Raw genomic sequence first — 72089 nt, 5'->3', positions numbered from 1 at the left:
CGTTTGCCTTCCGCTAGCAGTTGGTTTGGCAACAGCGCGACAGCACTGGCTGCGTATTGGCTGAACTCATGTTCCTTCTAAAAGCGTACGCCGTATAAATCATTAAGAGTACTTACTCTGAAACTGTTCTCTTCTTTTGGAGTATTTCAACATGTAAATTCATTCTTGGTGAAGTATAACATGTCACCATAGTGAGTGTCCGACCAAGAAACCTATCAGTATGACACAATGGTTTGTCTAATGGAATTTCATTAACAATATTATGATAATATTCAATACAGTGGAAATTATTTGATGTAGTGTTTTAAGGATTTCTTATAGTATTTAACTTTATATTCCATATGTTTAATGCTAACAATACAATTTATATGTGTAATTAGAAGTATGATGCTTGAAATAAATTTTGGAACTTGTAGGCATAATGACCATATTGGGCCATTCATTGTATGTGAGGAAGAATCCTATTATCTAATATCCTTACTTGAGTTTGAACTGTTCTTTTAGGTCTACTTTATGCACAGAAAGGCTAATTTGGTTGAAACTACCGTTTAAAGTGGGATCCGAAACACTATGGGTCTCCACCGGGTATCGAACCCATACCTGAGTTAAAAAATGGGTGTGAAGAGCCCCTTGAGAAAGGTTGAAAGTGAAATGTTATAAAGACTTGCAAAGGATATACACAAAACTACGAACTTCCTCAGAGACAGTATAAGAGCCCAGCTCTTCTCAAAAAGGTAATGACATTTCTTAAAGTGCTTTCATTATCTCCCAACCTGGTCAATAATTGGTAAGATCAAAAGTTTGAGGAAAGTATAATCTACACATTAGGTAGGAATAAGCCAATCACTTAACATTTAGACATGACACATTGGATGGTCTAGCCCTTGCAGCAAATCATCATGAGTGAGACACCTATGTTCGATACGAAGCCAAGTTAAATTTACTTCTTGATGGAAGGGATGGTATGAGAAACATGCACCAATGATCGACCTGATAGTGTGAAGCTTGAAAGAATGATTATTTATTAACTCTTTATGTTCACTTTCTTTTAGACTGACTAGAAACATGTGTGACATTATTTAGAAGTAGCAGGGATTTTATCAATATGGCATCCACTATGAGTGAAATGTTGCTGTTCATTGGTTCATTTCCAAGTGGCATATGTCACATGTCACTTTGGTGTGAAATCTCTCTAAATTGCAAAAAATACTGTTGGTTTCTTTGTCATCAGCTGGAAATTTGCACATTTCTTTTGTTTTTTAATTAGCTTTAAAAAATTCATGTGCAATATTTATTCTGGATACATGGATTGTATCATCTTCAGTACTGTATTAAGTATATGAATATATAAAATACATATCTGTGCAGGATAAGATCTTTCAGTGGTGTACTTTTAATTCCATTGTGTGTGTGTTTAGGAGTGGGGGTCTGGGAGTGTGCTTATCTAGCTTGATCCTACATACTCCATGACTGCTTTGTTTTTTATTATAAGACATTCATATTTCGAGTCCAGATTTTTGTGTAACTATAAAATATGTAATGCCATATGATGAAATTGTAGTCAATATGTAGAGTGGTTCCAGTAAGTAACTTCGAACAAAACTCGCTTGTATGACATACTCCTACTCCCATTCTAGATTAAAATTAGGGATTTTTGACAAATACTAAAATGAATAAGCATGCAGTGATTAGTTAATGATATATCTTACAAACGTTTTTAGAAATGGATTGAAATTACTCTCATGCAAACCAGAAAAGTGAAATTTCATACAACTTCGATTGATTGATTGATTGATTTGGTGTTTTAAGTCAACTTTATTCACAGTAAGGCCAATCGGGACTGGAACTACAGTTTAAAGTGGGATCCGAACCACTATGCATCTCCATATAGGTACAACTTCGAGATGGGGTGGTTGCTATATAGGCATTCTAGGTTAACTTGTGTAAGGTGTGACCTTTTCTTACTCTATTTTAATATAACTATTCATTATCACCATCATAGTAGTTTTTACAGAGAAATAGACTGTTAGAATTATAACAATTACAATTTTATTCCAGAAATTATTCTGTTTGATAACTTCCCCAATGAGCTGTGTCACTCATAACTATTATTTTATTCTATTCTCTCATGGCAGATGGCACTGAACTAGTTTCTATGTCGTATTGTCCAAAATACTATTTCATCTACAGAACACTGAATGTAAGTTGTGATAGAAATTAACTGTAGTGTAAAATATTTACTTTCATCTACAGCATAACATAACCCATGGTTCTACAGAATAGTTTCTCAACCTATAGGGTGCGACCAACTCCTGGGTCCTGAGGGGACATTTGGTGGGTCGGGAAGTTGGGTTCGAAACTTTGTTAACTGGGTCTTAAAAACCTATTACCTTAAATTACTTAGATATATTGTTTTAACAATTTAAATTCAGGCCGTGTTGTTGTAAAAGAGCAAATATATGATTATAGACTAGGTGCACACCCCTACAAAGTAATTCCGCTTGTTCCCATCTTATGGGTCCCATGAAGTGTAATATCCTTCAAGGTAGGTCCCCGACTGAAAAAGGTTGAGATCCACTGCTCTACAGCCCTGGAAGGTCCTTGGCCTATCAACTGACTGCCAGTCTGCCTCCCACAACCCTACCTAGAGGTGTGGAGATCTTCAACCAGTAATGGGGTGACGTAGGGTCAGCACATCGAACCCTCAGCTGTTATAGGAGATTTCCCAGACTGGGTTACGCTACTCACTTGTAGGTCCCCAATTTTCTTAGGATGGTGGTTAAGTTTGGAAAACAAGTACTGACTATATGTATATATCTTTTATTCCAGTATATTTCATACCTACAAGCCGCCAGCCGATTTGTAATGGTTTCGTTAGATGAATAGCGCTAATGTTCCATCAGTAGTTTTTAATATACGTTTTATGATTTATTCTTATTTCCTGAGACAAAACCTTCGAATCCTGTCTTTTGTTTCCCTGGCATTTTCAGCATCAAATTTCCCCCCTCTCAGGGTACTCCACTGATATCAATTGCAGAGAAAGTGGATGCATTTGTCTTTCGTTTTATGAGGCCATAGACAGATGAATGGAATTTTCTACGTTGGTAAATCAGAAGTGTCTACATCTTGTGATTGAATATGGTAGGCCTACACAAGGGAGAAAATTACAGTGACGGCACCAGAAACAGTTGCTGGTATTAAGTATGCTGTATCCTGCAGATTGCCACCCACGTTAAACTGTGCAGCAATGTTATGAAGAGAAAGAGACAATTTGGGAAATGTTGCAACATGGCTCGAGCGCCCTTTAGAACACTTTGGGTAGCGCAATGATCCGCTCACCCCACCCTTCCATTCCTGCTTTTATTTTCTGCTAATAATTCGGGACATATCTCGTAAGGTCGTAGTATTTATTTTATTTAAGTTCATAAAAATGTTCTACAAGGATAAATACCATTGTTCGGTTAATGCAGGGGTCCTGGGTTCGAATCCCTGTTAGAGCTTTCTTTGTGTCATCAATTTTTCATAGCATCGTCGCGATTAGCCTAAAATTGAAAAAATGCGACGCTAAATAAACAACGACGAGGGAGGGGTAAAACGCATTGATCTACGAATAAAGTAATCGCCGTACAGTTTACACAAGATAAAATCGCGATTTGCCCAAAATGTCAGAAAAGCAACGCATAATAGGGAGAATACGACTTATTACCACAGATAATACACGGACCATTTTTCATGCACAACGGAATGATTTACGTGCTGGAATTTCAGGAACTTGAAATTATTTTCGTATGTTGTGCTTCTGGGCTACTTATTCTGTATATTTCGTAACTTAGATGTCCAAATCATTAGATGTAGAAATCATTCAAACGTAACGTGCATTAACTGAACAATGGTATTTATCCTTGTATAACATTTTTATGCGCTTATATAAAATAATTAATTCGACCTTACGAGATATGTCCCGAATTATTAGCAGAAAATAAAAGCAGGAATGGAAGGGGGGAGAGCGGATCATTGCGCTGAGACGCATTCAACTGTCACTGCCAAGAGTAAGATATGATTGGCGGAGAGGTTGCTATGACAACGCTTTACGTTTCGAAACAGCCGTAGGGTGGCTCCACATGTCCGGTTTGGTATACGCACAATTACAAAGGAGAGATAGGAAGTAAGCGATCTTATTAATCTGTGGTCTAACAGTTGAAGTTTTGGTATGATCGGAGATGTCGTGTTGGCCATTTTCTTCAGTAAAAATTTTCTCGCAAGATATTTAAGTTTGTATGGTGGATCTCCCACTTCTACGAAAGTTGCTTGTTTTGAAGTTCCTTTCCAAAGGTCATAAATCCAGCATAAACATATTGGATAGAAGATAGCGTGTTGAAAGCTGTACATAAAGAAACCATACTCTAGTGTTGAGTTTAACATCTGTTTATGGACCTGATGTAATAATTTAGGATCAACACCCCACTTTTTCTAAAATTTTTACAATAATGTCTCAGGTAACAAAGTAAACGGATCATTTTGGGTAGATTAGTTTATCTTTAGTATCTGATAGCATTTCATAATGTTTATATTTCCTTGCAGATATTATTATTGTTATTGCTGATCCTCATTCACCTAAAAAAAACAACAGGTTATGGGACTCTGTAAGTATTAATAAATATATATTAATGTTCTTTATATGTAAAAGTATCATCTAAATTTACATATTTTACTACTATATGAGTGAACAGTTTTCGTCATTGACTTAGATTAAAATTCGCCTCTCCACTCAACATAATTACTTTAGATAATAAAATCATTTTTATCTAAATTCGGATAGGATTTTATGCAATATGAAGATATTGCAGTACTCAGTTATATATTGATAAATTCTCGATTCTAAGGTTTATTTACAATGTAATAGAATATATTCCTTAAAAGAAAATGGCTTAATAAAATATTGAAACATCACACAGCATAGATATATAAAAATTTCCCATCAATAAATACAATATTTACAACCGTTTTCATACGTTTCGCATTTATGCGATTCGAATAATATATTCTAAAATTAAAATTTTATTCCAGAAATAGTTAAAAAGCTAACTTAGTTCATAATTACCACAACGTACCTTACAATGATTTTTTAATCACATTAATGCATTAATTAAAGATAATTGCGACATCAGAAGTTGTGTACAGATATTCAATAATTAAGCAACGTGTTAAATTCAATTGAATACTTTACAATTATAGTAGATCATTTTAGAAGACATATTATTATAAATAATACAAATATAAACAGAATATTAGTTATAAATCTTCTTTTATTCTGTCAGAAATACAGATATTTCATAACACCGCGGACCCCGTGGCGGAGTGGTTAGCACATCGCGCTACGACGCCAGGGGTCCCGGGCTCGAATCCTGGCCTGGGCATGGATGTTTGTGAGTGTCCATTCATAAATTTCATCATATTATCACTCATCCCCATCTTCGCAAATTAGCCAAAAGTGGCACAAAAAGCGAAATAAAATTAAGAAAATCAATCAATCAATCAATGTTTCATAACACTTGACACATTTTTATATTTTAGATAACAAATAGTGCCGATGCAATGTGGAGGACATTTCTGCTACTCTGCACGATAATGAAGATATTATAATGTGAAAATAAATTATATATCTTCGGGAAAGAAACAAATTATTCTATTCCAAAGAAAAATTAAATTTTTTCTTAATTTTGAGTTGTACAACAATGTGATAATAAAGGAATATTTTGAAAAGCAAATATCACTCAATTTTTTAAATAGTAATATGATAAACGTGTAGTCTCGCAACATATGTGTACATGGCGTGAAAGGAAATGTTTGAAGTGTAAATGTACAGTGCGATGCATATGTATTGCTTGGAACATTGTCCATGACTATTTTCATGCTATTTAATGCTCATTATATTTAAATAATAATAATAATAATAATACAAAATACTCTTACAACACTAACATGTAATTCTGTAAGATAGAGGAGGGTGGGGAAAGTGAGACAAGTTGGGCAATTGCGTCCACCCTAGCTAAATTGCAAACCACGACAGGAAATGACCCCGGAAGAAGCTAGTTGGTGTCATAGAAGCTGGAGAGGCTGTGCGTGAAGCAGTTGTACGCTCCATTGAAAATATACGATTTTATAGATATACAACTCCCATCTCTAGAATAAATCGAGGCATTTTTGGAAGGGTACAAAATATGGGAAGCTCTAAACCCACATTCATAGCTGAAATGGAAAAGGAGAAAACTGGTAAAAACAATTTTGTGTGTCATAATTGCCTATAAAATCAGCTTCCTGCAAGGGTTTTTGACAGTTGTATTGCCATTGATCTGAACACACGATTTAAGTGATTTAGAACATTTGTCTGGTGAAAGTTATTTGCTAAGTTTCAGTGCTCAGTTTCTGTATCTCACTGGTCTCATTTGCTCCACCCGGTGGGGCAAGTGCGTCCACATGCAGACATTTTTTCTTTCAATTTTTTTAACAGAGTAGTTAATTATTTTTTGTGTGTTTGAACCAGACTAAAACGTTCACAACTGTCCCACGTGTAGATTGGTAAATGTTTGTTTCTTCTCATATAAATCATTAAGAAGGACCCCAGTCAACACACTAACGTTGCCACAACGTTGTATGAATGTTGTATTTATGATGAATGTTGTATGTAGGGGAACAACGTTGTGATAACGTTGCCACAACGTTGTATTTATGATGAATGTTGTATGTAGGGGAACAACGTTGTGATAACATTGAATCAACGTTGCAAAAAACATTCCACTGAATACGCTTTAGTTTAGATGATCACCACCATGAGCGCCACAAGCGTCAGATCGGAGTGTTTTGTTTAATCTGAATTTGTGTGTGCACTGACCACCAAACCTTATATTCCCTACAGCGTACACTAGATGGCAGTGTGACTCAAATGCAAAACAAACATAACTTTTAGTAACACAAATAAGGATACTTTCGATTGTAATTAGTGAAAAAATGTGTTTTATTATCCTTCGAAAGATGTGTGAATATTGAAGTTGTAAGGAAGATCAGAAAATGAAATGTGTTGAATACAAGTGAAACTCCCATGATAAATATTTTTATTCCAGACTATATAATCAGGAGATAAATACTGAAAAAAAAACTGATTACCAGGTGTAGTTAGAGATTGGTTAATTCATCACAATCTCCAGACTAACAATTGCCGATTTTGGTGGAGCAGGAAAAGTTTTTATAATATGTAGTGATGGGTTCAAGCCGTTCATTTGTGCGAGTCGACTCATGAGCGCTCGCTCTCTGAGAAGAGTCGTTCAAAAGAGTCGCCAAGCTTCTTTTTCTCGAAACACATGCCTGAAGAGGGGGTAGGAGGTGTTGAAGCAGATGATTGTATTTAAGTAAACGAACACAACGTACGTCCTTCAAGATTAATAAATTGTATTGCATTTTTGTAGCCGATTAGATGGCCAAGATTCTGAAGTAATCGACATTTGATCTTGCCACAGAAGTTCCCGGGTTCTAGTCCCGGTCTGGGCAAGGATATTCTCTACGAGTGTCCCTTCATCTATATCATCACGCATCATCCTCATCGTCGCGATTACTTAAAATTTGACGAAAAGCGGCATAAAATAAGAAAAATACAAATACGATTCTGTATGTGTGTGGATATACATATATGTGTAAACAGTAAACACACACACACAAACAAAATTTATTGCACATACTTGTTTTCATTACTCTGTCTCATGAGTGAGATTTTCTATATTTGTATCTTGTTTCAGTTTACATTTCATACTGCGGATAATGCAAATTATGCAGTACGATAGCATACACAGAAATGCTATATAATTATATCAACCTTTTATTAGTAATAACGTGCATTACATATTCTTCCTTTTTTGCATTCGATCACTGGTTTTAACATCGCAACAAAATGCACTCCAGATCTGCGCTGCCACACATGCTTGCATTTCCACGAGCATCGCTCGTTCACGACTCTTGAAACAGCACGAAGAGTCACAGCACAGTCCCACGACTCTTTCCCCATCATTCGTTCACGACTCGCGAGTCGGCACGAAGAGTCATTAAGCACCTTAACGACTCGCTCGCCTTAGCGACTCTTCTCCTCCCTCATCGTTCACGACTCGCGAGTCGGCACGAAGAGTCATTAAGCACCTTAACGACTCGCTCGCCTTAGCGACTCTTCTCCTCCCTCATCGTTCACGACTCGCGAGTCGGCACGAAGAGTCATTAAGCACCTTAACGACTCGCTCGCCTTAGCGACTCTTCTCCTCACTCATCGTTCGCTCGCGAGTCGCGAGCTCTCTTACACAAGGCGCGGGTGCGGCAGTCTCGCCAGCAGACTGGATCTACAGTTTAAAGTAGGATCCACCCGCTAGCTCTCCGCGGATGGCTAACAGCTGTGTTTAAGAAATATATATCGCTCTTGAACATTATCCATGTCCATCCCATATCCATGTCCATAGCTTTTTGTTGTTCTACAGTCATTCAATATAAGTTTCTGCCAATATCATAATGTATGATCGAATTTCTATAAAGCGGGCCAAATTATACGTATGTATTTTTTTTAATGTTGCTTTCTACTAGTAAAACACCTTAACACGTAGGCTCACCGCAGATGGCCAACAGCTGTTTATATCACTCGTGAACATGACCCATGTCCATCTTACGTAGTTGTTCCTAATTCTGCAGTCATTCAATAAAAGCTTTTTTGCAGTATCATGTACGATGAGATTTATGATTAAACTTCTATATTTATTCTTTAATGCTGTTTTCATTAATAAAATATTTACACGTTAATGTTAATGAAATATTTCACGTCATATGAAAACGATTTTGTCAGACAATGTTTAAAGTTCACTTTATGCTCAGATAGTCTAATCGGGATTGAAGCTACATTTTAAACTGGGGTCTAAATCACTGGGCAAGGAGCCTCCACCGAGGATCGAATCCGAGACAGGAAGCGATTTCCTTACCAGGATTTAACAAGGAATGAAAGGATGGCTGAATAACATAAATAAAACATACTCCATGGTGCATGTTCTTTGTTTCTTGGTTTCTATGTTGGCCAGCTTGAAATAATCTTGGAGTGACAGATAAGTGGTGACGCCCTCCTCAAAGTAAGCCTATTGACACCGAAAGTTCCGGGTTCGAACCCCAGCCCAGAGATGAGTGGTAATCTGTATTTAACCTCTTGTCAATTACTCTAATCACCATCCATCCTCCGTCGTTGCCTTGTAACGATACCTGGTAGATCCCACTTTAAACTGTAGATCCAGTCCCGATTAGCTTATCTGTACGTAAAATTCATTCATCCTCGCTGTCAATACTAAGTAATTAGGTATAAAAGATGCATAAAATACAACAAAGCGTGTTAGGCAGTTAAAATATTAAAATTGAATTAATAAATTATAAAATATAATTACTCCATGCTAATTTATAAGAAATTATAGCATTTTAAAATTTGTTTGTTCCTTAATGGGAAAATAACTAGTAGCTTATTTCTTCTGTTCATTCTCATGTTAACAGATTTGTTTTCTTGGATAAATAAAATTGAACGTGCAAATTAAAAGGTTTACATGTGCACGAAGCGGAAGAGCAACTCGATCGAGTATTGTGGTGAGACAAGATGACTTGGCACATCGTTTCAACTCGTGAATGAGAATGCATATCTTGTTCGCGATTTGATTTCAAGTTAAAAACACCTGTCTCGTCTTGTTCGCTTATCGATTTCAAAGCATAAATCGGTATCGTTACTCCAATGAGACGAGATTCTCGGACAGTACATTTTACACAGAGTGTCTCTCATCATCTCACCAACTTTGGAAGGGTTGGCCCTGTTTTCATTGCGATTTTGTAATGTCCTGCTACTTGCGAAACTGATTCACTTCCAACAATTTCAGTCGCCTCCGTGGAGGAGTGGTTAGAACAGTGCGCTAAGAGGAATCTCGGAATTGAGTGTCATTTCATCAATTTCATTATATCATCACTGATTTTCATGTTCGCGATTAGCCAAAGTGGCAGAAGAGCAAAGCCTGGGCAAAAGTGGTATCCCGAGCCGCTATGTGTTTCCACCGAATATCGGCCTCAGGACTCCCTGCCCTCGTGCCGCGATGTGCTAACCACTCCGCCACGGGGGCCGGCCCTCCCCATCACATCTCTGTTTTATACTAAAGGCTATGATTGAATATGAATTTAAAATTTTGTGTGCGTCACTTAGGCTATTTTGCACCCTTCACTTTATACGGGATCCAGCCCCTTACCAGAACTAAAATAACATAACTGTAATGTCCTGTAGTAACTAAAATATTAAAATAATCTGACCGGTTAAAAGCTGAGGCTGTAAAGGCACTCAGCACACATAAGGACAAAACACAGGACAACACACACACACATTCCTACGAAAATTATACTGGCCGTAGGTATAGACGCCAGAGCCTCGTTAGTCTGCAAAATGCCGTCCAGGGTGTACTATGTGGAAGTGAGGTTGACAATTGGGTGTACTACGTGGAAGGATCATCCCTTACATCCCTTAAACTATATTTCTCGAGACCCTTGATGTGCTAACCACGCCGGCATACATTATAGAATACTTGAGTTAGTTTTGTCAATATTAATTTTATTGATTGCATTTTTGTTTTGCAATGATTTTGCGCACTGAATTTTCATATTTATCTTTGCTTTTCATTTGTGTTTTACTTTTATTTTGTATATAATGCTGTGTTTCTATTGGTGTAAATTTGTGATTCGTCTCTAATAACGTTATCATTCCAATGTGATTTAAATTTTAATCTTCTAATCTCACGTGTATAATATGTAAGTATATGTATGTACACATGCATACAGAGAGAAAGAGAGAGCGATTGTATTGGGAAATTGCATGATATGATCGTTAGAGGGGAAATCCCCACCGTTCCCCGCATAATTTCAAATTTGTTCCTTGTATTACACAAAATATATTAAATTAATGTTATAACAAATTGAATATCCATTATAGATCGGATTATAAGAAATTGTGTATAACTGCGTGTGTGAGCGTGTATTTGTCTCTCAGGTTCTTTATTAAAAAAATCAGAAAAACAGAACATAATGTAGTATTCAAATATAAAAAGACCTTCATTTCACGAGTCCACTTATAATTAATTCATTATCATGTGGTTTGTTCTATTAGGTAATTCTTAACTGAATATAAAAAATTGTAAGTTATAATTTTTGTTTTAATACATGTTTGTTATTTTCACTAAAGGTTTATCATTTGAACTTGTGCTTGCTGCTTGTATTACGTCATTTTTGGATTTGGAGTAACAGAAAACAGAAGGTGTTTATTGTCTTTGATCTTGCTTTAGAAAATAATGATTGGTTGATTGATTTGGTTTATTTTACTTCGCTTTTCTGTCACTTTTTTGGGTAATCGCGAAGATCAGGATGAGTAATGAGGTGTAGTAACCACTCCACCATGGAGGCCGTCGCTTTAGAAAATAATTAAAAGTAACAATCGCTTTCCACACTAAGTATTTTGTGTTGCAAATTATAAATTACTGCCCCCCTTTTCTGATTCACCCTAATAGCATAGTGGTTAACGCTGTCATGTATTAAAATGGTCTGCTTGGCAAAAATTGTTATAAGTCCACTTTTATGCTCCAATAGGCTAATCGGGTCTCCCCGATGGCGTAGTGATAAAGTCGCCGGTAATCAAGGGTTACCGTGTTCAATACAAAGTGGAGGTTTGGATCCCACTTTAAACTGTAGGTCCAGTCCCGACTATCCTATCTGCACATAAAGTGGACTTAAACAATAACAACTCAAAATAGGCTAATCGGAATATTGTAATCAAGAGGTCTGTGCCTAACACCTTCCCAAAATTTTTACAAGACTCCTCTAATATTTTTACTAACATTTAATTTCTTGTAATTTTAGCGCTAATGGTTTGGCCGAACTTGAAACTACAGGACAAATTTGTTGGCTGTTCTTCGCTGCCCGTCATGGGCTGAGGTTGCGCGCTCTCTCTCTGCAAACAACACTCGCGAGTCGACTCTTTCCTTCGTTCAAAGAGTCGCTAAAGTGTGCCACGACTCTTTGAACGAAGGAAAGAGTCGACTCGCGAGCATGCTCCTTCCCCTCTCATCGTACACGGCACGTTTCAGCCAGCTTTACTCAACTAGGGGTAGGGAAAAGGAACAGAGAGGACCCCCCTCCCTCTCCTCTCCAGTCCCCATTTGCTGCCCGCAGAATCGACTTGCTTTCTTTCAAAAATTCCAGCCGCCAGGCGAGTATACACTTGCGCATGCGCCTTCCTCGCAAAATTCGTGGAAAGGAGAGGGAATAATGGAATAATAGTTGCTTGGCGGGCGGAGGAGTCGTGGCACACATACGACTCTTTGAACGTGTCGTTCAATTCTGGTGAACGAGTCGTTCACCGCTCACAAGAGAGAGTCGTTACTTTTGAACGACTCGTTCACGAACGACCCATCACTAATAATATGTAAAGAGAAACTGTGACGTTACAAACATGAGTTTTTCCTGTTACGCACAAAAATGGCTTGGCATGCGAAATAACCATATTTTAAATATGCATTGTTATATTCATAAAATACACAGGCAGTAAGGCAGTGGCGTGCCCAAGGGGGGGTTGGTGGGGGTTATAACCCCCCCCTTTTGGTCCAGTATTCCTAAAAAAAAGAACATCAAAGGTAGGAAAAGATGGCAAAATGAGAGCTGAGTACCAGAAAAAGTGTACTTAACCCCTCCCTTTCGAAAATCCTGGGCACGCCACTGCAGTAAGGTAATGTTGCAAAAAAGTTGTGGCAACGTTAACCCCTGACATACCTAACGTTGCTACATAATGTTCAGTATATGTTCTGACAACGTTGTCAACCAACGTTGAAAAAAATGACCCTTAAACGTTGACACAACGTTGTATCAACATACATTCAACGTTGTAACAACGTTAGGTATGTTAGGGGCTAACGTTGCCACAACGTTGTGGTAACATTACCTTGTTGACTGGGACCAATAGTTTACAAAGTTTTCCTTTCGGCGTTAAAATATATTTTCAACCGAACATATTCCATTTTTATGACCCTACAACTGCAAACAGAAAATGTTAATCACAAGTAGAAAGTGGATTACCAGATTAGAAAAAAAAACTTTATTAGGTGAATGGTTTACGTTGCCGAAGGGTAGACGAGAGTCAAGAAAACACGCTGGCAACGCTGAATTTCATCACCGGTACCCGCCCCTACTTACAATTTCTACCAAACGAAAAAGAAATGTTTATTTTCTTTTTAAATCTTCTTCGACGAAATGGCAGAAGATATTGACTTTGTCGATTATCCAAGCTAAAATTCATTAAAAATTACTTGAGAAGCACAATGGCAAGAGTGAGAGCGATCTGGCTCGAAAACTAGACCTGGCCAAACTAGAACACAAACATTTCATATATTTATTAGTTAGCAAAGTTATTATATTATATGAACGAGTGAACATTCCCATTAAATGTGAACTGACAAAATGTCCTCCACGACGCATTTGACACTCGAAATCTTTTTGCAATATTCTGAATCACTTTTTCGCATAACTGTGGCTCAATGCCGTCGATAGCTGATTGAATTTCTGCTTTCAATTCAGGAATCGTTGTTGTCTTTGCAGCATAAACTTTTGACTTAATGAATCCCCAGAAGAGAAAGATCGCACGGTGTGAGGTCGCACAGTTGTTTCATTTGGGGCGCTTCTCCTATCAAAAATGTCAGGTAATTTGCCCATAGTTTCCGTACTTGTAACGAATTTTAATGATCGTCACTCGCTCCATCGTCATGTAGCGCTCCATATTGACTAACCGCAATGTTTTTCCTACAACATGTGACCTCTCAGAACGCTGCCAACCCTGCGGGGGAAAAATGGCGTATCAGTTTTTTACATTGATTCATTGAATTAATATTTTGATGAGATATAATGAGTGAAGTTAGAGAAGAGGCTCGTTTCATGATGTCTTTACACTGTTCATTAACCTGTCGTCTACGTCGACTGCCTCTAAGTTATCCCAGGAATGCGCTGCATTTCATAAAGCCTCTGTACTGGAGTTATACGGGAGGTGACGAAAGTACACCTCGCCGGTAGAGGACTGGAGGAGTAATATCCTCTAGTCCGGCAGGAGTATAAAGCATAAGCTCCGGAAGGACATCGCTCTCAGTCAACTTACAATACGAACGATATACTTAGTACGGGATAACGGAAGGAACGCATGTCAGAATCGAAGCGCGGACTCTGACAAGTTGTGGACACGACTTGCGTATTCGTCTAGGACAGGATTCTTCAAGAACATCGGGCAGGTATGATAAGCGTGGAGAGAGTATAACTCATCTTTCTCTCCATTGACCGGGGCGGGCCCCTTTACAGTAATTATGAACCGTAAACCTCTCGTTTTATAATTTGCTACATCCCAGTGACTCTTGAACCCCCATCTTTATTTGAGTTACACTTCAATATATATATATATATATATATATATATATATATATATATATATATATAATGGTGTTCCGTATAGGACGCCTAATTCGAATCGAGTGCTCTTGTTTTGTTTCGAGGTTGGCAGACCTGTTCTTACCAATGCTGGCATCTGTTGTCATGCCGATTAAAGGAGCCTCAATTGTTTTGACTCGTTTGTTGTGGTTTCCTTCCGAAAATCCTCGAATAATCCAGGAACGTGAAATCCATCCATCCGCTGAGAACGACTGTGTGGTGTGGTGCGGGTTTTGGCAGGTGGAGTGTGATCTTACACCCTGTGATTTCTTCTTGTGGGGAGGTGTACGTCAACATACCACGAACGCTTTTGGAACTTAAGACGGAAATCATACGGGTGATTGGAGGCATCAGGACAGACATCTGCGAGAGGGTTATCAATAATTTTGTGGAGCGTATAAATGCATACAGACTCAGTAGGGGGTGGACATATGCCTGACATTGTCTTTTATACGTAAATAAGGGATGTTACTGCTTACATATATGTGAAATATAACTATTTTCATGATATTTTCCTTATTTTTATTTAATTTTCTAATTCGGCGTCCTATACGGAACACCATATATATATATATACATATATTTTAACAAGTAAGGGCGCACAGCTGAAAGTTGAGGGGAGGCGCAATGCATGTTAGTTACGCTACTGGTTCAAGTGTGAATTGTATATTTTGCCAGTATTTACCTCGTTTTGTTGTCAAGAAGGACAAGGAATACAATTAAAACTATAAATTTGGCATTGATTTTAAAACGAAAATAAGTTATTTCAGATAGCTACAACATGCAATAGGAACTGCTTGCTCAACGTGTAGACCATTTCATTAGTGTGGCACCCTCTGGTCCTGTGGTTCTCACTTTTGATGGTCATCTATCAAACTGCTCACATCCCCCAACCCTGGAGTAGGCTGCAACCAACCTACTGTGTTGCTCTCCAAACAGCACACATAAGCTTCTTGCCGCTTTAGAATTCCATTCTTTAGTATTTTTGGTACAGAATGAAATCGTGCGACACTGTCGGCACGGTGGTTGATAATCATGAATTTTATTTTTAAAATAATTTTTGATGATTTTTAAATTTAAATCTGATTTTTTTATTTAAATCGATGTTTCAAATATAAAAAAAGACCTTAAATTTGCTTGCATGGTTTTTGACACCATACATGTAGATATGTTTATTTTTTTATAGAAAGGTTTTTTCTGGTAAACTGCCCTGTAAAATATTTGAACAGTTTGATTAAAGCAAATAAAAAATTACATGTACATATGCATTTTTTCTGTTTCTGATAGTGTGTATGAACGTACTACGGAAATGTTTGTTGAGTGTGTTAATGAAACAATAATAATTTCAGTAACTTTTCTTCCAATGAAAATATAACATCTGGATGTACTATGAAATTGTATCTAAAATATCTTTTAGTCTTTGTAACTCAATTTTGGCATTTTTTAATGAGAGTTTGGAAAACATCAGATTCTATGTTTATTTACAGTTTAATGATGATAGCATTATTTACGGTTTAACATGATTAGTGCCTTGCATATTATGATGCAAAAATGCTTGCTATGTTTGCGTGAAAAAATTGAATGTTAAATCGAGAGAAATTTAAGTGTGTACTTTACATATTAATTTCGTTTCGTATCAGCCTTATCACTTCAGTACATATTTCTTGTTTCTTTACCTTTCTTAGAACCTAATAAACACAATTAAATGATTACGAGATGAATGTACTTTCACCAAAAGTGATTCTGATATCTACAAAATCCTTTTGAACATTATTCTACAAATTATTTCTTTAAAGTGATTGAAATCAGTGTTTTTTAATCATGTGATTTAAAACAATCCACCTTGGGAGATTCACACCAGTATTGTCACATGAAGGGAAATTTCCCTTTATGAAGGGAAATTGGAACCAAATTTTGAAGAAAATGGGATGAAAAATACCAAAATTGCATGGAAATTTTAAGACACCAAACTCAAAAATAGTACAGACTATGTACTAATTATTACTATTATTTTTAAAGGTTTTTAGTGAAGGGAAAAACTGAGTGCAAAAAGGGAAATTTTGCCCCTTGGGAAGGGAAATTATGCCCTCAGATTGTGGCAACACTGATTCACACATATTCCCTTCCTTCATCGCTCGCTTCAAAGACAAAAAAATGAGAGCTGCAAATCCAACAGCAAAAAGATCAAAGCTGGCTAAAGGCACAACAGACGATGCGTGTCGTGTGCGCAAAGATGCGTTCAAGCAAGGCCAAAACTGGGTGCAGTGCTTAGAGTGTTCCACGTAGATTGCGTTTCGAAAGGTGGTGGTCCATATTTCGCGTGTTATTCTTGACAATACCTCCTAAATCATTGGTTCTCAAACTTTTTTCTCGTTGCACCCTTTGTTCGTAACTAAACGTCTCATGTACCCCCACCATAGTGAGTTTTGGGGAATGTTTTTGGCTGCCTGATTGGTGGGTTGTTTTTGATATGTTGGGGCGTGTATCTGCGATAGAGCAAAATGGCATTTGGGCTGTATGTGGGAAGATGGTAAATAAACAAACGTTAGAATCCTACGTTTATTATTTTATTGGGTGTTCCTACGTTTACAATCTTCATGATTAGTTACGAGAATAAAAATGCGAAACACGTGTATGCTAAGAAGTATATAAAAAAAACTTTAATTTTCATATATTTTTCCGGAGTTGTTGAAAAAAGTAAAGAACAAAACTAAGTTTGTAACCAAAATGTGAGGCACAATTTTGGAGTTTCTATTGTAAATCCTAAGAGTTTCTAGCGAGAAGGATGTTACTTCATAGCCGGACACCGTTTCTTGATGTCTGCTTGTGCACTTGAAACTTTCAATCGGAGATTCGGCTCCAAATTTAGTCTATTATAAATTTGGAACGAGTATTTTGTTTCAAAACATATGAAACAAAGATAATAGTGTGAGTAACAAAATCAGTCTTATTTTCCTGTTGAGTGTTAAAGCTATGCAGTCTGAAACAATGTTGTCTGCTCTACATACATGCAGCAAAAAAGTTGTCGTGTGGGAATTATTGACATTTCTCTTCCGAGATGATCGCTTACCCCCCTTCAAGTCGTTCATGTACCCCTGGGGGTGCGCGTACCAGAGTTTGAGAACCACTGTCCTAAATCATCTAGGAACAGTGGAACATCGTGTGTTTGATCGCACTATTTTGAGACTGACATTCCTAATTGTAAACACTATATTGTGCTGTACTGTTGGTTTATTGAATTATAACACATTGCATGTCAACCATTATTTTTATTTTTCAATAAAAAGTTTCATAGTTATTCTGAGAAATTTGCTTAGGGTGTCCTTTTGCCCTTTCCTTGCCCCTCAAATATTTGAACGAAAATTCTAGACGGTTGTTCTTTTAGATTAAGGCTGAAAAACAATAATTCGACAAATTTTACATGCATTTGAGAAATGAATTACAAACTTAAAATTATAATAGTAATTTTCTTGAGAATATGGATATGTCAGGTTCTTATTACCCATGAAGCATATCGAGATTACCCAGAAATTCATCTCCTATTTTTCAGAAGTGGAGCCAATATGTTGATGCAGTTGTAACGCTCAATGTGAAATATAAATAGTGATAATTTCTCTAATCCACAAGATAACATTTCAAAGTACTAGTCGATTTGATATGTTATCACAGGCAACGGATATGGATGCTTGCAAAGAATAATTTCCAAATCTTTATTGCTGTAGGAATCACAAAATGAAGCTAGTTAATGTTCAATTTGTTCCAGAACATTTTATTAATTGTTTCTAACAGTTACACTGTATTATGCTTTTTATAAACAATGAATTTTTGTATTTCAATTTTCCACGTTATAATATATGGACCGACGGAACGAAACACCATGAAGTTGTTGTGTATATAAAATAGGGTATATGTGAAACAGGATGTAGATTACTCAAAAGAAGGGTTTGTTGTTCCACCAGAATATGTTAATGTTGTATTTCCTGCTTCTCACGGTAAAATTTTCATTGTTTTTAATTTTTTGTCATTTACATTATAGAGATAACACCAATTTGAATATAATCGAGTCAAATTTAATTATTTTAATGAACATAACTTGATATTAAAGTTAGATGTATTTCTTCCCTGAATCCCATTCGACTATGAGGATTAGTGACGGTTGATGAAACCGCGCTCACAAAGAACCCCGATGCCCATGCTGGGATTTGAACCCAGGAATTTCTGTATTGAGATCCAAGGTTGGTCACTCACCAGGTTGGCTACCAATCAGGCAATATACATAGGCTAATTTCTGTAGCAAAAGTGCGTAATAATACAATTTGATATTACTTTAAAGTCCTTCGATTACATGGTCGAATCTACGTAATTCTATATTTTCAGTCCCGTCCAATATCGTCTACAAATTGATCAAATGTAATTTATAATACATAGAATATAAAAAGATAGAACATTTGAATTTTATTACTTAGATTTAATACTGCATACACATTGACATTAAATCAGAAAACATTAATTATAAATAATTTCTATATTAAAATCTATATCACCTATATTATTTCTGTATTATGTTTTGTGAATTAGTTTTTTTGAATCTTGTCACATGCGTTTCCGACTTTCGGTAAATGGTTGAATATTCTAATTACCACGTGTTCTTCTTAGAATACTACCCAACGGTCTGGTAAAGAGTTTCTTTGATTGATTGATTGATTTGGTGTTTTAAGTCCACTTTATGCACAGTAAGACTCATCGGGACTGGACTTACAACTTAAAGTGGGATCCGAACCACTACGACCCCATGATTACAAGGCGACGACGATACTGCTGCGTCATCGAGGAGGTCCTATGTCTTATGTCTAGTAAAGAGACAGCCTATTAGTAGATAATGTATCTAACAAATTCGTACCTTTACAGATTTTGTAAATTTTAAAAAAATGTTAATAAACCACGAATATAGTGTAAATCAATATTTCGGTTAAAATGTATGTGAACTTTATAATCAACGATATTGTTTGTTTATTATAAATTCTTTTTTAAAATTCGATATGCCTATTCCAACAATGCTACTCACAAAAAACTTTTCTAATAATTATTTTAAAATTTATACATTAATTTATATGATCTCTTCAACTGAAATATTAATAAAGAAATTTTGGTTTAACCATAAAGAGTAATGGTTCGATTATGTGTAGGTTGTTGACAAATATAAGAAAAGTTAAAAATTAGTTGTCAACCATTGGATGTAATGAAATCTTAAGTTTCGTCACGCTACCGCTGGCTTTCATTGGCATGTTACATTTTGAACATCAAAAAATTCTAATTACTCAGAATATTTCCACTACAGAATATCTGTTACTAAAAATTGCTTCGCAACCTAAAATTACCAATATCAGGAGAACCCCTTGCAAGCTCGATCGTTGAAAAAAAAACTATGGTTTTAAGGAATAATAAATAATAATAAATCCAAGTAATACAGTTCAAATCCATACTATTTTTGCCAACAGACACTGTCGTCCTTATTTGAAAATATCAAGTTACTTCGAAGGGCAAAAAAGAAGTAACAGAAATACCTTAAACTTCTTTAAAAGGAAAAACAATAGAAAAATGTAATTGAATATTGGTTATGCTCCACAAAATTCATATGTTTTTGATGTTTTCTGCATTTCCTTTATACTTTAGATCTTTTTAATTGGACTGGAGGCAGACTTCCCTCATTTGCCATATCCAGGTTTGTCAAATATTAATATTATATTTTCGTATTTTATATATTCTATACTCCTGTGTTTGCAGACTTACGAACATGCTTACGAAAGAGTACCCTTGTACAAAAGAACACGGTATTGTGCAATATTCGGTCGATTATAATTTTCATTTCAGAATTGTGGTGACATTAGAGGTAATTTGTTACTATTAAACTTCAAGTGATTTTTCAAATTTCATATTTTCCTGCAACATTTCGCAAAAGCAAAACACTTTATCCGCGTACGGTACGTACACACAACGGGAAAAGAAACAGTAGGTGAATTGTCCATCACCATTTTCATTGCACCATATGATGATAATGAATTGAAATGAAGACGTCAATAAGCAGAGGTCAATACCTGTTTCGCACCAACATAATTTCATTACTTAAAACATCACAGGATGTAGAATAAAATAAAAAGTACTGAATATAACGATGGACAATTTGCCTTCAATTATCTTTGCCGTTGACTGCACAATTATAATGTTCGGGAAATACACAGACATACACAATATACATAAAATATATACCTTTCAAATATATAATATCATATATATATATATATATATATATAATACTATATATTTATAATGTACATATGCAGACTATATATATTGAGTGTGTATGTGTGTGTGTATTTCCCGAACATTATAATACATTATATAATTATATATATAGAACACACACATAGGATTTTTCTGTTGGAAGTGTGTCTCGTTGCAAAATTAATTCCGACTTGAACTATGCATGTGAATGTTTTTTTTTCATTGTTGCATTATTTTTATGATACAAATGGACATATTTGTTTTTTATTTATTCAAATATTTCTAATCACTTTTCTTCTTAATTGCATTATAATTCGCTGGATTTATATTCTATTTAATTTTTTTGTAATTTATGTGATTAACATATGTAATGTAATTTCTCTGAATAGGTCCCCCTGTACCTCGTCATGTAAGGGGTCAATACGGACGGGGACCTGAAATGTATGGTACGTGTTGTACAGTGTAGATTACAAGAAACTATAGTAAATTCATACCTTATTTGTTTACTGCCTTCTTTCAGATGTACAAGTACTACGAGAGTTTTTACTATGTACCGTATAATAAATGCAAAAAGGTAGCAGGAAAATTTCAGTATGCACATTACTCTGCAGTGTAATCTATGGTGGTTGAAATTTTTTAGAGAATTTTCTTTTATGATGTATCCTTGCCTCTATACCAGGCACATTCTGAACTGGCGCCTGGAAATCGAGTAACCATCGATCGGTTGAATTATGTTCGGTCGTCATCGTTTAGTTTCGTGTTCAACAGTGCCGAACGCTGCTTGCGGTACATAAAGAACTCGAGTCGAATACACTCCACATGTAGTTTCCTCCCTCGCTCAAAAGTAAAACACTGTGCATCTGACTAAGGAAAAGTAATATCAAGTTCATGTTCGTTACCTGTTTGGTCCAATTTATATTATAGTCCTTTTATTTATTTATTTATCTAATTATATATTACTGCTGAAAAACTGCATACAAATCTAAAACACCAGTTTTGTGTACATATCTAGGCAAAAAAACATTCAAAATTGGACAAAAAACACTATATAAAGTTAACTACATACTAAAAGTTCACGAAAAGACACAAATTCAATAGTGCACTCTGAAACATTCATTATGTAGTACATTGTGTACTTTGATTCAAGTAATCACGGTGTTGTAAAAGTAGTACCTAGCTCTAAGTATATACTATTGAGCCCGTATATAATAGTAATCTTAGATTGTAGCTGTAGGCTATATGGAATTTATAGTTGTACAAATAAAGTTGTAATCTTGTTTCTTCTCTCCAACAGGCGATCAGTATTTAATTTATCTAATATATGTATTATGATAATCAAGATAGAATGTAAAAAGTATTAACTTTTAACACAACAATTTAATGAATGTTTTCTGCCCATTCTCGACCGGCATGTTTTCATTAATTTTATTTTATTATTATTTGTATAGGGGTGCGTGGTGCTTAAGGGGTGCGGAGCTTACTATGGGTCGTGCGATATGTATATAATCGAAAAACAGTTCTATTTACATACTGGTCATTATATATTTTGCAACTTTTATAACCACATGGAACACATTTTTGCTTTACACACATTAATGATATAATATTAATATGAATACCAGTAATAAGATAATCCTGAATGAGGAAAATATAGATAATGAAAAGGCACAAATAGAAGCAAAAATAATATGAGAAATCTCATAACTAAATTACATGAGCATTTTAAGAGAATTGCACATTCTTGCTTCAAACTCAATTGTTATTAATAGTTGTTTTTAAATAGCGATAGTTATATTGCACAGAGGTTAATCGAGACTGAACTACATTTTGGACATCGGGAATCGACACCTGAAATGTCGGAGCAGATCGCTAAATAGCGATTGTATATTGTATTGTGTACTGTAATAAACGTGATGCCCTGTTTTGTTTATTATTGTTGAGATGAAAATTGGGGGTGCTGAAAGGGGTGCGCAAGCAACCACTCTCCTTGGGACCGTATATGACAAGGTGGCCGCGGAGTGGTGGCTAGCGCGACGAAAAGTAAAATCGCAGATGCCGGCATTTAGACGCACAGTTGTACGCTGACCTTGGCACTGGACGCGTCAGTGCTTCATTATCCAGATAGCTGGTGTCCAGTTTGCACGTGTTTGTGAAGTGTTAAGGTGTTAACAAGTGTTTTAGATCGTTTTGTTTTAGTTTACGCATTACTGGTGCTTTTCTGAAATCTAATAATAGGACCATGCTTTACGTACAATCTAGAACATCGAATTTTTATGTATGACTCTTACGTCATTAGAAATTCTTGTAGGGAAGTTAGAAAGTGTTTTGCAGCAGAATTCCCACATGTTCCTGTGTCACACAAAGACAATGTTCGGATACTTGTGAACTCATTTAGGGAAACAGGGCCTGTTCTTGATAAGAAACGAAGGGTAAAACGGCGTGCGCTTATTGAGGAGAAACTAGACGACGTTGGATCACGATTGGAACACACTTGTCAAAAATCCCTCCGGGAAACAGACATTTGCATGACGTCTGCATAAGGAGCTACCAAGCTTTCAAACCTGAAGCCATGCATTAGAAGAATTGAAAGAAAATATCAGGAGAGAAATTGAAGCAATTTCGGAAGAGGAACTGATACGTGTTAGTGAAAATTTCATACAAATATGCTGTAAATGTGTGGATGCAGGAGGACAACATTTCTAATACCTCTTGTAACAAGGTACGTGCTCATTTTAATTGTAACTGTCAATGTAATTGTACGAGATTATTTCATTACATAGCTAGTGGTTCCAGTTACGCTTATGTTGCAACCAGTTTGCCGGCAGACGCGCTTATCGCCGCTCCAAGGGCACCTCAGCCGTGAAAGGCACTGTACAAGTTTTGGTACCTATAAATCCTCACCCTACTCAATATTTCCATTTCTTAAAAATTACCACTAGATGTGGAGTATAATCAAAGTCAATAAAAAATGTATAATATTTTACCTTAATCTTGTTTGGACCAGTAAACAAATAAACAATGGTCTTCTACAGTACTTTCACATTGCATATTATTTCCAAAAATAGTTGTAAAAACTTTAGTATGATTAACGAGGTTTAATAAACCAAAAAATTAGTACTTCCATATGATTTCGTAATCATCAGGAAACATGCAGGTGAAAAACAGCGAATTCATCCACTCACGTGAGGGCATGACAGTTGAAATGTTTTCAACTATTTTCTCATAACATTTCTATTTTCATTTTAGGACGAGGCCCTATTAGATCTGGAAATACTGGTACTTATGTACACGAATGACAAGCCGGTACGTAACACCATCTAATGCATTACTCAGAATTTCTAAGTTAGTTAATGGAATCATACCATTAACACACAAAATAAAACTTAGAGCTATGTAAACTTATCATTTATTGTTTTGCTTATATAATTATAAATAGAATTACAAGTATAACATTAACACTGCGGTTTAATATTATCTCACCTAGTCCTAGGGTTACATTTATTTATTGAGAAAATTCCAGATACATTACAGATGGCCATTTTACACTTAAATTCTCAACAATGAAAAAGGTATAATAATAATAATTAAGAAATAACAAAATAACACAAAAATGAAGAGCAAATTAACATAAAAAGTAAAAGATGGCAATTTTTGACATTTCGTATTCCCTCTCTTCATACATAATGAACAAAAACATCACGATGTAAATAACAATGTGCTCTGTTATAGTTTGGTAGTCTATGCACATTAACATTCCACCAAATAACACTAACCTAATAATGTACTGTGGATTCTCAGAGCAAGGAAATCTTCAGAAATATTTTCCGACACATCTATTGCCTCCGATTTGATGAGAAATATCGGTTTTCAACACGAGTTCGCCTTTCTTGTACTCTAAAATCACTAATTAAAATGTATACAATAATGAAAAATTACTAGCACAAAAGCCACCACTCTATAAAATTCTTCCGCCCTAGGGCATAGTTTACATAGATCAAAATTAGCACCTGTGCATACTCAAATCAAAGTTCTAGCTACACCTATGACACAGAGAATAAAAGTGATGATCCTGTAATGTATCGGGTAACAGAATACCTCGAAACATACTAAATACACAATAGTAGAAATTTCTATCTTACGTATTTCATTGCATCATCTCTGCAGTTCTAATTCTTTCTAGGTGGTACAAACAGTGACCATGTATATTATATAAGGTACGCAACGAATTTGCAAAATACTTATGTACTACAGAGCATTCCCTTACATTCGCTACGAGACTCGGCGGCAAGCGGCCCGGCACCAGCGCTAGTCTTTCCCGTTGAACTGGTCCGCGACAGTCGCTAGAGTCGGCTATTAAAATTACAGTTTTCATATTGTGTACTAACCTTGACTACAGAAGGTGTTGAAAATGATGTCCCTCTGCTGCAACACATTCCTGGAATCTCCGAAGGAAATTGGCATTTACACGTGCAAGTTCATCTACTGTAATTCTCCCGATTTTTCGTACAATACTCTCTTTTAACTCACGGATGGTGTGCGGATTGTCTTTATATACTTTATTTTTAGATTTCCCCATTTTTCTTTCCACTTTTATTCAGAACTGACCCTTTTACTCTAAACTTTTTTACGAGGTTTAATATAGTGGTCCTATTAGGAACGGGAACACTAGAAATTTCGTTGCAAAACGTCGTCGCACTTCTCCACAATTCCTCTTTCCGAAGTAACACTCGACAAGATAAATCAAATCCTTTGTTGTAATGTAAACTTTTGTGGTGCCAGGTTAAGCCACAATCTTCAACACACGGACACGACACAACACAACTTCCGAGGCAGGATTATACTGGTGTGAGTCTGCAACGTCAACAGAAAGGGAAAGAGAGCGAAGGCAGGGAGAGGGGAAAAAACAGATTGTAGCGCGCGATTGTCGCGGACCCGTTCACCGGGAAAGACCAGCTCTGACGCCGGGCCGCTTGCCGCCGACTCTCGTAGCGAATGTCAGGGAATGCTCGGTATACCAAACCGGAAAGAATAGTCGGTAAGAAGTGGTTTTATTCATCAACGTGAAACCCAGCATTAGAAAGTATTTGTGTACACACTGCAAATAGACTGTTTTACGCGGATTATTTTTAAGTGCTGATGTCTTATTTTACTCTTTAAATTCTGTTGTGTTCTTTAAATGTTCAAAGTGATTTTTTACATATCTTATCTTTATATTTTGTTCTTATATTAAGGACAGTCTTGCAAGTAGAGAAATAGAGAGGGCGATGCTGTTTACAGTGACATTTTCTGGCAGTGTAGTTGCGGATGTATTTTATTTGTTTTTAAATTTTTAACTTAGGTAAATAGCTGCTTGTTTGAACAAAAATATGCTATTATAAATACATCAGTTAAAAACAGTACATAAAAATATGTTTTCCTCTTAAAATTGTGTGTTTCTTTATGTTACATTACATTTAACGGTTATGTGTCGATCGTTTCAGCATAAGTTTCATATTTCCTATTTTTCAGTAAATACGTTGTAACATTAATGAAAATTGTGGTATTAAAAATTTTGTTTTAGGCAAAAACATCTTTAATTAATTCTAATGTTAATAATAATTGTTATTTATAGTTTCACATATCATGTCCAAATTAGGCAACTGTAAGTCCAAATTAGGCAACCGGTTTCCCAATTTGGATCATTTATCCAAATTATTTTTCTTATTTTATAAATGTTAGCACTTATATACTTTAAAAAATTTTACTACCCAACGAAAGTACATGTAATGTTACATACTTTTAAAAAATATATTTCGAATTTGTCATTAATAGAGAAAATAATTAAGAAAAACCAAAACTGGTCCAATTTAGGCAACCTTCCCCTACATTCCTCATATTTAGACTTCACTGGTAAATAAAATATGAATATCTTATCTATTTATCATTCCTTGAGTTTGAATTAATGTATAAATTCCATCAGGAGAATTTTAATCCATCAGATTTTCAATCAGACGATTTTCATCATAATTATGAATAACCGCTAATAAGTTGAGATGTGAGATATGAAAATAATATTGTTGTTTTTAATGAATATTGGTACCACCATCTTATCAGCAAATATCATTTGTATGTTATTAATTAATACAAATTAATAAGTAATTTTGAAAAATCGTTAACTGAGAATGTAAATGTTTCCAATTTTTATTTTTTTCAGAAGAGTCCTTTAAAATTCGACATGATATATTTACTGGGCCTTTGTCATTATTGTGATGAAAATTTGTATAATTGCAAAGGGTGATCTGTTGAAGCGTCTCTAAATAGAAGTACCGCTAGGTACTTATGCTGTAATTAATTATTGAAACTTCAGATTGAACAATTATACGCAACACTAGCTTTGATTTGAGAGTTCCAGCGTCATATCTACCACATAAAACACTGCATTCTGGATACGAGATGAAGATAAAAGAATTTAATTATAAATTTGTCATTTGGTAACAAATTAAAATAAATAATTCATATCTTGGGAAATCAATCAACTACTTTGAATTCACTATTATTCAAATTTTTGTCTGTTATCAACAAAAGTAAGACCACTGCTACTGCTAAAAAGCTCAGAAGTGACTGAGCTTAGAATGCAAGTGGCTTATATCATACCCTGATGGCGCTTGTGGTTAGTTGAGGAAAATATCATAAGGTTCCTTTGGCTGTTGGGAGTTTGCAGTCCCGTGGCTGCTTCAAAATTCTTCACATGAACCAAGAGGACTCTCAATATATCAACTTTGCTTGCACGTAGACATCAGACGATAGCAGAGATGAAACAATTGCATCCTAAATAGACCACAACCCAAATACTTCAACTTGTTTCAATTGGCAGATAGAACATTTGCATTTTCAATGGGCGAAATATAAATCAGACCTGGTCAACAAGTCTTATTTGAAAAAGGAATCTTCGTGGGTCGGAAATACAATATTAACCCAAGATTATGTTCATTCTAACAGTGCAATATGAATAGATGCTCTCACAATATTGCTTCCTCTTACTAACCAATTGACCAAGAATTATTATCAGTCAATACTTTACCGTCAGAATCAAGAAGGAAAACATTAACTTCGACATGATGATCGTCCTGTAACTCAGCACAAGTCTGCACCAAACTTCAGTAGAACGTGTTTGATATAAGCCTCGTTGTTATTATACACGCGCAGGATAATTTCACTGTTTTTAGTTCCAGCTGTTTATGTTTTATAGCATGCACAAATTACAATATTTATTCTATATAAATTTAAAAATAATAAAGTTCACGGTTTGTTTCTCTAGATTTGGTTCTAAATTATCGATTTATCGATCTAAATTAATTATCGATCTGGTCCCAAAAGTTCATGTTCATTTGCAACAGATAAAATGTATAAAGTACGCGAACCTGAGCAATTGTGTGTGTTCATGTTGTGATTCGTTCATTAAAACGCTTCTTAAGTATAGCTTGATAGAATGGCGGCGTTAAATGTCCAAAATTGGCGGAGGCATGGAGTCAAAACTGGGAGGGAGAGAGGGGCAGGAAAGTTTATTTAACATAGGTCGAGGACAAAAATGGCAAAAACAGGGGATGCAACTACACGCCACTTCTCCTCATTGCCTCCACTGTCTTGATAACTACATTTTCTATCGATTGAATTTCTAAGACATGCTCTTCTTTTAATTTTTGTAATTTTAGCTTTTGATAATAACAGTTGTTGATCATCTCCTCTTAAGTCACTCGTTCATCTTTATAACTTATCTGCTCTGCGCAGTGCCTTGTGGGAACAAAAGTATAGAGACAGGTACGGTAGCGAGTATTGTGTGAGACGAAAACTAGCAGGTGAGCAAGTAGTATCACGCAACCAGTCCAAGTCCAACTGGAAAATCCAGCAGAAAAACTAGCTTTTCGTGTGACTCAGGCATTGGTTTCGTTTCTCTCTTCTTAAATGTAGTCAAGATAAAGATTTTAAAACATCAGCAGAGATTGAATTGCTCGCTACATAATGAAAAAAAAACATCACTTCTCGTGTGCTATTTTGAAATACTTCGATCAATTCTGATCAAATATAATACCAGAAAACTTCTAAAGTTTAGACATAGGTGGCTGTTTTCTGGCTTGGACTGACTGAGGAGTATCCTTATCTAGTGAAGACAACAATGGACCACTTTTGCCCTTTTCAACTTCATATTAGTGCGAGCAAGCCTTCTCTGCTATGGCGACAATAAAAACCAAAGAAAGAAATAGACTGCACATTCCTTGAAGATGATATGCGTGGTTCGTTGTCAAACAACTGATATCAAACATTTGTGCTATAAGCATCAATCGTAAGTCTCACATTAATAAAACAAAACTCTTTCGAGCGATTTCCAATGTAGTAAATTGTATTCTATTCTGATGTTTGTTCCTTATATTATCTTTCAATAAATGCATAACATTGGTACTGGAGTAGGCATTTATTTGACAGTAAATCTAACTTGCTTCTTATAACATATTCCACTTCGATTTAAGATTAACAATTAGAAAAAATTCTAACATGGGTGCCCGAAACTTTTAATCTATTTCTCAAGGGTGCCGCAAACGTAAAAAGTTTGTGAATCCCCGTTCTAAATGGTACATAAATACTAGAAAATTGTACTCAAAAGCTATAAATATTCCGCAGCTATTGTGGCCCAAATTAGGTCAATTTCCCCTGTGCCTCTTGAACTTCCTCTACAAAACCAAGCATTATGTTTCCAAAACTGGATCACAAGTAATACTTTAACAATTCTTTGAATTACCTACAATTCAAATATGTAGCAAATACAATTCATCTTTTGTACTTCAAAACTAAAGCATAAACATGGTCTGGAGATCAGAGTGAGTGTATCATAAGTAGGGAAAGGATTTTAAGGTGAAATTTTTTAGCCGGGAAATGGTAAAAAAGGTGCCTTTATTTAGGTCTAAACCAGTTACATGAACATTCTTTATTCAATACTGTAGCAAATAACATAATTAGTAATCATTACATAAAGTAACTAGTATTGAGGAAGTAAACGTGGCATTTACCGGGTTTCAAACAACTTGATATACTGGATTACGCTCAACATTTCCATGTTTTCGAATGTAATTCGCTGACGCTTTGAGCTCAGGAGATCCTTGTATGGGAGAAACTACATTATCTTGGGAACTATTGGGGCTGCAATGATTATATGGAATACGTGACAAAACGTACCATCGACAAAACGTACCAGCGACAAAACGTACCTACCACCTGGGCGGCTACCGCGAAGGGTCTTCTAATGAGTCTTAAAATATTTGCCATGCGACAAAACGTACCACTTGATGAGACGGAATCAAAAATCGTGTCGTTTGTTATTACAGTTCCACACTGTTATTCGAATTTCCGCGTTTTGCAACCAACTATTCACAAAGTAATCAAAGAATAGAGTTAGTTTAGCTGATTCTGGGGCTTGAGAGTGTATTTCCAACCATCCATCATAAACTTCCTCCGTTTTTAAGAAGGCCAGACTTGCGTATATGCAAACGGATTTCCTCATTCTCTCGATACTCGACCTAAAGTATCTTGAACTTTACGCCAAAGGCATTTCTTAAAATGGAAGAAGCACCCACTTGGCGAATCGGAGATATGCTTGCCAATTTGGGAGCATGAACCTATAACCTAACCTTACCTATCATAACCTAACCTAACTCAAGGTCAAGTTAGGTGGGTGCTGATTCGGGTGGCAGATAGCGCACCGTATTGGAATGTCCGACATGTCAAGGGCAAGTTCAAGCGTTTTCCTTGAAGTGGTACGTTTTGTTGCGGAGTAAATGTTTTGAAGTTATTGGTGGATCCTTCACAGGTAGTTATTTATCTGAGTGGTACGTTTCGTCGCGAAAACCCAAGTGGTACGTTTTGTCGGCACAACGATTATATGATACCATTTTATAGCTCTCGTTCTGCTCTGCAAAATCAGACTATAGGATTTTATATAGCTTCTCATCAGATACAAGAGATCTAATGAAGGATTTGTAAAAAATCATTTCAGTGAAACACGAAAATGGCGAATAAAAGAATATGTGGATAGCCCGTAAACGGAAAAACGATAAAACTGTCAGGATAACGCACACATTCGGATATCCGGACATTTCGGATATGCAGATATCCGAATAGAAAATTATCTAATATCCGGATAAGTCGGTCCCAACACTTTTCCATATGGTTATACGAAAAAAAACACCATCCACGCCAAAAAAGAAAGAAATATTTAGTTATCTTGATTAGAGTCAAATTAATACAATGCAATTCAAACTATAATAAACTACATATTAGTATTATTGAACGTAATCTTTTTAATACCTTCTACCTACCGTGGCTAACACAGTAATTTTCTTAAGAATTCCTTTCATCAAAATAATAATCTTAATTCCTAAGCTGCAATTAATGTTAAAATTTTTCGTTCCGTTGCGTCTTGCGTGAAAATTATTTCTCATTGCATCATGCTGCTGCTGCAATTTCGAAAATATATTCTTAATATGCAAAGTCAAAATGCACACTCGCGTATGCCAATTTAAGCCATAACGATAAACATGGGACAATTATATGCGAGTATTACGTTCTGGATGATTTGAAACATGCACTTATAAGTTAGTGTTTCAACCGAGTGGTTGTGCCTGTGTAGGTGTTTTCAAAAAAATATGCCCGAGAAGCTATAATATTTTAATAATTTGAAAGGATACTTATTTACTATATATATATATACAGGGTGTCCGGCTTAAAAGTATAATAAAAGAAAAATTAATAACTTGAGAAGTAATTGAGATATTTATTGGCGGTTTGCTTCTACAAGTATGTTAACTCAAAATGTTTTTTTACATACCTAATACACCTCGATATGTGCACCATTAGTGGCGCGACAGACATCTAATCTGGGCTTCTAGGGGGCCAAGCAATCCATGGACTACCTCTCCCAATCCAGCGATCTGCTAACTCATGATCCAAGAAATCCCTCACAATGTTCGCAAAATGGCATGGTGCACCATCTTGTTGAAAGATCACTTCACGAGGAAGTTGTGGCACAACATACAGTTCCAACATGTCGATGTACGTTCTTGCATTAACTGTAGGCTCCGCGAAGAAGAATGGGCCTCTAACCCTGTCCTTCAACAATCCAGACCACACAGTCACTTTCGGAGGGTCACGTTCCCACTCCATCACTACGTGGGGGTGTTCACTTCCCCATATGCGGCAATTGTGCGTGTTTACCTTCCCGGAAGAGTGAAATGTAGCCTCGTCCGAGAAACAGATCAAATCGAGGAATGCCTCGTTTTCATCAATTTTTGCCAGAATTGTCTCCGCGAAGTTCTTCCGTCGTGGCCTGTCCTCGGGTTTGATTTTGTGACGAAGCTGCATTTTGTACGCCCGTAGGCGCAACCCTTTATGGACGACATCATGTACTGTCGAACGAGGTAACTGTAACTGCCTACTTGCTTGTCGGATTGACTTACGAGGGCTCTGCTGGAAGGACGCTCGGATTAATTCAACAGTAGCCTCTGGAACTGCGTGCTTGGCATGGCGGCCCGACATCGAAAGCAAACTTCCAGTTTCCCGAAGCTGCTTGTCCCACTTCTTGATTGAAATGTAACTGGGAACATCGTCGGTTGGTCGCAGTCCATATTCACGCCGAAAACGACGTTGTACCAGTGTAACAGACTTTAGTACCGCGAGAGAAAGCACACAGAACACCTTCTGCTGTGGAGTCCACATGGCTACTGACGCGCGCGTTTACGTGAACAAAGCAGTTACGTGCAGTTACGCGCATGCGCAAGCGGTACCAACTGCCGCAAGCATACGTAAAAAAACATTTTGAGTTAACATACTTGTAGAAGCAAACCGCCAATAAATATCTCAATTACTTCTAAAGTTATTAATTTTTCTTTTATTATACTTTTAAGCCGGACACGCTGTATATATAGTATACAGGGTATACACCAATGAATGGTGCGGTTAGAAATGTCAACAAGAAAAATGTTTTTCAACTTACGTGGTTGCAGCAAACACTGTTAAAGCCGGAAACTGTCCTAGTTTTTAAAGCTTCTCACGCTCATTGGAGGGCCTGTTAGTCTATGTGCTTCTGCACCTAGTTTGCAAGATGGCGTTGCAGGTCGAGAAGGCGTACTGTGTTCTCTGGATTTACGCCGTGTGATTTCTTTCTATTGTTATTAAAGACAGGGTTTATGCATAACCAATGCCAACTTCCATCCAGCAACTTCGTCATCGGATAATGCATATATATATATATATATATATATATATATATATATATATATATATATATATAATTATGTCATTAACGATGTTCATGTATATAAATATACATGATGGTTACGCAGTGTCACAAAAAGTACATTGTCCGTCAGAATTATTGAGAAGATTTAAAAATCGCGTCGCCAGAATCTCCCGACAGATGGCGTTCAAATTCATGGATCGTTGTGTGCAGCAGTGCATAAAATTATTTCATAACAGAGAACTTGAGATATTCAAAATAAATAGAAAAATAATAAATATTTCCCCTCAAAAATCTACCTTTAATTTATTTCACATGAACTGCATCTGTAGTAGTTGAATCATAGCTATAAATAGTTGATATGTTGCCATGGTAACTATAATCTTTACTCAAGGTTTTGCTAAGGTAACCTAAGTTAATTATGGGAAGGGGGAACGACAAGAGTCTTTTTTCAAGCTGTGAGCTAACCTCAGTCACGTGTTGAAGACGTATTACGATATAATTCAATTGTAGAATACGGCAGAAAGTAAATAAAGAACATACTCATATTGTTGAACCTTCTTTTCATTAAGATTTATAATATTAGCTAGATTGATTCACTGTACTTGTGATATGAGTACAGGTGATTATGCAGAGTATGCCCAAAGAGTTATCGACAGTTGCTGGAGTAATTCCGCATGTAAGAACGCGATTGGAGTCGTTTACATTCTGTGCTATAACATGAGAAATGGATCTCCAAAGGATGCGCTTCAACATCCGTCGAATTGGTTATGTTCATCGCACCTCACTTCTTATTCCTTACAAAATATAAGTTATTTAATTAAAAGAATTACAGTTTTTATGTAGCAATCCCGTGCAAAGTACTGTGCGCAACTTTCCTATGAGTTTTACAAATTTACATTTGTATAAATATTATGTAAATTACAAACATTGGAGTGCCCAAGAGGGGATACCAGTGGTTATATCAACATTTCCTTACATACCTTTTGAAAAATAAAACGATTTTGGACAAATGAAGAAGTAAGATGATATTAATTAGTTTACAACAAACAACAAGCACGGACAACTCTCTAAAGAATAGTTTGTTATCATGCCTCTAAACATTTAGTTAAAACAAGCACGATGTAGATATTATAGCATTTAGTTTACCAATATGTATACGTACTGGGCTGAATCTTTTCTTATGTAAGAGTTAAAGTTTTCAAATGGAATAGTGTTGAGAGAGACTTATCTGGATATTGGATAATGTTTTATTTGGATATCGGATATTCGGATTATCCGTATATCCAAGTTCTCCGGATATTTGGATGTCTGGATTACCTCTTGCATCCGAAACGGATATCGGATAATTTGAAATTAGCCCAAGGAAATTAGACTTAATAACAAACCTTGATACAAATTCAGTTGCTACAATGAAATTGTGCCGCCTTGCTTGTAGATCAGGCTTAATCATCCCGTTTGAAATTGTGGTGACCAGCGAGTGTTCCGTACGGTTCGAGCTTACCGCCTGCACACTGCACCCCAAGGCTATTAAGCAGTAGAACAGGAGTGGGGAGAGACATCCTCCTTTCCAACGAACCGCTTGCACTTCTTACATCTTGCTGTAGATGGTTTGAAGGTGAACAACTTTTAGTGTACTAACAATCAGGGTTGTTGAAGGTCCAGAAATTGTAAATATATTCAATTCTGGTCAGTAGGAGGAAATCAGGAAGTGCAAATAGGTTCTGGACCGTAAACAAATTTTCTTATCATTAAAGTATTTCAATTCGGTTCCGGATTGTTTTTTTTCCGGATCAATTTAAATACTGTCCAAGTTCGGTATTGAAATGAAGCAATACGCAACTTGGTCCGATTTGAAATTGTGCGAGGAAAAATGTTTCGCTCCTGCCCAATAGAACCCATTAGAAATTATTGGTTCTTGGACCTTTAAAATCCATGCTAAAAATTACGGAGGACCTAATTATACACTTACTCTGATCCCCAGACCATGTTTATAAGTCTGTTTCGAAGTACAGAACACAAACTCTATTTGCTACATATTTGAGTTGTAGGTAATTCAAAGAATTGTTAATTAATTGTGTTCCGATTTGGGAAACATAATGCATCGTTTTGTAGAGGAAGTTCATAAGGCACAGGGAAATTGACCAAATATCAGCCATAATAACTGGTGATATTTATAGCTTCTGAGTATAAAATTTTCTAGTAGTTAGGTACCATTTAGAACGGGGATTCACACACTTTTTACGTTCGGGGGCACCCTTGCGAGAGAGATTAAAAGCTTGGTTCACCCATGTTAGACTATTTTTAATTGTTAATCTTAAATCAAAGTGAAATATATTATGAGAAACAGTTATATTTATTGTCAAATAAATACCTACTCCAGTACCAATGTTTTTCATTAATTCAAAGATAATAAAAGGAACAAACATCAGAATAGAATAGAATTTAGTACATTGGATATCACTCAAAAGAGTTTTGTTTTATTAATGTGAGACTTGCTATAGATGCTTATAGCACAACTGATTTATATCAGACAACAAAACACAGATATCATTCTCGAGGTTATGCAGTATATTTCTTGCTTTGGACTTTATTGTCGCCATAGCAGAGAAGGCTTGCTCGCACTAATATGAAGTTGAAAAGGGCAAAAGTGGTCCATTGTTGTCTTTACTAGATAAGGATACTCCTCAGTCAGTGCAAGCCAGAAAACAGCCACCTATGTTTAAACTTCAGAAGTTTTCTGGTATTATATTCGATCAAAATTGGTCGAAGTATTTCAAAATGGCACACGAGAAGTGATTCTTTTTTCATTATGTAGCGAGCAATTCAATCTCTGCTGATGTTTTAAAATCTTTATCTTGACTACAGTTTAATACAGAGAAACGAAACCAATGCCTGGATCACACGTAAAGCTAAAGTTTCTGCTGAAATTTCCAGTTGGACTTGGACTAGTTGTGTTGTACTACTTGCTCATCTGCTAGTTTTCGTCTCACACGATACTCGCTGCCGTACTTGTCTGTATACTTTTGTTCCCACAAGGCACTGCGCAGAGCAGATAAGTTATAAAGATGAACGAGTGACTTAAGAGGAGATGATCAACAACTGTTATTATCAAAAGCTAAAATTACAAAAATTAAAAGAAGAGCATGGCTTAGAAATTGGTTCGAAAGAAAATGTAGTTATCAAGACAGTGGCAGCGATTAGGGACATCGGGGGTAGTTGTCCCTCTCCCAGTTTTGACAACTTCCCTGGAGCACCCAGTTTTGGAATTTGAAGGCTGCCACTGTATCAAGCTATACTTAACAAGAGTTTTCATGAACGAATCGCAACATGAACACACAAGACGTTAAATTTGCTCAGGTTTTCTTACTTAATGCATTTTATCTGTTGCAAATGAACACGAACTTTTCAGACCAGCTCAATAATTAATGAATATTTAGAACCTAATCTAGTTAGAAAAATACCGTGAACTTTTTATGCTTTAAAAAGTTACTTAGAATAAATATTGTAATTTTGCATGCTATAAAACTTAAACAGCTAGAACTAAATGCAGTGAAATTATCCTGAGCGTATATAATAACAACGAGGCTTATATCAAACACGTTCTACTGAAGATTGGTGCAGACTTGTGCAGAGTTACAGGACGATCATCATGTCGAAGTTAATGTTTTCCTTCTTGATTCTGACGGTAAAGTATTGACTGATAATAATTCTTGGTCAATTGGTTAGTAAGAGGAAGCAATATTGTGAGAGCATCTATTCATATTGCACTGTTAGAATGAACATAATCTTGGGTTAATATTGTATTTCCGACCCACGAAGATTCCTTTTTCAAATAAGACTTGTTGACCAGGTCTGATTTATATTTCGTCCATTGAAAATGCAAATGTTCTATCTGCCAATTGATACAAGTCGAAATATTTGGGTTGTGGTCTATTTAGGATGTAATTGTTTCATCTCCGCTATCGTCTGATGTCTACGTGCAAGCAAAGTTAATATATTGGAAGTCTCTTTGATCCATGTGTAGAATTTATGAGCAGATACGACAATGCAAACTCCAACAGCTAATGGAACTTATGATATTTTCCTCAACCAACCACAAGCGCCATCAGGGTATGAGATAAATAACTTGCATTCTAGCCTCAGTCACTCCTGAGAGCTTTTTGGCAGTAGTAGCGCACTTTGCGATCATATAGTGGCACCAATATTCATGAAAAAACAACAATGTTTTTTTCATATGTGGCATGCCATCTCACATCTCAACTTATTAACGCTTATTGATAAGTATGAACTCTATTAATGACAAATTCGAAATATATTTAATAAAAGTATTTAACATTATATGTACTTTCATCGATTAGTAAAAACGTTTAAAGTATATAAGTACTAACATTTGTAAAATAAGGAAAAGGGGTCCAAATTGGAAAACCGGTTGCCTAATTTGGACTTACAGTTGCCCAAGTTGGACCTGAGATGTGAAACTATAATTGACAATTATTATTAACATTAGAATGAATTAAAAGTGTTTTTGCCTAAAACAATATTTTTAATACAACAATTTTCAGTATTCTTACAATGTATTTACTGAATAATAGGAAATATGAAACTTATGCTGAAACGATCGACACATGACCGTTAATGTAATGTAATATAAAGAAACACACAGCTTTAAAAGAAAAAATAGTTGTATGTACTGCTTTTTACTGATGTATTTATATTAGCATATTTTTGTTCAAACAAACAGATATTTACCTAAGTTAAAAATTTAAAACTAAATAAAATACATCTGCAACTACACTGCCAGAAAATGTCACTCGTAAACAGCAACTTCTCTACTTGCAAGACGGTCCTCAATGTAAAAACAAAATATAAACAGATGTAAAAAATCACTTTGAACTTGTAATGAACACAGCTGATTTTGAAAGAGTATAACGTATTATCAGCACTTAGAAATAATCCGCGTAAAACAGTCTACTTGCCGTGTACACAAATACTTTCTAATGCTGGGTTTCACGTTGCAGAATGAAATCACTTTTTACCGACCATTCTTTCTGGTTTGTTAAAACAGTGGGGTAATTCGCATTTCTTTGCAATACCAAAGGCTAGCGTCCGAACATCTTTGATTGTGAAACCGAAAAACCTTTCCTCGAATAACTGAATTTGGTAGACGATTTTTTTTTTCATTTCTGGAGTAAATGTTGCTTGCCTACCAAAGCACTTTATTGTATTCAAAAACGCTTTTTACTGTCAGTGTCTCTTTATTGTAGCCTTGGCCACCCTATATACGCGAGCACACTCATTGAGTTCATAGTCACCGTTTCAGTAAGCAGCTCTAACCATCTGCAAATAAATCATCTTCGTCCCATTTCCCTTACGTGCCTCATTTCGACATCTTTAAACCTAGAGAGACAGTCCTGCAATTACTTCCTGTCGAAATTTAACAAGAATTATCTTTCCTTACCTAACGTCTCCTAAAATGGACCGGTCCCATTTGGGAAACATCTGGTGGTCCAACTTAGGAAACTATTCCCTGTAAATAAAAATATGACGTTACACGAACATACGCAACTAAACCCTAGTTTTACGACATGTAGTAAGTAGATAATGGCACTTTTATAATATACTAGATGACACTTCATTACTTACCCTTACTCTATACAACAGCTTAAGATGCGAAGCACAATAATTGCAACACGAACAATGGAAACACAATAGCAGTACTCCTACTTCGTCGAACGTCTCTAGTTGACTGACTGCTAAGTCATTAGCACACAGCACTGTCGCCTACCAGTAATGCCAACTTACCTGTTTCAAATACTCGTCTACAGGCAAAAAAAAATCGGAAATATTTCCCTAATACCTTCTTATATTGCCATGACTAGATAAATATGATTCAAACTGCACAAATTACATTGCAATTTTGTCTCCCAGACCGGTACCATCTCTTAACAAGGCCAGTACATAGTTTGGTTATAGGGCGACGTCATCATTGATAGGTCATTGATCACAACACTGTATCAGCACCAACAGTCAACACCATATCTCGATATATTTTATCTGCGCACACATTTTCAAACAGTGCCAAGATACAGCACATTTAACATATTTGCGACCATGATATCGATGTGTTGCGATCCATTACCTACCAATAATGGAGTTGCATGTAAATCGTCCCTTCACCGTTGTTGCAATAAGAAGGCATTAAACATATACGACAATAGATATAGTAAGCTACTGATCATCTATCTTACGATACCTATAACAATTTCATAAACATCTTGTACTTCATTCATAGCCATACAATCAACTGAATAAATTAACTCCTTATGATAATGTTTTTTTTTTAAAAAAAGATAAACATTTTACTATTTTCTCTATTTTAGGTTTTCATGATTGGACTAAGCCATTTCTATGTTGAAGCACAAGTTGGAGGAAGTTAGTGAAACGACTCTTATTTTCATAGTTGTAATTGCTGATATCGTGTATATTTCAACTTGTTAAAAATCATTTTAAGAAATTAGTACTTTGGAATGTTATCGATTATGTAAATATTATGCACCTATTAATTGTGGTGAGTTTATTGAAAGAAGTTATTATAGCCTACACTGTAAAAATGTGATTGAAGTAATGGGTTTCTAATCAGAGCGCTGCACATCGGCCAGATTTGCTTACTACGCCCCCCTGACTGCCCAGCCAGCGAGTAAGAACTGTACTTCTGGGATTTGAACCGACTAGCATCGAAAGCTCACGGGTAACTAACTGGCAGTGACTGCAGTACCCAGCTCGCTTATCTGTAGCGAACGCTTATTCCGGTGTTGCAGAGTCTCCAGATACATGAGTCATGCAGTCAAGGTTACCCACTTTTAGATTATAACTTGTTCAAGGAGAACTTGAAAGATCATCACGTCTCTCAATTTAATATGCAGAGATTTGTTCCATGCTAGAAAATTATTGAATCACTTACACTCAGTGGCGGCGATTAGGTTCCAAAACTAGTGGAGTAAGGTGCAAAAACTGGGGGGGGGGGGGCACGGACAGTCTAATTTCCCTTCGTACATAAGGTTAGCATGCGACGGTGGAAAAAGTGGCAAAAAGGGGGCAACTACCAACCCTGGCCCCCCCTAATCACCGCCTCTCCTGACACCTGTAAAGTAATGCGAACCCATTTTCGCAAAAAGTGCCATCGTAGATATTTTTAAACATTGTGTGACAAATCGGTATTCGCTCACATTGTTGGGAATTATTTAGTTCTACAGACCACATTGGTAGTAACACGATGCAAAATATAACTGTCAGCTTGTATTTTCAGACGGGTGCAAATAGCAGGTAATGCCATTTGCACATTTGAGCAAACTATCGACGTAAAGCTGAAACCGAGAGAAGATTTACGATTTGAAGACCAGAAAAGTGACATAAAACGAACGAACACACATCTCTATTTGAAGACCTTCAAAACAAATTTGGAAAATATGTGGTAGTCGGTTTGACATAATAATGATACTAATTTGAGAAGTTACAAAAACTAACAGTTATACAACCTCAAGGAACCTGCAACTAGCATAAATTCAAAAGTCAAATATAATATGCCTTGGCAACATTGATAGTGGTGCTCTCGTCTGAGTGCAGGAACTACATTATATCTCACGTGACTTCTCACTACCTGGGTAAAGAGAAAGACCTGGTAGGCATTGAGCCTGTACATTCTTGTTCAGTGAAGCTCGCTTGCGCATTGCCGAACACTTGGCTTGACGTGCGTGTAACATATTATTGTAGACGCGACTCCTTGTGAACGGGTTTCTTCCGGGTCTCTTGTAGACCTCTGTTTCTAATACCATCAATTCCCACACCTTTACAACTACAGTAAAACATAATGACCATGACTGTTTTTAAAGTACAATGTCACTTCATAATTAACGCAATTAATGTAATTTTAATGTAGTTTTTAGAAACTTATTTATTGTGCACGCAACTGTAATCGTAGAATACAGTAAAATGTAATGGTAGAATCAGTGTTGAATCGAGTCACTATCCTGTGATTTCGATGTCAAACTTCACATGGAGGAATGTCATAGACATCAAATTGTAAAACCAAAACTAATATTTTTTTAAAAAAATTGCGCCTTATCTCTGATATGCAATGAAGTTAAGTGTAAATTCAGGAAGTCATACTAATTACCTCGGGAGAGGTAATAGTTGACATTACGCACGCTTGCGTAACTGCTAACTGACAAGCGAAGATCTGCAATATACTCAAAATATATTAGAGGAAAGAAGAAACACCCCGTAAAGCACAAGGGAGCGGAAGGCTGCCAGGCCCACGATCCCTATTTTTTCTAGACTATCAACTATTAACATTTTTTTTTTCATTAAACTGAAAGTCAGTTACATTGTTCCCTACGTTGTGTCTAATTTTCATTTATTTTTTTTATTCATAAAATCACAAACGTAAGGTTTGTGAGTGACGGTGAATAATTATGTAGTTTATTATTTTTGTTAATTATGTCTCTCTTTAACTTTTATGTAATGCAGCTCTGCATAAACAACATAGGAAGCAGTGAATCAATAGCAGAATGGTTTATTGAATTTTAGTGATAATGATGTGTGGACTCCTACACCCACACCTCCTTCCGGTGTAATTTAAAAAGTTTCATATTAGGCATCGACAAATTCAGGGTTAATATTTATTATTTACGTTTATCTTCTTTAGTTGTACACAGTTTAGTTGCGTCCTCACATGTTGAACATAAGCTGTTAAATGTTTTCAATCAATTTTTTTTAGTAATGAGAATCTTTTTTATTCATTCGAAAGCATTTATTTGAATACTTACCAATGTTTAGAAATTAGTAATGTCTACAATTACAGTGATGATGTTGACTTATTTGTAGAATGTTTTCCCAAAGACCGTACCTCTGTATCTACAAGGTAATCCCAAGTTGAACAAAATGTTTGAACAACAGACAGGATTCGTAACGGATCTTCGTCGTTCAGGTAGACCTACATTACATCTACATTGAAGAAGAAAATCCTGAGACTGTAGCTCAAGGTCTGGTACAACCACCAAGAAAATGAACGCCAAAAACTATCCGAGAGCATGACATACCCAGAACAAGACGGCAAGGGATGCAGAAAAAGTTCTCGCCTACTTTACTTCAAAACCTTTTTCACGTTAATGTTACATGAACTGAATTATAGGTCACTCTGTACTATATATATCTACGGCTCCTACGATATAGTTTTGGTAGTAAGTCAAAGTGAGTAGAGTAGTTTTTCAGAAAGCAACATATATGTACGTATATATATATATATATATATATATATATATATATATATATATATATATATGTATATGTATATATATATATATATATATATATATATATATATATATATATATATATATATATATATATATATTTAGAAATTTATATACCTTTAAATATAACACTAGGTGAAAATAACACATTTGGAGAGAGTGAAGTTTTTCCCAATAATGTCTCAGGTAACATAGTAAATCCTGTGTATGAGTAGATTAGTTTATCTTAAATATCTGATAGTATTTTACAATGTTTATTATTCTTTGTAGATATTATTATTGAAATTCAAGACCAAGATAAAAAAAGTAGAAGTTACATTGTGTCCAGTAAGTATTAATAAATGTATATTAATTTCCTTTAACTGTAAATTTAGCACCTAAAATTATATATTATACAACTATAAGAATGATCCGTTTTCATCAGTGACTTGGTTTAAAATTCACATTCATACTGAGCAAAATTACTTTAGAAAATCATAACTTTTCTATATAAATTCATATACAATTTTATTCAATGTGAAGATATTAGATATTGATAAATTCTCGATTCTGTAGTTTGTTTGAAATTTAATGGAATATGTTCCTTAAAATAAAATGGCTCACGACAAGAAATATAATACGAGTATTTTAAAGCGTTTTCATGCGTTTCGCCCTTATTAGATTCGAATAAAACATTCTAATTAATATTTTTATCCCGTATTATTTTAAAAGGCTAACCTACTTAATATTTACCACAATATATATTACAATGATTTATTTTAATCACATTCATGTAATAATTAATGATAATTAAGTCATACAAATTAATTAAGCAACAAATCAGATGTTTTATTTAACTGAATACATTTATAGTAGATAATTTTAGAAGAGCTATTGTTACAAACAATTATTAATCTAATTTTGTTGTGTCTGAAATGCATTACTAAGAATTTTTTGTTTAAAACTTGAATGTGTAACATAATATAATATATATTACATAATTCACTTGAGACATTTGTGTATTTTGTATAGGAAATAGTATGGAGGGGACTTCAGTTACTCTGCACGATGCTAATGGTATTCTTATGTAAAACTAAATTATCTTGGTTTTTGAAACCAAAATATTTATGTACTCCAAAGATATTTTTTTTATATATTTAATTTTGAGTTTTCTCAATAATTTAGAAATGCAATATATGAATATTTTTGATCAGCAAATATCACACAATTTTTAAAAACTTTAATATGATACACGTGTAGTCTGGTAACATATTCACGCGGGTGCACACACACACGCACGTACATACATGCACGTATAGATACATAAATAATAATATTATATATTATAATATAATATTATATGCTCATAAATGCATCGCATTACTATAGATTAATTATTGGCACTGGATGGAAAGAAGAACTTTATAGGCTGTAAGAATACATACTATCAGCATTTCTCATTCTCAAAAATAACAATGTAAAACATACTGGTGGGTGCCTTCAATGCCAGCACCTGCGTAGAATTTTTATAATATGAGAAATTCACCTTTCCATTTATTCACAACATGGATCCATGCGCATGGCGCTGTCAATATAATAACTTTGGTTATTTTGTGGATAAATGTCTTCGTATTTTCAGTCTTGAGACGTAAATTTTCCATTACAGGACAGCACACGAGACATAGGAATGGAGCTTTAGAGGAAGGTAAGCAACGCTTTCTTATCATATAAAGCAGCATACTTTGACTTATTTTCTTAAGATATGCAGGATGAGACTGACTTGAAATTTTGTGCTTAAAAGTTCGAGTATTTCGAAGTTCGTGAATTTTCGAGTTTCTCGTTGATAACATTAGCCGCAAAGAGCTTATATACGCTCTTTAATTAGCACTATCTTACCCGAAGAAAGGGAGCGAAAGGCTTCCAGGCCCGCCACATTTTGCTTTTCTCTATTTTCAACTGTTAACATTTTCATTAAAAAAACGAAAAAGGTGTTTCTATTGTTCGTATGTTACTCTTGTTCATAAAATCATAGGGGTAAGGATGTGTGTTTCGACATGTACTGATGTAAGTGACTGTATATAGTAAGTTATTGTCTTCTTTTAATTATGTAAAATTTTGTAATTTTTAAGTATCTGCAGCTCTGTATAAATAACAAAGGAAGCGGTGAATAAAGAAGGAAATGGTTTCTTGAATTTTAGCAATAAATAATGTGCAAACTCCTTCAACCCTCCACCCCTCCCCTCGCGTGTCAGTTAAGTAAGTTTCTTGTTAGGCATGGATAAGGCGGGATTAATATTTATTATTAATGTTTATCTTCTTTAGTTCTACACAGCTTAGTTGCGTCATGAGATACTAAACATAACCTACATAAAATGCTGTCAGACAATTTTTAAGTAATGAAAATATTTTTTATTCATTGAGAAAGATTTATTAAAGTATTTACCAAAATTTTGAGATTAGTATTTAGCATTTAGTAATGACTGTCCTCCTCCGTAGCCGAGCGGGTTAAGGCGTTTACTCGTCTTGAGATCGTTCGCTGCGGGACGGCGTAGGTTCGAATCCGGCTCTGGTCGGAATTTATTCGGCCTACGTATAGGGCCGGTGGCAACCCACCATCGTGAGGAAATTGGGAAGCTCCGAGTGAGTGAGCGTACCCGGTCAAGAAGACCTACAATAACGGCTGGGGGTTCGTCGGGCTGATCACCCGTCACTCCAATACTGGTCTAAGACCTCCACGCTATAAACAGGTGACGGAGGAACAGTGTGGGAGGGAGACCAGCAGTCGGTAGGTAAGCCAAGGCCCTACAAAGGGCTGTAGCGCTGTGGGTTTAGTTAATGACTACAATTACAGTAAATTACAATAAATTGACTAATTTGTGGAATGTTTTCCCGAAGAACCTAACTCTTTATCTGCAAGGTAATCCCAAGTTAGTAGTATGAAAGTATATAATATAAGGACAAAAATTGTACAAAAGAAGAGGTTATTTGATTAAACAGCCCGATTTGCCTACACTTAAAACTATGCCAAGATGCCCTTATTCCATGGCCGTATTTAAGGGGGGGGGTTCTTAGGGTTCAAACCCCCCCCCGAAACGTCTGACATGTTAGATTTATACAGGTTGAGAATTCAAAGTCGAAAACTTATTCACAGCTCTACCTAGGTACAAAAATGCAACAGGAAGACAATGTGGAGAGAAATCCGCCTTGGGACAATTTAGTCAGAATTTTCAAACAGTTGGAATTCCTGAAACTTGAGGAAAACAGGTTCTATTTATGTCCATAACCCACCCGCGACCCTTAAACTTTCACTTGACCGTTCTCATTTCAGTGTTGTTTCTGGTTGGAACTCAAAATTTCCCCTTTTAACTTTTAAATTCCCTGGGCTGTTAGATAAGGTGTTTAACCCCCCTCCCCTTTCATTTCTATAATTATAATATTCAAATATCGTCTTTAAGTTTAAGATAGATATACAAAAGAAAAAGTTTAATGTTTTCATTTCCCAGTTTATTGCATATTTTTATACGTTTTTTTCCGTCTTTCCTATTTATCCCCCCCCCCTGCAAAATCCCTTGTTTGAACAATTTCCCTACTGGGAATATTACTGCACCATGCGCGAGATGCGTCTGCATCGTGACAAATGAATGGATCGCTTAAGGTTGAATTTAGATTTGACTGTCAAACAATCATGACTCTTATAGTCCAGTCGTTGTCCTAGCCAATAGCCTCCAGTCTCAAATTTGTCATTGCTGGATGGAAGTATCTTTGTCCTTTTAGATCGCGTCCTTGTGGTGTGATACGAGTGTGTTTCTTGTGCCGGAGTTTTAGTGCTTTGCGAACCCAAAAATGAAACGCGGTGCAGATGGGAGAAGCGGACAACTCTCGATTGGGATGTTTTTCAAGAAAAAACCTAAAAGTGAAAACGGATGTAACAGTGGTGACACTTCTAATGATGACTTAGCCGCGAAATCAACGGATGACAAGCAAAATGATATTATCACAAATGCATCAGCCGATTTGTTGGTAACTAATAGTGATAGTTCTTTCTGTGAAAATGATATTGGCCTTTACCTTAATGTAGCAAATCTCAACAATCTGAAAAAAGAACAACTTTTGAAGAATCCGTGGGTTCCTTCTTCAACATATGCTTTCCCACGCAGAACTGCACGAAATCTAAGATTTCAGCTAACGTGGTTGGAAAAGTTTCCGTGGCTAGCCTATTCCAGTAAACTGGAAGGCGCATTGTGCAAAGTGTGCGTACTGTTTTCTCGAGGGGAGGAAGGGGGTAAAGGGGGGCATCAACATTTAGGGGCTCTTGTTACCAAAGAGCACTGCAATTTAAAAAATGCTTTGGAAGATTTTGCAAACCATGCGAATACGTCATACCATAAACGGTGTTTAGAGCTAGCCGAGAATTTCATAAAAGTGACTGAAGGGAAAAGTAATAAGATAGTGGACCAATTGTGCAGCGAGCGAGCTAAACAAGGAGCTGAAAATCGCGAGAAACTGCGCTCCATTATAGAAACAATTATTCTCTGCGGTCGTCAAGAAATTGCCCTTCGCGGAACGGATGACTTTGGAAACGTGATGAAGTCTGAGGAGGCTGAAACAAACGACGGTAATTTCCGTGCCTTACTACGGTTCCGTGTAAGTGCAGGTGACGTTGTGCTTCAGAAACATTTGGAATCGGGTGCGCTCAATTCAAAGTACACAAGCCCTACCATTCAGAACGAGTTAATTACAATTTGTGGTGACATAATTAAGAAAGAGATAGTGGAGAAAGTGAATGCTGCCGAGTGTTTCTCTGTGATGGCAGACGAAACTACAGACATTTCTCGAATAGAACAGGTATCTGTGTGTGTGCGTTATGTAGATGTGAAGGAAGGTAAAATTCGCGAAGACTTTCTTGAATTTGTTCCAGCAGTCGACCTTACAGGCAAGGGCTTGGCCACGCTGCTTTCTGCAACCTTAAAAAGAAATAACATAAACTGTCATTTCTTGGTTGGACAGGGATATGACGGAGCGTCAGCCATGAGCGGTTACCTGCATGGTGTTAATGAATATATTAGGAAGGACCACCCCATGGCTCTTTACGTCCATTGTAGTGCTCATTCCTTGAACCTTGCTTTGGCAAATTCGTGTACTCTATCGTCCATACGCAATTGCCTAGGAAGCATTCAGTCTGTTGCAAATTTCTTCCGTTCGTCTGCTCAAAGAAACGAAGTTCTGAAAACGGCAATAAAAGAAAACCTACCAGAATGTCAACATGCAACTCTGTTAGGTCTTTGTGAAACAAGATGGGTCCATAAGCACGAGAGTGTTATCAGATTTAAAGAGTTGTACCCAGCTGTAGTGAATGCACTGGAGTTGCTAGAATCGTCTGCAAACAAAGAGACTGCTCAAAAGGCATGCCAATTGTTAAGTGCCATTGAAGGAGCTAAATTCGTAGTCCCCCTCCTGATTTTAGAAAACATATTTTCTTACACCCTAACTTTATGTAGACAACTCCAGGCTGTAAATGCAGACTTAGCAGAAGCTTGCAACCATGTGGACCATGTTATCAATACTTTAAATGCCATGCGCGAAAATGTAGAAGAAGAATTCAAGAAGATTTTCGCCTATGCCACTTACATGGTTACTGAAAACGGTGGCCATATGGATTTTCCCAGGATCGTGAAAAGACAAGCCCATCGAGACAATATCCCGTCTATGACCTGTGAGGAGTATTATAAGTTGAATGTTTTTCTTCCATTTCTAAACCATATTATAACACAGCTTAGTGACAGATTCCAACGCCACAGGACACTGATCTCTTCTTTGCAAAATGTTATTCCAAGTAAATGTGTTACAGCCAATAGTGAAGACCTGAAGGAATGTGTAGACTTTTATAAAAACTGCCTTCCTGAGCCCAGTATTGCCCACGCTGAATTTGCGGTGTGGAAATCAAAATGGGAGAAGCACAACACACCACCCAAGTCTGCTGTAGAAGGATTTGTGCAGTGCAATTCTTCATTATTTCCGAACATAAGTAAACTTCTACAGATACTGGCTACATTGCCAGTTTCAACTTCTTCACCGGAAAGAACATTTTCATCACTCGGACGACTGAAGACTTACCTTCGAAATTCCACCAGTGAAAATCGACTCAACGGTCTGGCATTGATGTCTGTTCATCGCAACATGAAGATAAACCCTGAGGATGTGCTCGACCAGTTTTCAAAGCGTTCTCGGCGTTTTGTATTGTAGCTTCCATTTCGGTGAGTTGTTTCCCTTTATTATTATTATTATTATTATTATTATCATCATCATCATCACCATTATCATCACCACGATGATCATTATTGTAGGAGAAAAGTTTGAATTTGAATTTTGTATGTGTCACATTTTAAATATTATTGCTGCCACATATTCTTCATTTCTTTATTCACTAATTCTTTTCGTTGTTGCGAGAACATCATTGAAGCATTAAGTAGACGTTTTCTGTATTTTCAAAAAAATTACTGCATATAAGTTTCTATTTTAGTTATTTTATGTCGATTTTCTACATTGTGGGTTAACCGCGACGATGAGGATGTACCTACCCATGCTTGACCAGAGTTCGAACCTGGAACCCTCTAACTTCGTACTTTACTCTTACTATTCCCGCAGGGCAGCTAGTGTAGTATTTATATTTAACCATTTTTTCGTGCCATGAAACATATATTATTTAGTGACTGCATGTAATACTATTAACTATATGATCAATTATGGTTGAACCCCCCCCGAAATATTTTTCTGTCTACGGCCATGCCTTATTCCCCATTTCTTCAAGTGTGATATGCTCTCAATCCCAAGAATCTTGAATCCTAGTGTAGAAAAGAAGAACCCTCAATAGACAGATTTGCCCACACTTAAAACTATGTCAAGAGGGGGCATATAGCCCAATCGGCCATGTGTGTACATATTTAAATCTAAAGAATTTTGAATTCTAGTGTAGAAAAGAAGAACCCCCCTCAGACAGATTTGCCCATGTGTGTAAAAGCTACATCTCTCAGTTTGTTGTCCATAAACTTGTCAAAAATATGCCCCCCTTGATATTGTTTTGACTATACTTAAAACTAGGGCAAAAATGCTTATATTCTCATCCTCTACAACTTACAGATCAATACAATAGGACAAGGGCAGGCAAGCAAATTGGTTTCATGTTTTTTCTAATCTTTGATCAGTTTCATGTCCCGGCCAGCAATAAATTATGCACGCCTGGGAGATTTTATATGCTTGCATGCATGAGATAAAATCTACACTGTGCCCTTTCAGGGAAAATTCCCCATACATGCCATCATGTCATTGACTCCAAGGGAAATTCTTAGTAAAAAGAACATTGGCCTCTTGCATGTTGTCATATATGCCTGAATTGGATTCAGGTTTTGCCTTGTTCTGATAATATATACCCGAGTGAGACTTACAGAATATTCATTGCACAGTTCAAAGTCCAACTTTGAATTGTATTTAGCTGATATAGAGCTCATAACTCCTGGGTTCTGATGCTCAATAGAATATGGACATAGTCCCATGGCTTATTGCCTTGTAAACAAGAGCTCTGGGTTTGAGTCCTGGTAAAATGTGAGGCCTCCCCTGATTGCAAGGTGTTAATATTGTTGCCTTGTAAACAAGAGCTCTGGGTTTGAGTCCTGGTAAAATGTGAGGCCTCCCCTGATGGCAAAGTGTTAATATTGTTGCCTTGTAAACAAGAGCTCTGGGTTTGAGTCCTGGTAAAATGTGAGGCCTCCCCTGATGGCAAAGTGTTAATATTGTTGCCTTGTAAACAAGAGCTCTGGGTTTGAGTCCTGGTAAAATGTGAGGCCTCCCCTGATGGCAAAGTGTTAATATTGTTGCCTTGTAAACAAGAGCTCTGGGTTTGAGTCCTGATAAAATGTGAAAGATTGAAATACATGTGGCAAAATAATATCTCCACAAGTGAGATTTTGAGAATATTCACTGCTAGTTGATATACAACTGATAGCTCCCAGATCTGAAACCTGGTAAAGTGTGTTATACAACAGCATAATAGAGCAAAATTATTTTATATTGGGGATCACCAGAGCCTAGTTATTGCTGTTGTTTGGGTATAAAAGCATCAGCTCAGCCACTAACTGCTGTTATAATTGTTTTGGCATATTGTCCATAGTTCTGTTTTTTTGGACCAAGAAATTTTATATAAATAAACAATAAAAATGCCAAATCAAAAATATTGCAATCAATGCAATAAAAATATATCTAGTTCTAATTGGTCTAGGCACCGGCATATTTGTGACTCTATGAAATGCAGAAAGGCCACAAAAATGTGTCCAAGATGCCATAAAATATTAAGCAAGGCATATTACAAAAGGCATAAGTGTACTTGTTATGTACAGTCATCAATATTGCCCTCATAACCATCTACATCTGGTCTGAAAAGGAAGCATGAAGCACCTGTTAATGCTAGAGCAGCAAAGCAGCCACGCTATGCACCACCTATCCATAGCAGTTTTGCTGGCCAATTAAGGGATCACTGTTTTAAATCAGAGCCAAGATGTGACATTAAGAATTTTTTGAACAGTATAAATCCTGATGTGCAGGCAATTCTAAATGCACAAAATGGCTCTTATAAGCTGTCTCTCAAATTGTTTACACAATATAAGAAGCCAAATGGCACAAAATTTACACAGCCCCACATAACAGAAACTGTACCGGTATATTCAAATGCAAATTCAGACAAAATAATAAGCAGTTTGATAGAGCAATTGAATATTAAACACTCTGAATTTGCTGGAAAAGAGTCAGGATGGAGCCTATGCGGATCTCCACACAAGTTATATGTTAATATTTCTGAATTCAGCCCATTACAAGGATCTACATATCTGCCATTACCTGCCAATATTAAAAACAAAAGAGCCGTGGTTAACATAAAAAATAATGATAAGAAATGTTTTCTGTGGTGTATTTTAGCTGCTTTGTATCCAGTTTTAGATCATCCTGAGAGAATAACTTATTATAAACAATATGAACACAATTTTGATGAAGCAATGGAGGGCTTAGAATATCCAATGTCAGTTCAGAATATTGATAAATTTGAAAAAAAGGCCAGGGATATCAATGGTAAACAATTATCTATTAATGTTTTTATTTGTTCTACTGGCCGTGGCAATTGCTTGATAGCACCTCTCAGAATCAGTACACTTGATGATGATTCTGCTGTTCCGATTGATCTGCTCTTAATTGAAGGGGATGATACATATCATTACACTCTGATACATAATCTTGAAGCTTTAGTCAGAAAACAATTAGACAAATCTAAGACAATATTCAAGTTGTGCAGAAGATGTTTGACTGTATTTGATGGTAAAAAATTAATAAATGGGGTTTGTAAAGTGAATACAGAAATTGCTAAAAACAAGTTAATTGAGCATCTGAAATACTGTGGCAATCATAAAACTGTTCATATGCTTATGCCTAATCCAAGTGAAAATGCCAAATTCAAAAAATTTGAAGCCTTGTTGGAACACCCAGCATATATAGTCTGTGATTTTGAATCAAACCTCAAACCCCTTGCATTCTGCAGCCCAGATCCTGATGAATCTTCAAGTACATCATACCAGCTACATGAACCTTCTAGTTTTTATTATGTAATTGTACAGGATGGTGTTGTTAGTAAAGAATATTTATACATGGGAGCAGATGCCATCAAAGAATTTGCACATAGAATAGAAAATGAGTGCCATGACATAGCATCTAATGTCTTATTAAAATCAAAACCCATGTTGCCTTTAACAGAGGAACAGATTGAAGATTTCAACAATGCAGAAAAATGCCCGGTATGTGATTCTGAATTTTCAGATATAAATATCAAGGTGAAACACCATTCTCATACAGATGGTAAATTCAAAATGGCTCTGTGTAATAGCTGTAATATTAAGATCCAGAGACCAAAATTTGTCCCTATATTTTGCCATGGTGCATCCAATTATGATTTCCATCATCTGATCAGGTACGAGGGGTTTAACAAGCAGAATTTAAATATTTTAGCTGAAAATAATGAAAAATATATTGCTATTAGCAAAATAATTAAAGTTAATGGTGTTCCTATTCACTTAAGATTTCTTGATTCATACAGAATTATGTCTGCTAGCCTGGCTACACTGGCCACTCAATTATCTGATGATCAATTCAAAATCACATGTGCTTTGTTTCCAAATCAGGACCTGAAATTAATTAGGCGGAAGGGTGTATATCCATATGACTATGTTACAGATTTTTCTAAATTTGATGAGTGTTCTCTGCCACCACAACAAGAGATTTACAGCAAAATCAGAGCATCTGGAATCACTGATGATGATTATCACCATGCCCAGTTGATGTGGAACAATTTAAAATGCCAGACATTTGGTGATTATCACAAGGCTTATTTAAAACTTGATGTCACTCTCTTAGCTGATATACGGCAGGCATTCAGAAAATCTTCCATGAAAAATTATAAGCTGGATCCAATGTATTTCTACAGTGCTCCGGGCCTAGCATGGTCTGCAATGTTTTTAAACACTAAAATGCAATTGGATCTGATCCAGGATCAAGACATGTATCTGTTTATGGAACAATGTATAAGAGGGGGCATGGTGCAATGTTCTCAGAGATATGCCAGAGCAAATAACAAGTATATTTCCGATTATGATCCAGCACTGCCATCAAATTATATACTGTATGTAGATGCCAACAGCCTCTATGGTTATGCTATGATGGATAAATTGCCATATGCAGGGCTTGAGTGGGTTGAAGATTTCAATATTGAAGATCTTAAGGATTTTGATGACAGTAACTATGGCCTGTTGACATAGTTACTATGGTTGATCTGACAATTCCTGATAATTTACACAACACATTTTCTGATCTGCCCCCAATTCCTGAGGTTGAGTGCTCACCTGGCTCTAAACAGAAGAAATTGATGATGACTCTAGAGCCAAAACAGGATTATGTCATATATTACAAAAACCTCCAGTTCCTGATGAAACATGGTGTTCAAGTGACCAAAATTGGCAAAGTTTTGAGGTTCAGGCACTCAAGATGGTTGAAACCATATATTGATACAAACACAGAGCTTCGAACATCTGCAATGAGTCAATTTGATAAAACTTTGTTTAAATTGATGGTCAATTCTGTGTATGGCAAAACAATAGAAAATGTCAGAAAACATATTGATGTTAAAATAATTACTGACCCCAGCCGGAGCAAAAAATTGACTGCAAAGCCTAATTTCAACTATAGAAGAATTTATGATGAAAATATGGCACTTTTTAATATGAAAAAAAACAAAGATTAAGTTTGATAAGCCTATTTATGTAGGGGCTGTAATATTGGAATTGGCCAAATTACACATGCTGGAGCTCTATTATAATGTGTTGAAGCCCTTTTATGGTGATTGTCTAAAACTGATGTACATGGACACAGATAGTTTTATTCTTGATATTCAAACAGAAGATGTTTATAAAGATATGTCACAGCCTGCATTGCTTGAATATTTTGATACCAGTGAACATACAAAGATTCAACCCCACAACAAAAAGGTGCCTGGCAAGTTAAAAGATGAGACACTTGGTGATGTTATTGTGGCATTTGCTGGGTTAATTGCCAAGATGTACAGCTTTGAAACATGTAGTGGTGCTGTTGCAAAAAAAGCCAAGGGCATTGGCAGAGTAATTGTTGACAAAGATCTTGAATTTGAAGATTACAAAAATTGTCTCAAATCATGTAGCACAATCAGAACATCAGAAAATAGAATTCAGAGTGTGGATCACTTGTTGACTGCAAATATTGTAAGAAAAGTGGCTCTGGACCCACATGATGATAAGAGATGCATTTTGTCATGTGGCATACATACTCTACCTTGGGGTCATTGTGATTTGAAAAATGGGAATCAATGCCGAATTACAGAGCATGATTTGAAATAAATAAACATGCCTATGAACCTATTTGGGTTCAAAAAACAGGCTATTATGGACCTGCCAACACCACAACCCTCTTCTCATATAATATCTAAACTAAGTTCTTTGTTAATTATTCATCTGAACAGCATACTTACAGATGTTGATGATGAAACAGGTAAAACATTGTACATATTTAACAATAATTTAAATCATTACCAATTACCTGTAGGTGGTCAATTACAATTTATTACAACCCCCGAGGGTAACGTCAAGATTTCAATAGGGAGAAATATTTATAGAATTAAGCACTCAAACATGATTTCTGGCACTGTATATACTGTTTCTGCTGGTGACTGCTTATATATTGAGGTCCCGGGATCCTATGACAAGCTTATCCCTTTTATATAGAATTAAGAATTAGATATTCAATAATAAATAACCACTAAATCAAAATGCCTAATGATATATTTGGCCATACAAGACATGAAGATCACAGTGATGAGATTCTGATGCTTGATGTCAGAGTCAAGAAATTAAGAAGTGATTTACAAGCTTTACAAACCACACTCAATGCCAGTCTTCAACTAGAAATTACAAATTTACAATCACAATGCATGGACCCTCTTCTAAAAATTGACTCAGAACTCAAATTATTGCTTCAGAAATATACTGATTTGGCCACATTGGATAATTTTCAAAGTTTAGAAGAAGCTGTAGCAGCTCTTCAAGCCAAATTTAAGACCCAGGCCACCAACTCTGAGCAATTGAAACAACAATTGGAAGAGCAGATTAATAATATCCAGACACAACTCCAAACAATTGTCAAAAGCATAAAATCACAAGAAGATTTTGATCTAGTGATTTCCACTCTAAATGAACAGAATCAATCACTGGAGATACCTAATCTGGGCCCTCAAAACAATGCCATAGCCGAGGTTAAAGAAAAAATTGAGACACTTGAAAATTTTATGAACAACTTGCCATCTTCTGATGCTTTGAGTGCAATAACTCGGAGTGTTGCCAATATTAAGCTGCAACTTGAAACATATGAAGATTTTGGAAAAAATCAAAGTACCATAACCGATCTTGAGGGTACAATAGCAGCAGTGCAAAGTGATTTGACAAATGTACAAGAATCTCTAGAATCCCGCATGCCTGGTGTTGTAGACACCCTTGCCAGTGTCCAGCAACAGATCACAAAACTTGAAAACCTCAACACTGAATCTCATTTTCATCACTTGATCGATGATATCCAAACAAAACTTGAAATTTTACAACAATCAACACCTACTCAGGCAGATATAGCCCTGCTCCAAGATGCTATGCGTGGTGTGGTTGATGCTTCTGAATTAGATGATGTGAAATTGGCACTTGAATCTTTGCAAAATACTGTATCAAATCTGCCTACATCACAGGAACTTAAAAATATAAAGAGGGCAGTGAATCGCATATTGAAATCAGAAGATATCAAGAATATCCAGACAGAGATCAAACAACTTACTCAGACAGTGGCCACTCTACCAACTAATCAACATATTAATGAACTGCATGCCCTGTTTGAGGATATCAGAAGACAGTTCCATGATCTTAGTGCTCAAAATTCAAAATTGGCAGTTGTTCAAAATTTACAGCAAATTGAAGCTAATATCAAGCAACAGCTAGGGACCATGGAATCCAATCAAGCAAATGCTCTGTCTGTTTTTGCCACCCAGCTACAAGAAATTGTGCAACAATACAAGAAACTTGTTGTGGACATAAAGATCAAGCCAGGCCATGATGATGTTGTTAGGACTATCAATGAGCACCTTGAATCTGTAACAAGTAGATTGCTTACAGCAGAAAAGGAAATAACTGGCATAATCGAGAATCCTAAACATACAGTAATTCTTGAATTGTACAGTATCCCCAACAAAGAATATGATTCACCATTTACACCAGGCGGCAAAATATATATGCTGTCCCCTGCACAATTTTATTACCAATTTTTTTGTTGGGGGCACACTTAGACCAATCAAGATCAAATATTGGCTACAACCACAGCCACACCACTACCCTACCTTATCAATAACAAATGCTGACAACAAACCAAAAATCACCAGTGTAGAGTTAGAGGATTTTACAGATCCCAATACATTAGAAACATCTTATGCTGAAGATGATGGCTCTCTGGAATTTTTTATACAAATAGGAGACAAACTGTATTTAGAAAATCCTGTACTATCAGCTGCTGAACACCCCATAGTTGCAATATTCTTGTTTACATATTATGTCTAGACAAATTATTGATGATGAATTACACAGACAAGCCAGACATAATTATAAGAGACTGCCAGTGGTTACAAAAGGCATAAATGATTTATGGCAGTGCGACTTGGTGGAAATGGCAAGTGGACAGCTGAAAAACTTAGACAAAATTAACAAGGGCTACAAGTATCTACTCACTGTCATAGATACATTTTCAAAATTTGCCTGGGCTGTGCCACTCAAATCCAAGACTGGAAAATGTGTTACAGAAGCCTTCAGGATAATCATCAATCAGAGTGGAAGATCACCGCGCTATTTGCAAACAGATAATGGCAAAGAATTTTATAATTCTGTGTTCCAACAATTTATTAAAAGCCAGTCAATACAACATTACTCGAGTTACAGTGATCTCAAGGCCACAATTGTAGAGAGATTCAAAAAAACCTAAAAAATCATATGTATAAACAATTTACACTTCAAGGTAATTATAAATGGCTTAATATTCTTCCAGAACTTCTACATAAATATAACAACTCTGTCCATTCCACAATCAACATGAAACCCTCTGAAGTAACTTCATCTGATGAGCAAAAATTGATCAGCACTGTTTATTATCCTAGATACCAGCCAACAACAAGAAAAGCCAAATACAAGGTGGGTGATCAAGTAAGAATCAGCAAATATAAGCACTTATTGAAAAGAGGCTTTACCAGAAACTGGAGCACTGAATTATTTACAGTGGTTCAAGTTAAACCTGGGACCCGATACACATATATAATAAAAGACCACCGAGGAGAAATTCTCAAAGGCCGGTTCTATGAAGAGGAACTCAGCAAAACTAAGCAGCCTGACACATATCTCATAGAAAAAATCATCCGCAGAAAAGGCAACAAGTTACTTGTCAAATGGCTAGGACTCCCAGAACACAGCTGGATCGATGCAGACAAAGTGATACTATGAACACCTGGGATGTTATAAAGAGGCTGCCAGAACCTGAACAGCAGATTAAGAGAAATGGCAAGTTGCTGCCTGATAATATTAGATGTCTTATTGTTGGGCCATCGGCTTGTGGTAAAACTACACTAATGATTGATAATTTTTTTATTGGCACCCAACTGGTTAGACTGGAAAAACAGGCACTTGTATGTTTTCTCTAAGAGCTTAGAACAATTAAAATATCAGCAGCTGATGAAGCTATATGATGGACTGGATATAGCCACTTTTGAACCAGATGTTAAGCCACTCCATGATTATCTTGATAACTCTGTTGTTGTGTTTGATGACATTATACTGGATAATCAAAACAAGGTTAGAAATTTCTTTACACAGGGCCGACACAAAAACATTGATTGTTTCTACCTGGCACAGACTTTTTCAAAAATACCGAAGCAGCTGATCCGAGACAACAGCAATTTTATATGTGTGTTTCATCAAGATCATACCAACGTCAAACAAATACATGATGAATATGTAGGTGGGGACTTGAGCTACAATGATTTTTCTAAGTTTTGCAGTAGGTGCTGGAACCAGGACAGTTATGGGTTTGTCACAATTGATATGACAAGAAAACCCAATAGTGGTAAATACAGAAATAAAATCAACAATTTTCTAGACATTGAAACATATATAAATAAACATGAAAAGGCCAATCATTGGTGATCTTAAATTAAGAGATTATCTTGTAAAAAGATTTAAGGGATGGAAATCAGAGAACCGAGGAATCTATGAACAACACAAGCAAACAGAACAGCCTATTATTGATGCTATTAGTGAATTAGGTAAAAATATCAAAACTGTTGCAGAGCAAAATCAAAATTTGATCACAGAGCTTGTACCTGTAGCTGCTAGGAACATATTAGATTATCCAATCACCCCACTTTCTAGTATTCATACACCTAGTCCTGTTGCTCCTCGAAGAATTGAAGCTACTCTGGATCCTATTGAATTGGGTCTTCTTGCTCAAAAATATTTAAGCACACCTAAAGACAACAAAGATGAGGTCTTTGGCCTATATGCTGACACAGAGCGTGATGTTAGCATCATACATAGAATTGGCAATTTCAGAGTAACATTTATGGGAGATGATCTAATTGTATATTCAGAATCTCATCTTGGAGAAAAAGGTGGTTTTGTTAAATATCCCGGCACACCTGGATTGTGGGAACTGATGACTAGGAAAAAGCCTGGCAGCTATACAGATCAAGACTATGAGCACTACAAGGAAATATTAATAAAATCAGATGCTCTATACCAGAACAATGATCCCACACAAAAAAGAGTCAAGTCTAGCAGTGGAGCAAAATACAACAACTTAATCAAGCCCATATGGTCACAGATCAAGACTGGCAGTGGAATCAAACAATACAACACCCTGCCTAAAGAATTTGTGTGGGTTGATGATGTCAGGAAACTTGTAGATAGGTTGCTGGTGATAGCTGGGGAGGAAAATGCTGGCAACCACAATTTTTACAATGAAAAGTTTGGAATTATGGACACGATAAGCACAAAATTGTCTAATTTTATAGTGAATGACACTAAGGGCATTGGATATCTTATAAAAATTATTAATACTCTACCACCTAAATTTAGGAATATCTCTGAGGGTCGGGGGTTGGTTAATGACATCATAAACAAGCTGCCATTTGAACTACACATTCCAGGCTATCAGTATTGTGGTCCAGGCACAAAATTGGACCGTAGATTAAACAGAGGTGATCCTGGTGTTAATCCCCTAGATGCTGCTTGTAGAGACCATGACATAGCATACAACACACATTCTGATCTTGACAAGAGACATGTTGCAGACAAGAAATTAGAAGAGGCTGCATTTGGTAGATTTGTAAGCAAAGATGCTTCTTTAAGTGAAAAAATAGCAGCATTGGGGACCACCATAGCTATGAACACCAAACAAAAACTGGGGTTTGGGTTGTGAATATGTATATAATAAACCTAGGATGAAGACCAAGGGTGTTATGTATCAGATACCTTATGCAGGTCTTAAATCTCTTAAAACTATTGATAGTCTTTTAACCAAAAAGCAGCGCAAGAAAAAAAATTCTTGTCTTGCCAGGGCCATGGTATGAAATTGTTGCTTAGTACCCCCAATTAAAAAAATTACAGCAATCTAGAAAAAAATCACATGTGGGTGGATTTATATTTACTATCCCGGCCATCTTAGCAGCACTTGGGGCTGTGGGGAGCTTGGCTGGGGGATCAGCTGCCATAGCAAAAACAGTAATAGATGCCAAGAAAAATAAGGCAGAATTAGATGAAATAAAGCGCCATAACCTGGCCATGGAGAAACAAGGCAAAGGTGTTAAGAGAGCCATGAATAAGTTTAAAAAAACAAGAGCCGCTTACAAACCAAGATATTGAAGCTTTAATCAAGCCACTGGGCATCAAACCTTTTAGAGGTGTGTACATGTCTGATTCTTTGCCAGAACAACCACTCAACAAAGAGTGTGGCATAGTTAATTTGGATAAGTACAAAAATCAGGGCACTCACTGGATTTGTTATCTGAAATATTTAGAAAAATGAGGCATTTTTGTTTGATTCATTTGGAGGTGTTCCACCTGAAAATTTAGTAAAATATCTAAAATCAATTAATCTTTATTACAATAATGCCCGTGTTCAAAATTTCAAAGATGTTAATTGTGGACATCTGTGTTTATCTGTTCTTACATATCTGTCTCAAATAAATAAACCATCAATTGAAAATTTTCAAAAAGCCCTGTGGTATTTAAAACATCATGGGGGTATTCCATCTCACCAGCCAAAATTCAATATTGAAACTTAGATTACATGATGATATAGTGTATCCCAAAACAATAGCTCTCAGAGCATTTTATGGCATGTACTTGATCCCTAATATTACACACCACAACAACACAATTGCAGTAGGGGATAAAAAAATTGTCATCACTCCAGGGCAGTATAATCTGTCCACTTTAAATGCTCAGTTACCCAGAGGTATAGTATTAACTCAAAATTCTGTCACTCACAGAGTAGAGATTGTATCTGCTACAGAAACAGTGGATCTGGGTACTATAGGAGAGCTGTTAGGCTTTGAGAACAACACAAAACTTGAACCAGCCATCAAACACACTGCTATTAATATACCTAAATTCTAAGCCATAGAGACTCTAAATATTCACTGTAATGTGGCTGAGGCTATGATCACCAAATCAAATGGCATAGGCACTCACAAACAAACTGGCATCATTGCAACATTCAAACCTAACTCTGAATTTATGGAGCCCATCATCTACACTCCATCACCAACATTATATTTTACTGTGTGCCATAATAGAATAGATTATATTGAGTTGATGGTTACTAATGAAAAAGAAGAATTAGTTGATTTTGCTGGAGCCACAACAACTGCTATCATAGAGATAAATATTTAAATAAAAATACATTCAAAAAAATGGAAAATATTGAGAGTTATGAGCTACAATCATTCCCTCCAAACAGGAGGACATTTGCACACAGCAGCAACCCTAGAAATTCGTCTTTGTCGATAATACACTTCGTATTATAAAACCCCCACTTGTAATTTTTTTCTTCCGCTCACTATCTTTCATTCCTTGTGAATAAGTGCATAACAATTCCCCCTCCCTAAATTCGCATGAACGAATCCCAAATTATTCTTCACGAAGAGCTAGACCGTTCTCTTGACCAGATTCTCTCCTTAGCCTCCGCTATTAATTCCCCCCCTCCTTCCCCCCGAATAACCAGATCCAAGGCTCAACATCCCGATTATCCACAGTTTCTAGGTGGTCTAGAAACTCCCAAACGAAAAAAGAAACACCCAGAACCCCAAACCAGTACACCTAAAGCTAACACCCCTACCACCATCAATCCTACCCCTACCACTATCAATCCATCCCCGTCAAGAATGTCCGTAAATATACCCCATGGCTTATACCACGCCCCCTTCACAGGAAAAAACCCTCAAGACGTTGAGCAGTTTTTGAAAAGTTCGATAGTATTGCGGGCGCTTTGGCGTGGGAGGAAAATAAAAAACGCGAAATGTTGCCATTGTTCCTCGCAGACATAGCGCTCACATTTTTGAACGATCTCAAGAAGCAGCCAAACTTCAACACCCTCACCTTTCCGCAAATCAAAAAAGAATTAATTTCATTATTTAAAGGCAGTCACTTAGTCAGCATGCCCAGCCAAATTTTATTAGAGACAAAGCAGGAAATTAACCAGCCCATTCATGATTATGTTATTCGTAAGAAAAATCTCGTCCTTCAATTCTTCCCGCAAGCGACGAACCCTCAAATCCTTTCCTATGTTGTGTCGGGACTTCGATCTAAACACATCGCTGCGATAGGAGACAAAGAGTTCACCGACACAAGTTCTCTTATTGCACATCTGCAGAATCAAGAAAGGCAAGACATGCTGATTCAAGCTAGACGCAATGAGGAACAAAGTGAAGCGATGAAACTGATAGATGCCGCTAAGTACATGCACTCCATTTACGCAACAGCCTCCCCTCAGTTTCCCAGCTGTACGCAACCACAGGTCAGCAACACGCATCCTTTCCCCACACCTCAGCCTGCTTCGTCATTCGTGACGTATTCCCCCCTACCCCCCTCCCGCAGATCTCTCAAGCTCCATACAACTTTCTTCCGCAGCAATCGTATCAAGCATCACCAGCTCTCCCGACCAACTCCTGGCAGGTCCAAACCACGCCCACAGCCCCTCCTTCCCTCCCCTCCAGTCAAGCTCCACACACGCAGTCCGCTAGTTCTACCAGCGCGGCCGTTTCCCAGTCTTGCAACGCAATTTTGCCATCTGGCGGTTCAACAGCGAACCAACTAGATTCAGTCACAAATCAATTGCAAACCTTAACATTAGAAAATAAAGTTGAAGCGTTGTGTCACACTGTCCAGAACCTGGCGGATCAAATACAATCAAATAACAGTAATCAATTTCAGACCCGGCCTACTTTTTACGGCAAGGGGAATGGCAATCGCAGAGGTTCTACTCGCGGCACGAGACGTAATTTCAGATCTCGAGGTGGAAATAACAATTCAGTCGGGGGGCGACAAAATTCACAGTTTTCGCAATGCCAGATCTGTTTCCGTTCAAATCACTCTACCAGGGACTGTTTTTATAATCCAAACAATGAAAACAAGGGCGATTTAAACTGAAAAACCGTGTGAATCGATGGGACGGATCCACACGCAAGACAAAATTTGACACAGTTCCTATCCTTGAAAAAACAACCTATTCTTCATTCAAGCTCATGTAAATAATCACCCCCTAGAAATTATGATTGACAACGCAAGCCAGATTAGTATTTGTCCTCAGTATTTAATTCCACCCAATGCAAAGAAAATTCAAATGCACAGCATTATTAAAGGCGTCACTGGCAACAGACTTCCTATCTCAGAAATTGGAATACTCCCCATTCACATAGGAAGATATAGGTACTCCCACCCTTTTAGAGTTGTGCAATCCAAAGAATTACCTCCACTCCTTGGCAATGACTTTTTGAAGACACAAAATTGTGACATTTCACTTAGTACTAACCTGTTAACTCTTAGACGCTTAGGCCATATTCCGAACTATAACCTTCCCACAAAATCACACACCTACACCATCCCTGATGTATTTTTTTGTAAACTACACCCTACTAGCAACCAACACAGTTTAGTAACAATCCCAGAAAATGTAACCCTAAAACCTAGAACCCGAACATATGTTTCCGTTTCCATCACTCCCCCCCTCCCCCACAATATCCTACTCACACCTTCTCAGGAAACACTCCTTACATACAATATCCTCATACCCCATGCTCTCCTTAACACTTCTTCCCCTCTGTTACTAATTCATAACCCCTCAGAGAAACCAGTCACACTCAAATCCAACACCCCACTTGGCCAAGCAACCCCATGTGACATTCTAGTAGACATGACAGACACATCCAACACTGATATGACTACCACTACATACGCATGCACAGAAGACAATACAGACAACACAAGACTGAAGGAAAGTCAGAAAAAATTTGACCCATCTTGCATCAGTATTAACCCTGACTTATCAGGGGCAGACAAACAGAAAATCATACATTTAGTATTTGATTATGCTGATGTTTTAGCTTGGAAAGGCGATAAACTCACCACAACCCCAATTTATGAGTACGACATTGACATTGGCGACAATCAACCTCCCTATATGAGACAATACCCCATCCCTTTGAATCTTAGAGAGCAAATGAAAATTGAGCTTAACAAGCTCTTACAAGATGGCATCATTCGCAGGTCAGAAGGTAGTCCATTCCGACACCCAGTTCTCTTAGTGCGCAAGCGAGACAATTCGTTCCGCGTGGTGTCTGACCTTCGGGCAATGAATAAAATTATTCAGCCCTCTTCTCTCCCAACACCTAACATTGATAACATTTTAGCAGACATGGCAGGCAAGAAATATTACACAACCCTTGACCTTAAATCGGCATTTTTTCAGGTAAAATTAACAGAAAGGTCAAAGAAAATGACCTCATTTGCAATTAGTAATTGTGGAAATTACGAGTATGAAGTATTACCAATGGGATTGAAGACAAGTAGTCAGGTCATGAACAATGTAATGTCTATGGCTCTATCTGGCATAGATAGTTCCGAGATATCTGCATATACGGATGACATAATTTGCTACACAAACTCAGTTGACGCAATGCTACAAGTTTTACATAAAGTCTTTGCTAAATTACGTGCAGCCAATTTGAAACTATGGCAAAATAAATGTAAATTTTGCTTTGAGGAAATTCCAGTCTTAGGCCATCTTGTGTCGCAAAAGGGATTTAAAATTTCTGATCACATCCTGCGTGCAATCAAAGAATTCCCTCCACCTAAATCTAAGAAGAATTTGAAATCCTTCCTAGGCATATGCAATTTCATCAGACGCTATGTACAAGGGTTTGCGGAACCCGCAGAATGTTTGTTCAAATTACTCAAAGAGAAAGTAAACTTTCATTGGCATGAAGAGCATCAGAAAAGCTTTGAGGCATTAAAAGACAAAATTATTTCCGCACCCATTCTTAGACCTTATGACCCAAAGCAAACTTCATGCGTATACATCGATGCGTCCTACCAGGGTATGGGCGGTTGTCTTATGCAGAAAGATACTGATGGAGTATTACATCCGATAGCCTTCTGCAGCAGACACCTTACAGACACTGAGAAAAAAGCAGATGTCTTTTCTCTTGAAATTGCAGCTGCCTTTTATGTCCTAAAATCATTCAAATTCTTCTTAATCAACACACCCTTTATAGTTTTCACAGATAACCATGCATTGTCTTACCTTAGAACAACAAAACAGTTGTCCGGGGTCCTTGCTCGAAGATCACTCTTCTTCCAAGAGTTCGACTTCCAAATCCACCATATCCCATCATCACAGAATGGTATTGCTGATGCATTATCGAGGAATCCTGTAGACCCAGCCCCTTCCTTGCCCAACAACACAGCACAAGACACTTCCCTTGACACAGACGAGGAGGAAATACTAAATCAAGTCTTCATGTTACAATCCGATGACTTTGACATAGGTACGGCACAAAGAGAGGACCCATACTTACAAGCATTAATCAAAATTCATGAAAACCACCCAGATGCTGATCACAAATTAGAGAAAACAGCCTACTCATTTGTTCTTGACAATGGAATTCTTTATAGGAACACCAAATTTTCACCAGGCTATAGAAGACAGTTATGTATTCCCCAAAAACTAAGAAAAGAAGTGTTTCAATTAATTCACTATAACAAAATGATGGCCGCATATCAAGGTGCTGCTAAAACATATTCCCATCTCTCTTTACGCTACTATTGGCCTAATCTAAAGAAATATGTGTACGCTGCAGTACGCAAATGCACTGAATGTCAAGTAGCAAAAAGAGCTCACGGAGCCGTACAACATACACTGCAAACGAGCCCACCCGCTAGTCATCCCTTTAGTCAAATACATATTGACGTGTGTGGACCACTGACTTCAACCTCTGACACAGGACACAAATATTTTCTATCCGTTGTTGACAATTGTACCAGATTTGCCATAACTACAACCCTCCCCAACCATGATGCCAACTCCATAGCTAATGCTCTTGTCTCCCATGTTTTTCTCATTTTTGGTCTTCCAGAGACGATTATGCTTGACAGGAGCTCCCCGAACTGTAGCAAATTAATACAGGAATTATCCAAAATTACTGGTGTCACATTAAAATTTATTGATACTGCTGCCCACTTCAGAAATGGTGTAGTCGAATCATCTTTTCACTACTTGAAATCCATCATGAAAACTTATGTGGTAAAAAACAAGGTAAATGGCATGAACTTTTGGCTAGCGCGACCCATGCCCACAATGTAAGTACACATCTTGGCATGAACAACTCCCCCTATTTTTTGCTATTTGGACAACACCCTAGGTTAATTGCAGATGCTGTTCTCCCTACTAATCCCAACACCACTATCCACTCTAATGAACAGAGAATAGAACAACTCGAAGCCGCTCGAGAACTAGCACACAAACATTTAGCAAAGCGATTTGAGCAGCAAAAACAATGTGCCGACAAAAAGACACAACAAACAACCTACTCCCCTGGACAATTAGTTTACATTTTGGACACTACCCCTCATCCCCACGTACCCAAGGCATTTTCCTCCTCCTACAAATTTCAAGGGAAAATAATTTCACAAAACGACGTCAATTCCTATTTGGTGGAATACACCGATGGTCGTGGCAAACTGAAAACCGACGCTATCACGATTCACCGTTTGAAACCAAGGCACCTTGACTCGGACGAGTCTGTCACTTAAATATTCCATTTTTCCATTTTTCACCGTTGCACAGTCCATTCACACTTTATAAATATTCTTTTCGCACCCACATGTCAATATAATACTTGTATTTTCGCATTTTTTTTTCGCAACGCGATTTTTTCACAACGGACATTTTTCCTCAGCCACACACAAGAACGAGCACATGTAAAAACGGAAGTTCCGCCATTTTGATTCACGTAGTATCCTCTTCTTCCTGTTCCCTCTTCCTCAACACTGTACACATAAAGAGTCGGGAATTAACTTTCAAAGCAAGTTCGAAGACTAAAATAAACTTTTAATATTCCACAAAGTAATAATAATAAAGAAGTAGAAAGTAAAAACGGCCAATCAGGAACGTAGTCTCTCAACTGACTACTGGTTGAGTACGTTAATTTTCCACTCGCTAGCGACAACGCGATTTTTTCTGTCTGCAGCAAGCAGATTGTAAAAAAAGAAACTCGCACAAGTATCTGCGCATGCGCGACCTACCCGTAGACGAATCTCGCACAGCCGACGATGTAGCAATCGCCTCGGCTCGAGCAAATACATCGCGGAGCGCAAAACGAAAACAAATGGTAATAAAATACAAACAAATAAAAAATGCAGAAGTTTATATTATAAACTATTCAGTCTCGAGAATCGCTTGCATTACAGCTTGTTATTCCTTCTCTTTTCTAATTTATCATTAAGGCTCTTTAACCTTTTTATTTGAGTAGCTAACTCGCAAAGCATTTTTTTTCATCACAAATCTCATGCTTAACACATGCTATTTTTTTATGCAAACTCAATTTTAAAAATTGTATCTTTGTCCCTTTCAGGGTTCACTACCGAAAATGGCAGTAATGTTACTACTTTCCCTTTTTTCCCTCATTTTTTCGGTCACCACGGCGACTGAACATGTGAAAATCATTTCGGGAATTTATCTGAAAGAACTACCAGGAACCATCCCTTATCATTATACCATCCCCATCTACTATAATGTGAAATTAGAAATGCCTAAACCCCAGCACTTCCCATCAACACTACATAATGCCATGTGCAACAAAGGCGACGAAGATTCCAACCAATGTAAACTTGCGGTCCAACTCCAAAATTTTCATTCACACCTTTTTTCACACCTTTCCCACTTCACAAGACCCACTCCCAACACTTCCGTAGTTAGACAAAAGCGTGCACTCCTTGGCTTTATCAGTAGCATTGCTAACTATTGCTGTGATTTTGCCACTACTAAGCAACTAGAACCCCTATTTCAAAATGCTCATGAAGTAAAACAAACGATATCTAACATTAAATTACAACTGCAAGCTAATCATATTTTCTATCAAAATTTAACTGGTGAAATTCACTCTTTCCAACATCAGATTGAGGATGTTTTTACTGAATATGCTAACCACTCTGATAGTTTGGCTAGAAATCAGGAAGCATTAATTAATAAACTCAACAATTTAACAATCAAAGATGCACATCAAGCACAGGCATATCTCATCGAATTTATGACCCTAACCTTACAGCTTAGCCAAATGTTCACCCTTTTTGAATATGAGAACACCATTAACAATTGTAAACATCATTTTCTCTCTGAACATGTATCTAAAACAACACTGCCATCGCCATCGATGATACTCATAATGTTGTCACCATTAGTGGTACAGACCTTGAAAATTGTCAGGTCCATACACAGAAATTGTGCCTTCTGCCTTCTCACACAGGAAGACACGAAGGGCTCAATTTCTGTTTTTCCAAATTGATTCAAGCAACAACCGTGGCTGATACGATGAATGGGTGTACCTACACATGTCACGAATCCCACCTCACTGATGTGGTCAAATTAGATTTAAATGTTTATGCAATAATTAATCCTCCTCCTACCATCACTTTTTTTTACGCTAATGGCTCCACTTTACATTATAATCTTACCACTTTTCACGAACCCGGTGCAGTATTGTTACACGTGGCTTGCCGTACAGATGTACTTATCACCCCCCATATCAAAATTCATGCTATCTTTCCTTGTGGTTTCGATCATTCAACAATCCACCGAACCATTCATATCCTTCCTGCTGCCTGGACCAACAATCCCAATTTTCTACTAGACACCCATTATAAAATTTCCCCCCTTGTGAATGCAACGGCTCTTTATCATAAACAATGGACATTTCATATCCCTCACCTTAACCTCTCCCAATATAAAGTTCTTGACATCCCTCCCATAACTCCACTTTACAGACATGCGGATTTTCCTATCATTATAATTTTTGTCTGGCTCACATGTCTTACTCTAGGTGTCATATACCAATTTAAACTTCTCCACATTCCCCTTTTCTTATGTTTTACTTCTAAGTCTCGTGCACTTATCCCTCATGACCTTGTAAAATCTCCTGCACATACAACCACCTATCTCTTCTTAATTTTCATAGTTCTGCTGCTTCTCTGTATTTGCATTACCTACATGTACTTACGTCTAAAACGTCACACTTCTTGCTGTTCATGTTGTCACCGGCGAACCCCATCTCCTCCTAAGACATGTTCCGTCCCTATTATTAGTCCTCCTATTTCCGTAGCTGCTATATCTCAACGTCCCGCACATTCCCCTCCACCCCCTCCCACTCTTCGTCAACTTACAACTCCCACTCGCTTAGCTCCTCCTCTTCCCACACGTATCACCTTCGATGATGGCTACTGTCTACCCACCCCTGTCATTTCACTTATGTCACCTTCGACTCCAACCTTTACTCTTCCGCACTTAGGCGAACACCTTTTATTATAACTTCCCCTTCCCTACGCTTGTCGGCTCCCCCTTGCACAACGTCACCATCTGGCCATACTACACTCACGGCGTTCTCAAGCATCTCTTCGGCAGTTCCGCATACAGCCAGTCACCCAGCAGTCGGTCAGCGAGGAATCATCATGGCGCAGCAGTCATCCTGGAGCAGCTGTACAAGCAGCCAGCCAGCCAGCAGCCATCTATTGCAGACATCATGCAGCCAGCCAGCCAGGAGACCTCCTATTGCAGCAGACACCATGCAGCCAGCCAACCAGCGGCCATCTATTGCAGACATCATGCAGCCAGCAGATATCTTATTTCAGCTCATCATGCAGCCCGCCAGTCGGCCAGTGGACATCATGCAGACATCATGCAGCCAGCCAGACACCATGCCGCCATCCTGCAGCAAGCACATAAACATGTAGCCAGCAGACCACAGGCAGCCTGCAGCTCAGCATACCACCAGCGGTCAGCATTCCAGCTGAACATGCAGCCAGACCCGTGCAGTACCAGCTATACCGACAGCTCCAACTTTTTTTTATTTTTTTTTCCACATTATTATATACAGGGTTTTTATTTTTCTTTACTCAATGTACTTTCAATTATTATTTCCAAATATACTCTCCATAACCATCTCTACTCTGCTTCGTAACCACTCACAGTGGATACATCTTGGCCAGGGGAATGATGAAGGAATTGGGAGCATAAATGTCGAAACATTAATTTGCCTCAAACATCGCTCTGAAGCTCGCAAGTTGAACGCTCATTCACCCCACATTCCACCGGATGCAGAGCCGAGCAACAAGAATTTTCCACTCGGCTCTGCACAGTCAGCAAGGCAACGGCCCTCGCCAGCGGTGAGTGCACCTCCACTGTAAATTTCCATCTGCATCCAGGGATACCCCAGGTGCACAGTGGAGGTGCAAAGTCCACCAAGCTATGACTCAAATCCAATGTATAAAACCGCTGGAGACAGTAAATCGACCTCTCACTTCGCTCCAATATCACCACCCAACTGATCGACGAGAAGAGGACGACGGCCTGCTGAGAGATCGCGACACTACGAGGCGGCAACAAGCGAGAAGTCCATAAGCAGTCCGGATTAAGCCAACCGAAGAATCTGCAAGAATAAAACAAGTCGCCGAATTGCCTGCCGTCTCTTATCGTCATCTTCGATCTCTCCAGCGGACACCTGTCACCGTCACCGTCGCCAGAAGCCGAGGGCCAGACCAACAGCAAGGGGTGAGTAGCGTTCAACAACACAGGCTCCCAACAATCCTTCATCAGCCTCCTTAAGGGTAGAGGTGGTTAGCCAAGTCAAACTTAAGACCTATTGTATTTATCTGAGCTACGTCCCGGCGTGACTCTATCCCGTACCTTACCCGACGTCACGCTACAATATTTAAAATATTATACACCATTTAATATAACACTAATAGAAAATAACACATTTATAGAGGATTTTGTTTCAGTAATGTGTCAGGTAACATAGTAAGTGCATAATTTTGGGTAGATTTGTTTATCCTAAATATCTGATAGTATTTTACAATGTATATGATTCTGTGTATATGTTCTTATGTTTTACAAGACACTCGGTCAGCTCGGCAAATCCTGCCCGAAGATTTTGTGTTACCATAGACGACAGTATATTGAGGACAGTAAGTAATAATAAATAAATATTTTCTTTAACTGTAAAAATATCATTTTAATTTCCTATTTTACTACTATATGAGTTAATTCTTTTCACCACTGACTAAAATTCACCTTTACACTGATCAAAATTACTTTAGATAATGAGATCACTTTTATCTGAATTCAGATACCAGTACAATTTTATACAACATGAAAATATTTCACTGAGATATTCATAAATGCTCGATGCAATGGTTTGTTTGCAATTTAATTAAATATATTCATTGAAAAAAATATTGTTCTATAAAATATTAGAAACGTCACACTTCATCAGGTATATAATTTGTTTCTACCAATAAATACAATATTTTGAAGCGTTTTCGTACGTTTTTGCGTTCAGGGGATTCGAATTAAACATTCCAAAATTCCGAAAATATTTCAAAGTTAGTATTTACCACAATATATATTATAATATTTTATTTTAAGCACATTCATGTAATAATTAATGAGAATTTGAGATACACAATTATTAAGCAACATATCAAATGTTTAACACAAGAATACTCTACAATTATATTGTAAGCAACTTGAATATGTAATATTGTATATAATAGTTGATAATTTCATAATTTGCAACATTTTTTAATTGTAGATGACGATTAGTGCAGATGCAATGTGGAGCACAATTCTGCTACTCTGCATGATGCTGAGGATATTCTAATGGGAAAAATTATGTTGGTTTAGGAAAGAAGCACATAATTCTACTTCATAATAAATTCATTTTTTAAGAAAGATTGAGTTGTATAATAATGTAGAAAAGTAATAAATGAATATTTTTGATCAGCAAATATCACTCAACTTTTAAAACAGTAATATGATGAATGTGTAGTCGCACAACATATCCACAATGACACGCGCATACATATATACACATAGCACATAACACACACACACACACACACAGACAGAGGTTTTCAAATGGGACGAAAGGAAACGATCGTTTATATTTTCTCTATTTTCACGATCCCACTCACATCAACAGAAACAGGTAAGAAAAAATTGTTTAGAAGTGATACAAAACAAAATAATAAACGCTTATAAAAGTACACTTAGGTTTAGAAATAGCCTGAAAGGGAACAAGCTATCATCTTCGAAATTTCAAAATAATTACTAAAATATTTTAAAAAAATGCAAAATATGCCTCGGAAATTTCAACCAATGTATCAAACTAGATTGAGGAAACCTCTAACTATTAGCCAATTACGAACTTTTAATTGCCATCTCCATTGTTATCTTTGCTTAAT

At 36.8% G+C, this 72089-nt stretch overlaps 2 long non-coding RNA genes across 3 annotated transcripts; both read left to right on the top strand.

Annotated features, from left to right (window-relative positions):
• The first annotated feature begins 18493 nt into the window (after window positions 1-18493).
• Window positions 18494-27044, top strand: LOC145981076 (uncharacterized). 2 transcript variants are annotated; one of them, XR_014440924.1, is made up of 5 exons: window positions 18494-18542; window positions 20224-20272; window positions 21222-21278; window positions 24079-24135; window positions 27026-27044. It is a non-coding gene; the product is annotated as an uncharacterized LOC145981076 (long non-coding RNA). The 2 variants fall into 2 exon arrangements; XR_014440925.1 differs by lacking the exon at window positions 27026-27044 and adding an exon at window positions 25013-25049.
• A 9637-nt stretch (window positions 27045-36681) lies between these two features.
• LOC145980948 (uncharacterized) lies at window positions 36682-71627 on the top strand. Its single transcript, XR_014440898.1, has 6 exons — window positions 36682-36782; window positions 39478-39529; window positions 42679-42735; window positions 44054-44092; window positions 70742-70811; window positions 71438-71627. It is a non-coding gene; the product is annotated as an uncharacterized LOC145980948 (long non-coding RNA).
• The last annotated feature ends 462 nt before the right edge of the window (window positions 71628-72089 follow it).

The sequence above is a fragment of the Lepisma saccharinum genome, chromosome 28 (assembly GCF_977018435.1).
Source record: "Lepisma saccharinum chromosome 28, izLepSacc3.1, whole genome shotgun sequence".
NCBI classification, from domain to species: Eukaryota; Metazoa; Arthropoda; class Insecta; order Zygentoma; family Lepismatidae; genus Lepisma; species Lepisma saccharinum.
The sequence above is the reverse complement of the archived record's forward strand: the minus strand, read 5'-3'. Positions and strand labels throughout refer to the sequence as shown.